The sequence below is a fragment of the Giraffa tippelskirchi genome, chromosome 11 (assembly GCF_054371585.1).
Source record: "Giraffa tippelskirchi isolate mGirTip1 chromosome 11, T2T-mGirTip1v1.2.pri, whole genome shotgun sequence".
NCBI lineage: Eukaryota > Metazoa > Chordata > Mammalia > Artiodactyla > Giraffidae > Giraffa > Giraffa tippelskirchi.
The window spans coordinates 31,784,666-31,856,754 of NC_137285.1; the positions used below are offsets into that span (position 1 = coordinate 31,784,666).

At 39.3% G+C, this 72,089-nt stretch overlaps 2 long non-coding RNA genes and 1 pseudogene across 2 annotated transcripts; 2 read left to right on the plus strand and 1 right to left on the minus strand.

Moving 5' to 3' along the window:
• Positions 1-26,271: 26,271 nt before the first annotated feature.
• Positions 26,272-27,273, minus strand: LOC145526901 (tricarboxylate transport protein, mitochondrial pseudogene; annotated as a pseudogene).
• A 513-nt stretch (positions 27,274-27,786) lies between these two features.
• LOC145526904 (uncharacterized) lies at positions 27,787-30,303 on the plus strand. Its single transcript, XR_014069289.1, has 2 exons — positions 27,787-28,609; positions 28,658-30,303. It is a non-coding gene; the product is annotated as an uncharacterized LOC145526904 (long non-coding RNA).
• A 4,209-nt stretch (positions 30,304-34,512) lies between these two features.
• On the plus strand, positions 34,513-56,873 carry LOC145526903 (uncharacterized). Its single transcript, XR_014069288.1, has 2 exons — positions 34,513-34,559; positions 54,761-56,873. It is a non-coding gene; the product is annotated as an uncharacterized LOC145526903 (long non-coding RNA).
• The last annotated feature ends 15,216 nt before the right edge of the window (positions 56,874-72,089 follow it).

Consider the following 72,089-nt stretch of genomic DNA (forward strand, 5'->3'; position numbering starts at 1 on the left):
CAACCTAGACAGCATATTAAAAAACAGAGATATTACTTTGACAACAAAGGTCCATCTAGCCAAAGCTATGATTTTTCCAGTAGTCATGTATGGATGTGAGAGTTGGACTGTAAAGAAAGCTGAGTGCTGAAGAATTGATGCTTTTGAACTGTGGTGTTGGAGAAGACTCTTGAGAGTCCCTTGGGCAGCTAGGAGATCCAACCAATCCCTCCTAAATGAGATCAGTCCTGAATATTCATTGGAAGGACTGATGCTGAAGCTGAAAGTCCAGTACTTTGGTCACCTGATGCGAAGAGCTGACTTATTAGAAAAGACCCTGATGCTGGGAAACATTGAAGTCAGGAGGAGAAGGGGAGAACAGAGGATGAGATGGTTGGATGGCACACAGATTGAATGGACATGAGTTTGAGTAAACTCTGGGAGTTGGTGATAGACAGGGAGGCCTAAGATGCTGCAGTCCATGGGGTTGCAAAGAGTCAGATATGACTGAGTGACTGAACAGATCTGATCTTCATATGATTTCATATTTTCCATTTGTATTTTGGAAAACAAAACACAGTACACAAAGAAAATATATTTTCAGTGTTTAAGGAATCATGGGTGTGAATTGTCAAAAATTAATAAAGTAATATAAAATAATATATAATCTATTTCCGTGGTAGCTCAGCTGGTAAAGAATCTGCCTGCAATGCAGGAGACCCCAGTTCAATTCCTGGACCGGGAAGATCCACTGGAGAAGGGATAGGCTACCCACTCCAGTATTCTTGGTCTTCCCTGGTGACTCAGCTGGTAAAGAATCTGCCTGTAATGTGAGAGACCTGGGTTTGATCCATGGGTTAGGAAGTTCCCCTGGGGAAGGGAAAGGCTACCCACTCCTGTATTCTGGCATAGGGAATTCCATGGACTCTACAGTCCATAGGGTCGCAAAGAGTCGGACACGACAGAGAGACTTTCACTTTCAGTATTTACTCTAAAATTAGGGAGATCATTTCAGTTCAGTCACTCAGTCATGTCCGACTCCTTGTGACCCCATGGACTGCAGCGTGCCAGGCCTCCCTGTCCATCACCGATTCCTGGAGTTTACTCAAACTCATGTCCATTGAATCAGTGATGCCATCTAACCATCTCATCTTCTGTCATCCTCTTCTCCTCCTGATTTCAATTTTCCCCAACATCAGGGTCTTTTCAAATGAGTCAGTTCTTTGCATCAGATGGGCAAAGTATTGGAATTTCAGCTTCAGCATCAGTCCTTCCAAGGAATATTCAAGACTGATTTCCTTTAGGATGAACTCATTGGATCTCCTTGCAGTCCAGGAGACTCTCAAGAGTCTTCTCCAACACCATAGTTAAAAGCTTCAGTTCTCTGGCGCTCAGCTTTCTTTATAGTCCAAATCTCACATCCATATAGGACTACTGGAAAAACTATAGCCTTGACTAGATGGACCTTTTTTGGCAAAGTGATATCTCTGCTTTTTAATATGCTGTCTAGGTTGGTCATAACTTTCCTTTCAAGGAGCAAGCGTCTTTTAATTTCATGGCTGCAGTCACCATCTGCAGTGATTTTGGAGCCCAAAAAATAAAATTTGGGAACTCATAAACTAAACTTAACGGCTAATGGGAAATTTTTCATGTAAATTTTAATGTTTCAAAATAAAATAGTGATTTCTATTTCTGCTTTTATAAGCAGAATCCTTAATAAAACAATGAATTGGCATTCATTAAATTCATACAATTATGAATAAACCAAGGAAGGTCTTCTCTGACTCCACAATTATTGATTGATTGATTTAGATTATATAATTGTTATTAAGACAATAGATATTGTCTTGAATAGACATTTAAAATAGACATTTAAAATATGGTGTAAATAGACATTTAAAATATGATGTGATAAGTGCCTAGTGAAGGGAATATAGAAGGTGATGGGGTTCTGATACCTTGGGCAGATAGTTTAGTCTGGAAATTCTGAGATTGCTACTGGCTTTTCCCCCATTTATCTCCATACAAATGACAGCACCGTGAACACCAAAGGTATTTAATAGCTCTTTATTAAATGAATAAGTGAAGGTATCATGCTTGTCCCCTAGTAGCTAACAGCTTAGCTGGGGAAACAAATACAAAAAGATGTCTTGATTATATGCCTATAATGATGATGATGACGATAATGACCATGGGTATTTCCTTTGTGTTAGAAACTGTGGTAGGTATTTTACATCAACTATTTCTAATCTTTTAAATAATCATGAAAGATAATGAATAGAAACCAGTAAGGCAATGGCACCCCACTCCAGTACTCTTGCCTGGAAAATCCCATGGATGGAGGAGCCTGGTAGGCTGCAGTCCATGGGGTCGCTAAGAGTCGGACACGACTGAGCGACTTCACTTTCACTTTTCACTTTCATGCACTGGAGAAGGAAATGGCAGCCCACTCCAGTGTTCTTGCCTGGAGAATCCCAGGGACGGTGGCGCCTGGTGGGCTGCCGTCTATGGGGCCGCGCAGAGTCGGACACGACTGAGGTGACTTAGCAGCAGCAATATGCACTATGTGTCAGTCTTTCTTCTCTGGTTGAGAGAGTGTGAGTTACGGAGGATGGAGTAAGGAATGTCGCATTTTCAGGTGAAGGCTACATTCTCAGCAAACCAGCCAAGTGAATGGTTTGTTCAAGCATCGAAGGAGTTACTTTATTTCAATGATCAAATAATTTGTAAAAGATATTGGAATTCAGTGTTACCCTGGACCCACTGCCTGTCTAACCTTCATGTGACATGACTCATTATTTTCCATGAAAGGTGAGTTTTCTGATGCTAGATCAAGCCCTCCTCTTTCTCCAGTATAGGCGGTTCTCTTCCATGGTCTTGGTTTCATTATGACTGGAGGGGAGAAGATCATGATTCCTTCTCTGTCTCGCCAGCGGAAGTAGGAGTGCGGCATCAGTGAGATTCACGGGGGAAAGAGAAATTATACTGTACTGAATCTGAAAAATCTCACAAAAATTTCTTTTACACTGCTGAAGGCTCAGGCTCCTATAAATTGGTGAAAAGCTGCTGAAATCACTCTCTATCTCTCTTCCCTGTTCCCCACAACCGCTTTTATGTTAGAATAATGCAAAGACAGAAAACAAGCCTGTGATCTCAGCTGCTCTCAAAAAGCCACGTTTTCTTTCTGTTTTTGAAATATGGCAAAAGTGATTTAAGCAAATTATTAGTCACATTAGTGTGAGAAGTGACAAATTATAGATGAAAGCGAGAAACTCCTCCAGGAGAGGTTTATAATAAAATTGTCAACACTCTCTTCAAGGCGCCCAGCTGGAGGCAGCCGCATTCTTCAAGATCACTAGCCCCAGACTGTCTCTTTCCCTCCTTTATGGAAATATTAACATCAGCCACTAGTGGTAAGTGGTAGCCAATTAAGCTCCCGCTTTCTAATGGCGTTATGCAGTGCAAGAGGCTCATATCCCTGGCCTATGTGTGTGGACTCTCAGGCCATGGCTCCTTCTCTTTTTCACTGGGGAATGTGTTAAATGCAGCAGTCAGAGGAGACCAGGGAGCCCATCTTCCTCTCTTTCCTTACCCTAATGAGTTGGCAACCTGTGGGAACAGAGGCCCTTCCTAGGCCAGCCCTCAGCAACAGTGACTTCTTCTAGCCCTATCTCTGGCTTCAGGTGTGGACACAGGTGTCCATGGAAATCTAGTGGATACGTCAAAGGAGATGTGGAGCCGTCTTAGGTTTACATGTTTCTTGCTTGAGATTCCAGCGACAGAAAGGACAAATGCTACATCTTTTTCATTTTCATTTTATTTTTTTATTGAAGTATAGTTGATTTACAAAGTTGTGTTAATTTCAGGCTTATAGCAAAGTGATTCATTTACATATATATAATATATATGTATATGTGTATTCTTTTTCAGATTTTTTTCTTTTATAGGTTATTATAAAATATTGAATACAGTTCCCTGTGCTGTACAGTACACCCTTGTTGTTTACCTGTGTTATACATAGTAATGTGGACACGTTAACCCCCAACTTCTAATTTATCCTTCTCCTGTTCTTTCTCCTTTGGTAATGATAAGTTTGCTTTCTATGTCTATGAGTCTGTTTCTGTTTTGTATATAAGTTCATTTGTATCTTTTTTTAGATTACACGTATAAGTGATGCCAGTATGGTATTTGTCTTTTTCTGTATTACTTACTTCATTTATTATGACAATCTTTAGGTCCATCCATGTTGCTGCAAATGGCATTATTTCATTCTTTTCTATGGCTGAGTAATATTCTATTGTGCATTACTATATATATATATATATACACACACACACACATATATATATAAACCACATCTTCTTTATCCATTCTTCTGTTAATGGACATCAAGTTTGCTTCCATGTCTTGGCTAATGTAAACAGTGCTGCAATAAACATTGGGGTGCCGGTATCTTTTCAATAAGTAAATACAAATCTAAGTAGCTGTATTATCTCCTACTACCAGAAGCCATTTTGATTAGTAAGATTGAGAATTTTATGTATCACTTAGAACCAGATTCTTCGGTCTATGAAAATCTTCAGGCAAGAATACTGCAGTGGGTAGCCATTTCTTTCTCCAGGGAATCTTCTCAATGCAGGGAATGAGTCTGGGTCTCCTGCACTGCAGGTAGATTCTTTACTGTCTGAGCCACTAGGGAGCTAATTATTTATAGTTAGCCTTCACATATACTCCACAGTGCTCTTACTCCTGCTTTCTTCAGACTTTTGTTGTTGTTGTTGTTGTTGTTGTTGTGAGTTATTTCAAGCCATGTCTTCACCAGGGGAAGGTTGGTTAACTGTAATAATCTTTTAAGTTGTAGCATTCCCAAGACACCTCTACTGCCATTGCCATTCTAGTACATTCTGTACATTCGTGACAGATTAACCATTATGTTGTATTTTCTGTTAGGGACTTTAAATTCTTCTGTGTTTCTACCATGTTAAATTCTAATGTAATTCAGGGAGTAGATGACAGAGTGGGTGTTCAGTCACTCAGTTGTGTCCGACTTTTTGTGACCCCGTGGACCGCAGCCTGCCAGGCTCCTCTGTCCATGGAATTTTCCAGAGAAGAATACTGGAAAATGTACCAGGAGGCAAAAGTTCTATATTTGGCTTCAACAGCCTACTTACTCAGCTTTTTTTATTTTCATCTTTATTTATCTATCATTATATTTCCTTCACTTAATATACTTTGACCACTGCCAGACCCAATTCTACCTTTCCTGTTAAATAACTTTTTGTCTTTTCTGACAAACTGTTCTTATTGTTCATGGTCCATTATTCATATTCTGAAATGACTTCAAATAACAAGCTCTCTTCTGTCACTTGAAAAATGTCTGCACTTTTTACATCATACTCTGTAATATATATTTGTGTTCACTCAACAAAATAACACTTGAAATTATTTACCATTCAGTCAAGGTCTAAGATACACATCATTTTTACTTTCTGGACTTTTGAGGATGCACAGGTATTTCCTATTATTTTTTTCATGCAGGACATCATCATCTTCAACTGAGAAGCTGCTCCTCATTGTTTATTTCTCCTTTTCTTCTGCCTTCCTCTATTCGAATCAAGTTGACTTCATCTCCACTTTTTCTTTGAGGTCTTCCTCATGTCCTCTGGGCTTTACAGGTCTTTCTCCATGAGATCAAACCTGTCAATCCTAAAGGAAATCAACCCTGAATACTCATTGGAAGGACTGATGCCAAAGCTGAAGCTATAATACTTTGGCCACCTGATGCAAAAAGCTGACTCATTGGAAAAGATCCTGACGCTGGGAAAGATTGAAGGCAGGAGGAGAAGGGGATGACAGAGGATAAGATGGTTGGTCAGAATCACTGATTCAATGGACATGAACTTGGGCAAACACTGGGAAATAATGAGGGGTAGGGAGACCTGGTGTGCTGCAGTCTATGGGGTCTCAAAGAGTCGGATACAACTTAGCCAATGAGCAACAACAACAACACCTCCCTTTTGCAGCTCTTAAAACACTAAACACTGAACTGTGAGTTTATTGGGCACCAGCCTTGGCAAAAGAGAATGCCTATTTATTTACTGTCTTGCACTTTTTCTCTGTTTTAATTATATTTTCCCAGTTAGATCCCAAATTCCTTAAAGGCAGAGGCTGTTTCTTAAACTGAACGAGTATCACCACCAACACATCATACTTGTCTGAGTAGGAAGTACGTGCTCAGTAAATCCTTCTGAAATGAATTAGTGGTTGGTTGTGGAGGGTTTCTCAATTACTGGCATGAGAGTTAAAAAGGTGTAAATCACTGATACTTTGGTTTGATAGTTGAACTTTTTTTTTTTTTTTAAGTCAGCTTCTGTTGTTATTATGAACAGAAAACTCTTCAAAGGGACCTTTTTGTCAGAAGATAAAATGTGCTTTCATTTGTATTTTTCTAGTTAGTTTTGTTTAATTTTTTTTTCATGTGTTAAAAGTTCTTACTGATGACAGTCCCATAATAAATCAATAGATTGAGGAGCAAAGTTCAGTGTAAAGGATTAATTAATTAATTTCACTCTGACTCCTAAGGATGAATACCTTTTCTGAATCCTTGTTATGCTTGAGGTCTGAGCACAGCATTTAATAGTTGGCTACATCATGTTTTTTTTCCCCTCTAATAATTTTTGTAGAGAATTATAAGTGAAGAACTTGTTTTTGCAAATACTTGTATACCGTGCTGTGCTGGGGACCCTAAATACTCAACAAATTGATGTTCCAACCTGAGTTTTAGACAGAGCTGAGAAATGAACACTATACCTACAGAGGAAAGTGCCAGAAGGCTAATCTCTTATTTCATATTCAATCTGCATTTCATAGTAGTGCTATGACCTTGTATGTGTATATAAACGTTTACCTTTTCAAACACTTTCAAATTATAATTTTATTTCATCCTCTTTGCTATTGTATTCTACTGATTCCTAACCCTTTATGATAACAGTGCCTCAGGTTGATTTTATAAACTACACATGACACTTGTAATTCAGTTTCTGTTATCTTTTGTGTCAGAGCAGTTTTAAATAATTTTTATATAGAAGCTTTTTGCTTTTGAAAAATCAAACACCATTTTCCTCAATTTTATAGTTTCAAAGTCTTTCTGTAGGCTTTTAAATATTTTTAGCACTCTATAAATTTCCTCAGCCTATCCAATGATGGATAGTAACCCACAAGGTTTATACATCACCATCATTGGAAATCACTCAACCTGTTGTACCAATAATACAAAGTTGCCACCGGAAGATACATTTGTCTATTAATGTATCTGCCCACCAATATACCTATCTCTCACGTCCTATGACTCTCAAGGCCAAGAGACAGAGTAAATATTATTTCTGCTTGTCAGTATTACATGCAACCTATTTTCCTCCTTCAAAAATTCTTAGTTCCTTTGAAGTTTACAACACTCACTATCCACTACTTCTGCCAACCTCCTGATCCCTCTCATTCATGAAGATTTAGGTCCCAGTTATTTGTTTTCTTCCTCTCTTCTCTTAATACAGTCATTACTCATGATGAATTTCACATTCACATGGAGGACCCATCCAACATCCTGGCCTTCCAAATCCTAAGCCTTCTCATTTCCTAAGATGTGTTCTCCATGTGCCTTGGTCATCCACAGCCAGGGCCATTATATCTTACACCTTGTCATGTGTGAACTTACAGTAGCTCTGTTTGTTTAATTCCAAAAATCTTTTAATCCAATTAAAACTTCATATGCACATATAAGTGATACCATATGATATTTATCTTTCTCTGACCTATTTCACTCAGAATGATGATCTCTAGGTCCATCCATGTTGCTGCAAATGGTATTATTTCATTCTTTTTTTTAAACATCTGAAAATATTTCATTGCATATTGCATCTGGTCCCATCACTTCATAGCAAATAGATGGGGAAACAATGGAAACAGTGACAGACTTTATTTTCTTGGGCTCCAAAATCACTGCAGATGGTGACTGCATCCATGACATTAAAAAAAAAAAAATGCTTGCTCCTTGGAAGAAAAACTATGACAAACCTAGGCAGCATATTAAAAAGCAGAAACATTCCTTTGCTGACAAAAGTCCATTTAGTCAAAGCTATGGTTTTTCCAGTATGAATGTGAGAGTTGGACCATAAAGAAGGCTGAGCACCAAAGAATTGATGTTTTCGAACTGTGATGTTAGAGAAGACTCTTGAGAGTCCCTTGGACTGCAAGGAGATCAAACCAGACAATCCTAAAGGAAATCAATCCTGAATATTCATTGGAAGGACTGATGCTAAAGCTGAAGCTCCAATACTCCGGTCACCTGATGCGAAGATCTGACACATTGGAAATGACCATAAGGCTGGGAAAGATGGAAGGCAGGAGGAGAAGGGTACAAACAGAGGATGAGATTGTTGGATGACATCACCAACTCGATGGACATGAGTTTGAGCAAGCTCTGGGAGATGGTGAAGGACAGGGAAGCCTGGCGTCCTGCAGTCCGTGGGTTTCAAAGAGTTAGACATGACTGAGCAACTGAATGACAACAACAGTATATGTACCACATCTTCACTTACGCGTGAACTCTAAAAATATGGTACAAATGAACTTATGAACTTAAAACAGAAACAGAGTTATAGATGTAGGAAACAAACTTATGGTTACCAAGGGGTCAGGGGGAGATAATTTGGGAGAGTGGGATTGACATATATGCATTACTATATGTAATATAGATAACTAATAGAGACCTATTGTACAGCATAGGGAACTCTGCTCAATACTATGTAGTGACCTACACAAGAAAAGAATCTAAGAAAAGGTTTTGAATATATGAATATGTATAATGGACTTATTTTGTTGTACAGTAGAAACTATTACAACATTGTAAATCAACTATACTCCAATAAAATTATTTAAAACTTAAAAAAATTCATATCCATTTTTTATTTGTCATCATCCATCCATTATCTTTGCTTCCTTCATACCCAACAGAGGATTCATGGTTTAGTTTTCTGTAACAATCTCAAAAAGTTCTCACCTCTTTGTTCTTCTATTTCCTCAACTGTCAAAATTACAAACTTGACTGATACCAAATTATTTACCTTCTCTGTAGCTTCTCTGTAAAAGCTGAGTAATTTACAAAATAAAAATCATACAACATTGTATGGTCTTTATATGAAACAATGTTTTATATTTCTTTATTTGTAATTGTGTGCTGTCATTTTTATATGGGTAAAATTTATAATAAACTTGTGTTTGAGATATTTTTGCATAGATTTTTTTTTTCCTAGAGAGTTTAATGAATCTCACAGATTTGCTGGCACCACCATTAATATGCATGGTATATGGAGCATATCTAAAAAAGACTTCTTGATATTCTGTCTTTTCAGCCCACCCAATCATCACTCCTCCAGCCATACCCATCCTGGCAAACAGTATAATCATTCTATCTCTTGGAAAAATCCTAAAACCTAGAAGTCATGCTTGGCTACTCTTTTTTCTTTTCTGCTAACAATCAAGTATGTCACCTCTGCTTAAAATATAAATTAATCTGCACTTCCACTGCCATCATTTTAATCCAGGACACTTCTATTCACTGCTTAGACTATTGGAAAACTTTCTAAACTAGACCCTATTCTTCCAGTCTTTTCCACCCAATACAGTGATTTTTAAAATTGCACATTAGATCATGTCATTCCCTTGCTTTAAAGCACTTTGGTGGCTTCTTGTGCTTGTTATAAGAACTGAAGCCTCAGTCAGATGCATTTGTGATGCAAGACTTTTTATCATGTAATAAAATATAATTGTAATGATAAAAAAATACTTCTTTTGAAGGCTACTTAAACACAGAGGATACACAGGAAAACATTATCAATATGATCTTGGCGATGACTCCTCACAAAGCATGGGATCCTGCCAAGCCTGAATTAAATATTGGAATTCACAATGTACTGCTTTTCCACTGCTCAGATAGATAATTTTCAGTTGCATTAACATGTAAACAGCAGACTCTTCCCCAGATTCCTCTTGGCTTAGACTGTTTCTGGCTGCCTTGCACAAGGGTGAGTTTTTCACTAGAAGTGGTGCTGTGAAGTGAAAATCACTCAGTCATGCCTGACTCTTTGTGACCCCATGGACTATACAGTCCATGGAATTCTCTAGGCCAGAATACTGGAGTGGGTAGCCTTTCCCTTCTCCAGGGGATCTTGCCAACCCAGGGACTGAACCCAGGTCTCCAGCATTGCAGGTGGATTCTTTACCAGCTGAGCTACAAGGGAAGCCCAGAAGTGGTGTTAGAGCACTTTGAAAAGTGAAAGTTGCTCAGTCATGTCTGACTCTGCTACCCCACTGACTGTAGCCCGCCAGGCTCCTCTGTCCATGGGATTCTCCAGGCAAGAATACTGGAGTGGATTGTCATTTCTTTCTCCAAGGAATCTTCCTGACCCAGGGATCTAACCCATGTCATCTGCATTGTAAGCAGATTCTTTACCATCTGAGCCACCAGGGAAGCCCCAAGAGCACCTTGTTTTGGGTTTACTTGCTCTTTTTGCAAAGACGGAAGCATAGCACTGGCTTTGGAATATGATGCTGTGGTGTGTGTGTGTGTGTGTGTGTGTGTGTGTGTGTGTGTGTGTGTGTATGCATGAGTAAGATCAAGTCTCTCTTGCACAATGACCATCACAAACCTACATGATAAAGACCGTGCTTACCTTACCTGCTTGGTTTCTCCCAACCTCTACCTCTCACTCACTATGCTCCCCTCATTTAAAAAAAATAGTCTGGGCTCTCTCAAGGGCCTTTCACTTGATATCAGCAAGAACAAAGCAAAGCAGACTCCCTTTACAAATACCATTTTTCCCCCTCTAGGCAGTTGCTGATTAAAAGACTTTTGAACTACTGAATGTCTTATTTGGATACAACCTTTCATATCCATTGTCTCTGCTTTTTTGACAGCAAAAATAATGAGACCATTTTATGAGGATGAGTGGAAGGATTAAAGGGCCAAACGAAATTTCCATTGATTCTGAACAACATCTGCCCTTTGAAGATTTGAGAAGAAAGCAAAAATATTATTTCCAACATTATGCTACATGAAAGCCTAGCTGAGGAGAAAAGATTAAAGCCCATGGAAAAATGGAGAGCAAATATATGCTGTCTGATTATAATTTGCTTGACTTTGTAGCTTATCTTACAAGGAAAAAATATTGGTACCTTTGGGTTAATGGAAGAAGGATTATTGTCTGAACTTTAAAGGTCCATAGGACGTGAAGTGGTAGGAGGAAGAAAACATATTCCAAGTGTGTTTATGGAGGAGAGAATCATCTAAGCAAAAACTGGAACAAGCACACAAAGAACAGTGGAAGCTTAGCAACAACTCCTTAAAAATAATTTCTCTAAATTTGGCCCTGCAGGTCATTCATTCTCCATGCCAATTACCAATGGCTCTTGTTTTTTTTCCCCACACCTTGACACATGAAGACCATCATATTTTAGGATATGCTATTAGGGATTTTTAGTCATGCAAATTTCAAGTTAGCTATGAGTCTTCCCATCTGTCTCTGCTGGAGAAGCATATCAAAAAGTAAGAGAAAAATAATGATGACTATTAGCAATGATTTCCAACTTGAAATTAGAAAAACATTTCAAGAAATAAGAAAGTTACTGATAAATAGTTAAGAGGACTGTTAATTTGCTCTATTATAGTTTTTTTAAAGAAAATATTTCAGAAACTTTCCTACCTTGTGAATAATGACTAGCTCTCAATATGCCTTCACATTTTGGAGACACATCTGTGAGTTGGAATGCTGAAACTGGGGATGGATGTTCTACCCAGACATTAGGGAGATAGAGGCAAATTGAAAATCCGTCTTTGTTACCTTTTTGGAAATCATTTAGATGTTTTCTGTCATATCTATGCTTCTTTACAGTTGTCAACTCTGGACCCTGTCCGTCTCTTTGCATTCACCTTTCACGTGTCCCCAGAAGTTGTGTATTCTCCAGTACTACTGTGTTGATTTCCACCAACTACTGAAATAGTCCATCAAATACTGGAATACTGCATGTATTATGCTGTTTTGCATTATACTGTCTCAGCTAGTGCTTTTCCTCTATCTAAAAAGTCTTCCTCAAACCTATTTTTAATGGTTTTTCAGTGCAGTTTTAATATTTATTTTTATTTTTTGGCTGTTTCTGGTCTTAGTTGCAGCACTTGAGATCTTCAATCTTCCTTGGGTCATGCAAGATCTTTAGTTTTGGCATGTGGGATCTAGTTCCTTGATCAGAGATCAAACCCCAGTCCCCTGCATTGGGAGCATGGAGTCTTAGCCACTGGACCACCAGGGAAGTCTCAAACCTGTTTTAAGTTGGTTGATTTTCTCTCATCCTTAGAAATTTGGTTCAATCATCAGCTGCTGTGCAGAAGACTTTCCTTAACCTTTTTCTGTGAGTTTAATGTCCCTGCTTTCAGAGAAACCTGATTATACTTTTATCACTGCACTTTCTGGAGTTTATTGACATTATCTGTTTGCATTTCTGTCTTCATCACTAAAATAGAAACTGCAAGAGTAGGAACCATGTCATTTGAATATTGATCATTGTATTCTTTGTATTTAACAGAATATCTGACATATAAATGTATCTTGAAGCTTGAATTTAATTGAATTGTTGTAAAATTTGGGGAATTCTTTGAAAAGCCAGATAGCTAGTTTAGGGAGGTTGGAAATGCCAGGCCTTGGAATTTGAGCAACTTGCAGTGGAAAGTTGCCTTGATTTTGTGGCTTTGTACTTAAAAGATGCTTTATTCATACTTAGTTTATTCAACTATTTTAGGAGACAGATTATTGATACTTTATAGATACAAATAAATGATGCTCAGTGATGATAGGTAACATTCTCAGCATCACAGAGCTGGACAAAAGAGGCTGGAGCTTTAAAAGAAAATCCAACTGCCTTTAAAGTCCTTCTCTATCATGTTGAACAATGTAAGGGAAGCAATTGATGAAAATGGTTATTTGATGCAATCACTCTTCCACTGGTTCCTCTCTAGAATGTTTAAGTCATTTTTGAAAGTTCATACACCATATAAGTGAACTCAGATTTTTTTCAATTCCATGCTGCTTCGTGGGCCTTCTAGAATCACAGATCCACAGAGAGCCTGTAGACAACATAGCCTGCTCCATTAGGTGGGCTGCCATTCAAAGTGCGGCTGGCAAATACTTCTGCCAAAGGAAATTTCAGTGCAAAATCACTGCTGCTGAAGGCTATTGAGCTACCTATTTGTAAGAGCTCTCTGAAGGCATTTTTCTTTTCATTCCTTATCACCAGGAGTGGCTGACTGTCTAGTTCCTGTATTGTTGTTCTAGCCATGCTTCTCAGAATGGAAAGCTCCCTCAGTGGTTGCCTGGGATGTACCCAGTTAGGCTCTTGTTTCATTGTGTCCTGGTGATGTCAGATGATAGAGGTGGAAAGAGGTAAAACTGACCTGCCAACTTAGAAGTGGAATCAATCAGCAATGTTTTCAGACAGGCCGCCTCATATATCTCCAAGAAACATCGCCGATGCCACAATTCTTTGAGAAAAAATAATTGAGAAAAATTTGGGCTTGCCAGGTGGCATTAGTGGTAAAGAACCCTCCTGCCAATGCAGGAGACATAAGCGATGCAGGTTAGATCCTTGAGTTGGGAAGATCCCCTGAAGGAGGGCATGGCAATCCACTCCAGTATTCTTGTCTGGAGAATCCTGTGGACAGAGAAGCCTGGCAGGCTACAGTCTGTAGGGGTGCAAAGAGTCAGGTATGGTTGAAACGACTTAGCACACACACCGAAGTTTAGGTAGGTAGGTCCTGCTTTTATGCATTCCTGGATTTCTCTATCTATAGTGTTTATTATCCTTTTAACTTTTTATTTATCCCTTTATTATTTCCTAGGTTCTCAACTCTATAAGTACAGAAATTGTATCCATCTTTCAGCACTTTATTGCCAGTATCTCATACAGTTCATGGCACAAAGTAAGCACTTATAAAGGATACTTATTGAATGGATGAGTAAATTATGAAAATTCTATTTTTTTGTTTATTGTGAAAAAATTTCCATTGTGTTACAAAACCAAACCTAATTATCTAGTCCTTTAGAGCAGCAGTCTCCAATCTTTTTCATACCAGGGACGAGTTTCGTGGAAGACAGTTTTTTCATAGACCAGGTGGGGAGGGATGGTTTCAAGATGATTCAAACACATTACACATGTTATGCACTTTGTTTCTATTCTTATTACATTAAGTCCACCTCAGATCATCAGGCATTAGATCCCAGAGGTTGGGGACCCCTGCTTTAGAAAAGTGCTTCTCAAACTTTCATATATATATGAATTACCTGAGGATCTTGTTACAATGCACAATCAGCTTTCATAGATTTGGTTAAAAGCCTGGAACTCTGCGTTTCTGACAAGTGTCTGGCTGATCCCATGTGCTGACCCTCAGGGACCACGTTTAGAGTAGCAGCTGTTCGAACACCTCAAACACCAACCTCTATATTCATGTTAACGCTGCTCCTCCAGTATTATTTATTTGCTAGCTGGCCTAACTGGTTTCCATCAGAAATTCATTAGCCATCCGTGGACAGATAAATCTCAGTGGCGACTCAGCCTGAAGCACTCTACACGAGGACTCCCTCTGAGAAGCAACTCAATTGCAAGTGATTGCCTTAGCGTATCTGTCCTTGTGACTTTTGATTTAGGGCTCAGATCTGAAATCCCCATTTATTTCCTTGGTGTCACTCTCTTAATACAAATAGTGCATCTCTCCTGTTGGCAGACACTCCAGTCTGACTGTTTACTTTATCATCAGCAGCTTTGAAGGACCTTCCAAAATAAAATCTGTGTATTACATAGCCCCCTGCCCTACTAAATGTCATAAAAATCTGTCCAGATATTTTAGAGTAATGTAAAGACCAACAATGGCACCCCACTCCAGTACTCTTGCCTGGAAAATCCCATGGACGGAGGAGCCTGATAGGCTGCAGTCCGTGGGGTCGCTAAGAGTCGGACATGACTGAGCGACTTCACTTTCACTTTTCCCTTTCATGCACTGGAGAAGGAAATGGCAACCCACTCCAGTATTCTTGCCTGGAGAATCCCAGGGACGGGGGAGCCTGGTGGGGTGCCGTCTATGGGGTCGCACAGAGTTGGACACGACTGAAGTGACTTAGCAGCAGCAGCAGCAAAGACCAACAAACAGGATCAACACAGGTGAACTTCACTTTCTTTACAGATACTCTCCTTCTGTACACTGAGTATAAATAATGGGCTTCAGTGGTTACTGTGGGGAATGAGTGTTTCAGTCATGTATGTAAAGCCTCGAGATCAGCTTTGTAATCAGACCCCAACCAAAGGAGCTATTGGGATATTTAATCAGGGTTATTGTTCAGTTTAATTATTGTCCTTTGGTGTGTCCAAAGCTACACAATATAGACAGCTTACGGATTCCATTCAGGCAAAAGAACACTTTTATATAAACTACTTGAAAACCAAGAAGTTCTATTCCCAGTGTTAAAGGGCTACCCTGTTGGCTCAATTGGCAAAGAATCCGCCTACAGTGCAGGAGACGGCTCGCAACACGGTAGACCCGGGTTTGATCCCTGGGTTGGGAAGATCCCTTGGAGGAGGGATAGGCTACCCACTCCAGTATTCTTGTGCTTCCCTGGTGGCTCAGTCAGTGAAGAATCTAGCTGCAGTGTGGGAGACCTGGGTTTCAATCCCTGGGTTGGCAAGATCCCTGGTAGGAGGGCAAGGCAACCCACTCCAGTATTCTTGCCTGGAGAAATCCCATAGACAGAGGAGCCTGGCAGGCAGCAGTCCATGGGGTTGCAAAGAGTTGGACATGACTGAGCAACTAAACACAGCACATATATGTTGTATATTTGTGTATATGTGTGTACACCCCCCCCCCCATATCTTCCTTATCCATGCCTATGTTGGTGGATACTTAGACTGTTTCCATGTCTGGGCTATTGTTAATAGTGCTGCTATGAACACTGAGGTGCTTTTATCTTTTGGAATTGTAGTTTTCTTTAGGATATATGCTGAGGAGGGAGATTGCTGGATGATATGGTAGGATTTTTAGTTTTTCACGGAACCTGTATACTGTTTTCTACAGTGGCTGCACGCATTTACATTCTCACCAAAAGGGTGGGAGGTTCCCTTTTCTCCATACTCTCTCCAGCATTCTGATTTATTTTTAATAGAAAAGAAACCTCTCCCTTTATTAAATTCCAACCTGGATTTTTTTTCTTCTTTAACCTTAAAAAGTATTTTAAGAAATGACTTGCTGTATTTTCTGAGCTCTGTTAATTCCCTTTGCACACCTGCTTAATGTTTAGGTACCTTTTTTTTTTTGTTATCTTTTCTATTTTTAATTTATGCTTTAACTTCATGAATTTTACCCCTTTCTTAACATTTTTTTTTCTCATATTTAACATTAGGTGACACTTTTCTTCTCCATCTCAGTTGTATTTTACTGCAGTTCTTCTATTATCTGTTAGCACATCAGTCATGACTTTTTTCTTTTGTTCTCGGGATATTATTTCACGGGTTTGAGTGGGAATCCTTGCTTCTTTTCATGCTTAATGATGGGTTTTGCTGTATCTCAGGAGCAGGTTCCCAGGCAGGGTCGGGTATTTGCATGCGGACTTTCTCCTCTGTTGTTACCAGGGAAGCTCCGAGAACACTAGAGTAGGTAGCCATTCCCTTCTCCAGGGGATCTTCCCAACCCAGGGATTGAACCTGGGTCTCCTGCATTGCAGGCAGATTCTTTACCTCCTGAGCCGCCAGGGAAGCTACTATTGTTACCGTAAAGTATTAAAAACACAGCCTGTCCTCGCAGATGTGTCTTCAGACCTGAGATCCACCTTCTTGGCCCCCTTCGTGTCCAGCAATGAACTTGCCAGTGTTCCTGACTTGTTCAATTCGGATTCTGTTCCCTGTGGGTGTTTTTCCCGCAGGTGGGTTTCAGTCCTTCTGGTTGGAGATGATGCCAAGCTTCTCTGAGGTGCTGAAGGCCTTAAGCAGCCCCAGCACCTTTGGGTTTTCCTAGAGACCCTGATGAGGTCCATGCAGCCTTTTCTGATTGTGCTCATGTATGTTTACTAATTATTCTACTCAGAATAGAGTAGGTATTTTTTTAAGTACATGAAATGAGGTTTGTGAGCCCTGAAGATCATTGAGATTCTCTGTATCTTCCCTCCACTATTTCTGCAAAGTTGCTAAATCCATGAGCTCATCAGCTGGGTGTTCTGGTTGCTGGCTGTGCTGTCTTTCCTGCTTTGGATGCTCTGTCAGTTTTTATTGAAGTATAGTTGATTTACATTGTTGTGTTAATTTCTGCTGTAGAGCAAAGTCATTCAGTTATAGCTGTACTGATGTATATATATGTGTGTGTGTGTGTGTGCTCTTTTTTATACTTTTCCATTACAGTTTATCCCAGGATATTGAATATAATTCCCTGTGCTATACAGTAGGACTTTGTTATTTATCCATTCTATTTATAATTCTCTGCATCTGCCAATCCCAAACTCCCAGTCTATCCCTCCCTCCCCCTCCCTTGGCAAACGTTCTCCATGTCTGTGAGTCTGTTTCTGTTTTGTAGATAAGCTCCTTAGTGTCATATTTTAGATTCCATGATTCCACATATAAGTGATATCATATGGTATTTGGATGCTTTGCCAGTTTTTAAGAGAGGATTTAGGGAATGGTCAATTGAGTCTAATCACCTGGGAAGCTTTTTGAAAATGCTGATGCCTATCCCCTGATTCCAAGATTCAAGTGCTCTGAGGTGGACCCCCAGGAAAGAGCATTTTAGAAAGTTCCCGAGCATGTTGTAGACTGGGCCTGGGCAGGTAACTACTGCACTGTGTGGATTCCATCTTAGTTTTCAATTTAATTGGTGGATGGTTTGCCTAGCCAGCCCACAGGGCAGAATGGAATAGCTGGAAGTGTTTCTTTTGCTACAGATGCAGAATTTCTTTTTCTCATAGAAATGTAAAAATTGCATCCTTCTCCCCCAAACATCAATCTGCAGTATCCCTCTATTTTTTTTTCCTCTTGCCATGAGAAAGTATTTTGAAAAGTTAAGGACTTTTATCTTTATGAAAGATATATACATAGATAGATATTTTTCTTCTATAGAAGAATATTTCTCTTCTAGCCAAAAGTTGGTCCAAACAACTATTTTTATTGTTTAATGTTTCCTCATACTTTTAACTGTATTCAAAGGATTGCTAGGTTTTTAGTTTCTTGGGGCCAAGAAGAGCTTTGCTTAGTTTAATACTCTCCTCACAAAAGAACAAATAATATAATTTTATTATAGGAAATTAATACTGATTTTTATATACACAAATAAGAATTTTTCCTCTATGTAAGTTATATTTTCTTATGCTAAGAGTTCATTAACTTTAGCACTTGAAAATATATGGCATAAAGTACTGTAGAAATTTGTTGAAGAAATGAAGCTTTCTATGAAATGAATGACTAAAATGTCCAAATTCATTCAACAGGATTTGTGATATATGCAAAAAGTTATTTAGTATAGATATGATCCTTAATTGCTGATTTTAATAATTTTGTTAGATTCAAATCCTATGCAGTTTTAGAGATGCTAGAGAATATATGATTAAATTGCTTAGGTTTAGAAAATAACTTCAAGAGAAAAAATAGTGTCATAGAAGTTAATTAGAACAAATTAAGAGAGCAATGTTTAAAATAAAGACTGTATATAGAGTGTGTTCTTCAGAAGAATGACTTAATGTCCAATTCTCACTGAACTGGTCACATGAATGTGAATCTGATTTTCATTTTCTTGTGACTGTTTATTTCTTTGTCTTAAATTATCACTTATATGTGTACGTGTATTTACACATATATACTTTATATGACATATAATATAGTGATAAAATATGTATTTCTATAAAAGATGAATTGTTTGTCCAAGAACTCATCTATTTTTACATTTAGGGTTCTTTTTAAATCACTGCAGGGGCTTCCTAGGTGGCGTTAGTGGTAAAGAACCCACCTGCCAGTGCAAGAGGCGTAAGAGACTCAGGCTCAATCCCTGGGTCAGGAAGATCCCCTGGAGGAGGGCATGGCAACCCACTCCAGTATTCTTGCCTGGAGAATCCCATGGACAGAGGTGCCTGGTGGGCTACATCTATAGGGTCACAAAGAGTCGGACACGACTTGAGGCGACAGTGTAGCACAGCACAGCATGCTGTGAATGCAATTATGTATTCTTACATTTAACTGAATGTCTTCTCATCTCCTTAGTGAGGTGAAAGGAGGTCTAAGTCAACTGATCAGTCCAGGAAGGGAAAATAAATTCTGAATTTCAAGAAAAACATCATTTGCTCTGAAAATATGACACAGCATCCTTGTTTAGCTGAGGGATTTATTAATCGGTTTTTATGCATCAAATAATAAGGATACATTTGAGCTTGCTAAAAACTGTTTTTACAGTGTCAAATAGATGGGGTTGGAGTGGTGGGAGGTACTGTGTGTATTACCCAGGAATGAAGATGCATTATTTACATTAACTTTGTATTCATTTTGCAAATCATGAGCTTAATAGCAGTTATCAGTATCTGTGTGTTCTTAATGTGCATTGAAAAACCTAAGTAGCAGAATCTATTTTATACTCTTTTCAAATTCCCCAAAAGAGAAACTCCGTATAATTTAGATTATGTGCTGTGCTTTGTCGCTCAGTCGTGTCCGACTCTTTGCCACCCCACGGACTGAAGCCTGCCAGGTTCCTCTGTCCATGGGATTCTCCAGGCAAGAATACTGGAGTGGGTTGCCATGCCCTCCTCCAGCTGATCTTCCCAACTCAGGGATCAAACACAGGTCTCCCACACTGCAGGCAGATTCTTTACCGCCTGAGCCACCAGGGAAGCCCAATTTAGATTACGGCCCATTACAAACAGAAAAGGTGGCCCTTTGTTATGTTAATAAAATATAAAGCTGTCTCTCTCTCCCTTTTCTATCACAGAAGGCAGAGCCATGAGCCTTGTATTGGACAGTGCCATGCTTAAGTAAATGTCAGGAGTGATCTTGATTCAAAATTTAGCAGAAGACACTGTATTAGAATTGATCACCCCAGAGGCTATAAATACAAAATGTCTGACAAAGGCCCTGACAAACAAGAAATTTATCAGAAAACAAGCCAATTGTAGATCACAGAACAAATCAGCAGCAGCGCTTTGTAGAGCTGTCTTTTTTCTGCTGGGTGAAGATAAGATTGATTGGTGCAACCTTCAGCAAGCTCCCTTAGGCAACAAAAAGAACAGAAAAAGTTGTGGTTAGAGGGGAGATGGCAAAACTTACAGTTGGGGAGTTTCCCAAGGAAATGGGGGAAACATCAGTGAGGACGCTCTAGGGATGAGGGCTCGCAGATGGCAGGCCACATGACTCTTGCCACCACACTGACTGTCATAATCTCTGAGCCCTCTGTCTTACAATTAGAAATGGAAAGTGACCTTTTTTTTTCTGCTGGGAAAAGTTCTTATTTTTCTAACATAGAATATGAAAGTAGGTTCTAGTTACTTCATTAACACCCCAAATATTTTACTTCTAGTTCTTTTATATATGAATCTTCAATGTAGTAACATCAGTAAACTAACCACACACTGTGAAACAGTAAAGAACTTTTAGAATCAGTTCAAATAAAGCAGAACGATACATTGTGGTTTTCTGATTGGTAATAGTGAAGGCAGGAGACATCTCGAAAATATTTTAAATATATATATATATATTTAGAATTTTAGTTATTCCAGAGAATATATTTGATTTTTATTATTCAAAATAGAAGCAAACAGAATTTGTATGTGGCTAGAGGTCTTTGCTTGATTGGATTGTCCCCTCTGGAGCAAAAATAATCTATGCATTCTAAAATTGCAATTCCATTAAGCAAGATGATCATCAAGGTACATGAGTTAAATCAATATTTTAATTTTAAAATACATTATAAATGTCTAGGAAATATATGTTTAGGGAAATTATTTCTAAGACATATTTGCAGGGCAGTCTTGGGGATATATATCAGTGTTGTCACATAAATTGTTACATGGGAAATTGATGGTTGAAAGTAGCCCAGCTATTTCTTTCTATTAAATATAGTAGAAAAATATCAATTTTCCAAGGGTCTTTACTTATGTTGCCTACTGAAAACACGGAGAATTAGTGTAGCCCTGGGGATAAGGGCATGAGTTCTGGAATCTGATGACCCTTGAGGCAGATTACAGCCCAATCACTAAACAATGGAAGGACCTTGTGGTTGTTTCTTAGCTCTGTTGCCTCTGTGTTCTCATCTGAAAAATAGAACCAGTGAAGAATCTCAGCCTTATGAAGATTAAATGTTAATGCATGTGCCTGGCATGTAGTAGTAACTCAGTGATATGTCTTTCTTACTGTTTTAGTTTTATTTCTTTGAATCTTAAGATTTTGCATTACTATCTGGAAATGAAACCTGAGTATTAAAAAAAAGTATATATATATGTGTGTGTGTGTGTGTGGCATGTGTGTGTGTGTGTGTGTGTGTGTGTGTGTGTGTAGGAAGAACACAGATTTGATCTAGTAAATTTTTTCAGCGGCTAAGAAACTTTTAATATTTTCCAGGCTGTATCTAATAATGTTCCAATGAGGAGCTTGTCATTCCAGGGGACCTGACTCTCCAAATTTTTCCCTGCTGGCACACCATGCCCACCCACACCACACCTGCTCTCTGCAAGTCTGCCTTCCAGGACAAATGGCTCACCTTTGGTAAATACATATATACAGTCAGGACACTCAAAGTGGCTGCTCTCTGTCTCTGTCCATCCCCTGCCCGACCAGTGCCTGCTTCACCTACACCCTATGCATATGACAGACCTTCCTACACACTTGCCCCAGGCCCCAGGAGGTGATTCGTCTTATCAAAGGGGTGGTGAGGGCCATGCCCCTCTGCTGGTTTCCCTGGGAACCAATGAGCCAACTTGATGTCAATTCCCCTACAACTGGTACCATCCCCTTCCCCCTACTCCCCAAGTAGAGACTGCTGCCCTGTCCTGCCTGCCGTGGGCCACATGGTGGGGTGTCACTCCAGGACCCTTCTCAGACATGTAAACATTCCCATTCAATAATCCACTGATGTCTTAGTTGCTGACTCTGGGCTCTTTCTTCCATCTTAAATTTGGGCAAGTGCAGGACATATAGGTGTGCTGTGCACAACCCAGCAACACATTCTCTGTTTCTCTCACCTTTGCTTTGCTTACCTTGTGTCCTTTGCTGAGAATATTCATCTCCAGGTTTTTAGAAATTTAAATCTTTGCTAACTTTTAAACTCTTATACAAATTCAACTTTTAAATCACCTGCGATGCCTCTCACACCTCTGTAGCTGTCATGGTAGAGGAAAAAACCCTCCCTCCTCCGATCTAGAAAATTCCATTTATTCCTCTTGTTTACGTGTCCTGTCTTCTTTCCTCCATTTGCCTGAAAAGCAGTGCATGTCTCAATGTCTGTATACGGTCTCCCAGCAGAGCACTTTGGTCCTTGGTCCCAGGAGGTGCTCTGGTAACATTTACTGAGTGAATGGCTATTGCATTTGTGACATATTTAAAATCATATCTTTCTGATAACAGTGATTATAACTACTTGTGAGATGTTAAAGAAGTGCTTAGGAGGAAATCAAAATTTTATTTCAATAATTGTTATTATAAATTTTATAAAGATTCTAAATGGCCTCAGGTGACCTAATCCTAATTTGGAAATAAAAACTGAGGTTTTATTTTTATAGATAAGCCTCAAGTTTGAATATTTATATGTGTTAATTATACAGAGACAATCCTGGCCTTTCAAATTCTGACCTTCATTTCCTTTTTGCCAAAAATATTAGCTTCCTGGATTATTTAGATGATTGCCCTAATTCTTCATTTGCCATTGTTTGTTTCTATTACTGATCTTTGTTTTCTGATCAGCTTCCTTTGACAGACAACAAATTCTCTCACTTGCAAAACCCTTTTTAGTATCAGTAATTAGATTGTGATGTGGCCCCAAAATAACCCTGTTCCTCTTTCATGACCTCATTGGAGATCTCTGTTAACTTACCAGCTTTCCTGGTAATCAGTCTGGTCTCCATGTTTACTGTGACCATCACAATAGCCTGGTCACTTGTGATGCAGGATAATGATGAAGACCTTGGTGAATGTATCTCATATGCATTCAGCATTTTTTTTTTCCTTTAAGAAAGCAGTTTCATATTGATACAGTATAGACAGATTAACAGATCGCACTTTTTCTCATCAGTTCAGTTCAGTTGCTCAGTCGTGTCCGACTATTTGTGACCCCATGAACCCCAACACACCAGGCCCTCCTTGTCCATCACCAACTCCCAAAGCTTGCTCAAACTCATGTCTATCAAGTCAGTGATGCCATCCAACCATCTTGTCCTCTGTCTTCCCCTTCTCCTCCTGCCTTCAATCTTTCCCAGCTTCAGGGTCTTTTCCAATGAGTCAATTCTTCGCATCAGGCAGCCAAAGTATTGGAGTTTCAGCTTTGGCAGCAGTCCTTCCAATGAATATTCAGGACTGATTTCCTTTAAGATTGACTGATTTGATCTCCTTGTAGTCCAAGGGACTCTCAAGAGTCTTCAACACCACAGTTCAAAAGAATCAATTCTTCAGCTCTCAGCTTTCTTTATAAATACACGTTGAAATGTGAGGATAAGACGAGTCCCTGAGAACTTTGGCTGAGAATTGTGCTAAATCATGTCCATCATGAATATACCCATTTATTCAGTAAGCACCCGCTCTGTGCCACATGCCTTTTTAGATGCAAGTATTTTTTTTAATAGTTTTTTAGTCAGTGAGTTTCATTAATTTTCACTGATTTTTTTTTAATAGTAACTTACTTATTTTTTCACTTTTTCATTCAAGTTTATTGATATGTAGTTTCCCAGATGGCGCTAGTGGTAAAGAACCCACCCACAAGTGCAGGAGACTTAAGAGACATAGTTCAGTCTCTGGCTTGGGAAGATCCCCTGGAGGGGAAAATAGCAACCCACCCCAGTATTCTTGCCTTGAGACTCCTATGGACAGAGGATCCTGGTGGGCTACAGTCCATAAGGTTACAAAGAGTGAGTATGACTGAAGCGACTTAGCATGCATGTATAACATATGGCATTGTGTAAAATTAAGATGTATTCACATCAAAATGTAATTAACCTCAGTCGTATCAGGTTACCCCATTTTGATGGATCAGCAAAAACAATTTCTAGTAATTACTAGGTAGTTACTGAGCATCTACCTTGTACAAAAAAATAACAACACACTGATGTTCTTGGTGAAAGTGAGGTAAAGAAGTACTACAATTGGAGAAGAATTATACTTGGCTTTGAATGTAGACAACTAATTTGGGGTAAAGGCAGAACAATAAAGGGAAATTGAGAGAATAGACAGTAGTTAGAGGACAGACAAGACCAGGGCAGGTTGTTGGGGGAGAAGGCTCTTACATAATTGAAGACTGCCAGAGTCCTGCTCCAGCTGGTCCAGGGGTACCCAAGGGACGAACGGTGTCGGCGAGAGGAAAGAAAGAAACAGTTTTTTTTTTTGATGGCCTGAGGACCATAATCTTTATTGCTTTAGTCTCTCTTTATATAGCACATGTTCTTCTACGTAACGGCTCTTACAATATTTTTCCGTTCAGATCAACATCCCCTGATTCTAAAACGTGTTAAAAGTTTTTTCCTAGTCCTTTGTCACATTATGGTTACATGTTTACCCCGAAACCTATTTTTATTCTACTAAAACATAGTCTATGAATAATATTATTCCATCTACTTGTTCTGTACAGCCTGCTACTACAGCGAATACAGCATCTTGCTTCAGTGAATAAGTACTATAGTGGTGTCTAAGGACAAAATTTCTCATAGTACAGCCATTGTCAGTGGTGGTTTGTTTACCATCCACCCACATACCACAAGACTTTCTGGCAGGGAGAAGTCTTTTGCAGTTTACCTTGAAACCATTTACAATACAATTCATATATTTCTTTCTGTTTACACTTAGATTCTAAGGGGCACAAATATCTCTAGCATCCCAATCTTTATGAGAAAAGGCAATTGTCTTAGTTTCTATAATTTTCCCTGATACATGACCCAAGCTTTCCAGTCATCAATAATAATCTCCTCATGAGGCCAGGTCACAATAGGCTTAGGGCTTGTTTTCCAAATGAACATGGCCTTATTCCCTGGCTAAGTGTTAGGGACCCACCAGCCAGGGGCCCCAGTAGGCTTAATCATTTTTGGAATGTCTCTCTGGGACAAGGGATCATTTTTCTTTTTCCTGGACTCTCGTGACCTCATCATGGAAGCCCCTACAACTCCAGCCATCAAAGAATGAAACAGAGTTAGCCACAACAAAAGCATAGAAACAGGAAGGAGGGAAGGTTCCGATCCTGGAGAGAAACCTCTTTGCAGTTTCTTCTTGAGTGGTACCGTGACTTTGTCATCCGGCAGCAGTTCCAGAACGGCTTCTAACAGAAGACAGAAGAAAGAGAGGGAGACCAGGAATGTAGCAGAGATGAAGACATGGTTCTAGAAAGAGAAGAAATGAATCCAATTAAAGTAGCTTCTCAAAGTGAAGGAGAGAAGAGGCAACTTAGTTGGGGAGACTTTTTATCTTACAGAGTAGATTATTTGATTTTCATGAAAAACATGTGAGTAAAATTTTGAGGGAAAAAAGAAAGAGACTGAAGCTGTCAGCTTAGTGTTTGGAAGTCAGAATTCAAACTCATTGTGTAGGAGAGGAAGCTCCAAGCAGCACACCTTTGTTCTAAGTGAATGTGATTGGAGTGGATGATGATTGTTTAAAGATCCTGGGATGCCATTAAGCCATTTATTTCATTCACTTGGGACTTATGCTGGTTTCAGTATTGTCTGGAAATTGGATTGAGGATACTTTCAGGACTTCAGAGGGCAAGTAAGGGGTAATAAGGTTGTGTGGAGGATATGTCTTTTAAAAGTGGCCTAAACATTTTATCTGATTCCATCTTAATAGCGTCAGTTGTATATATTCTTTTTGTTTGTTTGTTTGTTTGTTTTTTACACGTGGACAAGTGGGCACAGATTCACAGGCCAGAGGGACACCCAGTCTCAGCTGGACACACAGACACTGTGGCGGTGGTGTACAGACCACAGAGGCCGTGTGGACCCGACGGCCACAGGGGACACCCAGGCCATGGACTACGTGGGACAGGGAAGGGGCCTTTTGGCGCGACTGCACTGGAATCCTAAGAAGGGGGCGCTGGGGGCAGCCCGCACGCACACCCTGGGGCTCAGTCCGTCTTCCACACTTTGTTGAGAAGCTTTACCACCTCGTCATAGATGATGAACACGATGGCCACATCCAGGCAGACACGGCCGAGGCGCGGGACAGTGCCCTTGTAGAACGCCTTGAGTCCCTCGTTCCTCAGGATCTGCAGGCCGCAGTCCCACGTGTTCCGGTACTTGTGGGCTTCCGGTCCCTGCATCCGGGTCTTGATCACGTCCAGTGGAGTGTTCCCGAAGACACTAGCTGCGCCCGCGATGGCTCCGAACACACCAGTGATCAGCGGGTTCATAGGCTTGTTGGGGTTGTCCCCTCGGTACCAGTTGCGCAGGGAGGTCATGACGAAGAAGCGGATGGCTTGGTTGGATCCCTGCTTCAGTACGGTGGCCGTGAGGCCTTGGTATGTTCCCTTCAGCCCTTGTTCCCGCAGGATCCCCCTGACCCCGTGGAAGAATCCTTGGTATTTGGGGCTGCCAGAGGTCTGGTCATGGATGAATTTCACCTTGATGGTCTCCATGGGGCACACGACCACCACGGCCTCGGCCACTCCGGCGCCCAGGCCGCACAGCAGCCCGCGCGTGCTGTCCAGCCGTCCGTCCCTGGGCGTCTCGAATTTGGTTGCTGAGAAATTCGAACGTCCCGAACCTGACGGCCGCCTTGGGGATAGAGCCGTAGAGCAGGGAGCTGAGGCCTCGGTACAGGCCCAGGACGCCATGGCTGCGGACCGTCTGCCGTACGCAGTCCCCGACGCCCCGGTAGCGCGGCGGGTGCGAGCGCTCGTCCAGCTGCAGCTGCGTCTTCACGTACTCGGTGGGGAAGGTGATGCAGATTTCGATGCCGCCCGCCAGGCCGCCTGCCAGGATCGCCTTCTCCGGGTGAGTGAGTGCGGCCTTCCCGGGCGCGGGCGCGGCGGCCGCCAGAGCGCGGGGTGCGGCCATGGCGGGCGGGTGGGGCAGGGGCCCGGCGGCAGCGGCGCGGCGGCGGCGGCGGCGGCGGCGGCGGCGGCCGCGGCCTCGGGTCCGAGCTCTTGCGCTCAGTTGTACATATTCTTAAAGGAACCTATTTAATTTAGTGCTATCAACGAGTAAGCTTACTTAAGACTCAGTTCCATTAAAATATTTTCTGAAAGCTAAATCAACATTGTTTACAGTGGATTAGCTCTGTGATGTATTCAAACATAAGCTTCTGCCAAGTGTTTTTGCTGCCATATGTACACCTATTAATTAACTCCTTGTAAATATCTTTAGTATTCCCTTGAGTTTGCTGAAGTTTGCTGTGGAAGCATCACTTTTGCTCAAATTCTATTTCTCTCAATTTTAAATATGGAAGTTTAAGTGGACCCAGTAAAGAGCACCCCCTTTTTTTTATCCAAATTTATAACCTTTTGAGAGAAAGATATGGAGATTAGGCAAATAGGGATCGACTTATCAACTTACACACCGATGAAGCTCATACTGAAGGGCATGGCTAGTTGCCAGACCAAATAGGACTTGCTAACACTTCCTTCCTGAGTTAGAACGTCTTCCCCACCCAGGCACAGGCAATGATGCATAATAGTGCCACTTCTCCTTGAATGAACATGAAGAAGAAGAAAGTACATACTCCATGCAGTTAGGCAGACCTCAAGAGAGAGAGAGGAAGGGTAAGCACTCTCCCACTGTGTTATATAACATCTCCAGGGCATTTGAGATAGACATCATGCTTGAAATGGGGCTCTCCTTTGACCATCATGCCACCTTGCTTTCTGGGTCTTTTCCTATCTCTTAGGACTTCTAAATTAATTTACTTAGGTTCCTCTTTCTTTTTGTACTTTGTTATTATTATTTATTTATTTTGGCTGCTCTGGGTCTTTGTTGAGGTATGCAGGCTTCTCTAGTTGCAGCACAAGGGCTTCTCTTGTTGCAGAGCTCAGGTCTAGGGTGTCTGGTCTCAGCAACTGTGGCATATGGACTTAGTTGCCCTGCAACATGGGGGAATCTTAGTTCCCTGAACATACATACATTGAACCTGCGTCTCCTGAATTGGGAGGCAGATTATTAATCACTGGACCACCAGGGAAGTCCATTATTACGCTTTCAAAGTTCCATAGAACTTCTGTCTCTGGTTCTTATCTCTTGGAATCTCCAGAGTAGTATATTCAGTTGTCTGTAAGATACCCTGCTCTGTTAAAGTATAAAGTTAGCTCAGAGTCATCTTATTCAAACTTGCTTAATGCATCCCTCTTGATTCTATTCCCATCTGGCATTTGCTGCCTCATTTAAAAGCATCAGCATTGGTCCATCTGTTTCTCAGGCTGGGGATACAAGGATCTGGTGATCCTTAGTCCTTCTGTTTCCCAGGTTGGGGATCCAAGCCACGCACTTGGTCTACTCCCAATGACTTTTCATCTTTCAAGTCTTCTTAGCCTCTACTCCTCAGCTTATTCATCTGTCTTTGGGTGGACTTTGCTTTCCTCCAAACCATTCGACCATACTAAGTCTACACAACTGGCAAGTTTCCTTCCTGGCTTCACACTACACTGCAAAGCTATAGTCATCAAGACAGTATGGTACTGGCACAAAAACAGAAATAGAGACCAATGGAACAAGACAGAAAGCCTGGAGATAAACCTATACATCTATGGGCACCTTATCTTTGACAAAAAAGGCAAGCATATACAATGGAGAAAAGACAGCCTCTTCAATAAGTGGTGCTGGGAAAACTGGATAGCTACATGTAAAACAATGAAACTAGAACACCTCCTAACACTATACCCAAAAACAAACTCAAAATAGATTAAAGACTTAAATTTATGACCAGAAACTGTAAAGCTCTTAGAGGAAAACATAGTTAGTACACTTCCTGACATAAATCACAGCAAGATCCTCTATGGCCTGCCTCCTAGGTTATGGAAATAAAAACAAGAATAAACAAATAGGACTTAATTAAATTTAAAAGTTTATGGACAGCAAATGAAAATATAAACAAAGTAAAAAAGACAACCCTCAGAATGGGAGAAAATAATATGAAACAACTAAGGATTAGTCTCCAAAATACACAAGCAGCTCATTCAGCTCAATACAAAAAAACAAAAAACAAACAAAAAAACCAACCCAATCAAAAAGTTAACAGAAGTCCTAAAGAAATATTTCTCCAAAGACATACAGATGACTAATGCATACATTAAAAGATACTCAACATTGCTCAGTATTAGAGAAATGCAAATAAATCTACAATGAGGTATCACCTCATACCAGTCATACACCAAAAAATCTACAAACAATAAATCCTGGAGATGGTGTGGAGAAAAGGCATTCTTTTTGTATTGTTTGTAGAGATGTAAATTAATACAGCCACTATGGAACACAGTATTGCGATTCCTTGAAAAACTAGGAATAAAACTGCCATATGACTCTACAACTCCACTACTGGGCATATACCCTGAGGAAACCATAAGTGAAGAAGACAATGTTCATAGCAGCACTATTTACGATAGCTAGAACATAGAAGCAACCTAGATGTCCATCGGCAGATGAATGGATGAAGAAGTTGTGGTACATTGCAAAGAGTCAGACATGACTGAATACACATACACACACACACACATACACACACATGGAATCTAGAAAGGTGGTACTGATGAACTCATTTGCAGGGTGGCAATGGAAATGCAGGCATAGAGAACAGTCTAATGAACACAACGAGGGAAAGAGAGGGTGGGATGAATTGAGAGAAGAGCGTTGAAACATATACATTACCATATGTGAAATACATAGCCAATGGGAATTTGCTATATGATACAGGGAGCTCAAATCCAGTGCTCTGTGACAACCTAGAGGGGTGGGATGGTGTGAGAGGTGGGACGAAGGTTCAAGAGGGAGGAGACATATGTATGCTTATGGCTGGCTGATTCATGGTGATATATGGCAGAAACTTACACAATAGTGTGAAGCAATTATCCTCCAATTAAAAATAAATTAAAAAAAGAAAGGAGACAGTGATCATAATATTGATATCTGTGTTGTATGATGTAAATAAAGCAACTTTGAGAACAGAAAGAAATAAAATAAAAGTGGAACATAATCCTTTCACAGGCTGGCCTGAGTTTTCTCTTTGAGCTAAAATATGTACTTCCTTAGAACTGTACAAAAAAGGTCTTAATGACTTAGATAACCATGATGGTGTGGTCACTCACCTAGAGCCAGAATCCTGGAGTGTGAAGTCAAGTGGGTCTTAGGAAGCATCACTATGAGCAAAGCTAGTGGAGGTGATGGAATTCTAGTTGATTCATTGGAAAAGACCCTCATGCTGGGAAAGATTGAGGGCAGGAGGATAATGCGGGAGCAGAGGATGAAATGTTTGGATAGCATTACTGACTCAACGGACATGAGTTTGCACAAACTCCAGGAGATGGTGCAGTACAGGGAAATCTGGTGTGGTGCAGTCCATGAGGTTGCAAAAAGTTGGACACAATCGAACAACAACAAAAGTTCTTACATGGCAGGTGCCATGGACTGAATTGTATCTCTACGTATGTTAAAACTCTGACCCCACAGCATGACTGTGTTAGAAGGTGAGGTCTTTAAGAGGTAATTAGGTTAAGTGAGGTCGTAAGTGTGGGGCCCTGATCCAACAGGGTAAGTGACTTTTCTCCGCCCTGTGAGGACACAGTGAGAAGGCACTCTTTACATACCAAGACATCTCTCACCAGGAACTAAACTGGCTGGTACCTTGATTTGTGAATTTTAGCCTCCATAACTGTGAGAAAATAAATTTGTGTTATGTAAACTACTCAGCCTATGGTATATTATTATGGCAGCTGGAGCAGATTAATACACTAGGTCCCAAGTAAGCTTTAGTTAAGCTCAAATTTTCATTTTTAACCGATCATGAACAATACTCATGTCTTTGTGCCCTTTCTTGCCACTGACCAGAATTCTCTCCACTTCCCTCATTAGCATTTTCATCTTCTAAGAGCTTTCCTATCTGTTCTGACACTCACAGAAGCAGTATTAGCAACACTTACTTTTGAAAGCTAGATACTTGTATTATAGTAATTGTAACATCGTATTTTCACTTTTTTCTGCCAGGGTTTCCCTAGTGGCTCAGACAGTAAAGTATCTGCCTGAAATGCAGGAGACCCTGGTTTGATCTCTGAATCAAAAAGATTCCCTGGTGAAGGGAATGACTACCACTCCAGTATTCTTGCCTGGAGAATCCCATGGACAGAGGAATGTGGCGGGCTACAGTCCATGGGGTCACAAAGAGTCAGACATGACTGGTCGACTTAACATTGAACATCGTTTATCTTCACATTTTTCTGCCTTAAGAGTCACCTTTTAATCTGAGTCAACCTCTATTTTATTCTTCTGTTTCCAGGGCTAAGACCTCTGTTTTGATAATAAGAAATACTGTTGAATGAGCTAATGCTTTGTTGAGTGAATGAGAAATATACATACTGATGCATTTCCCTAAACTACTGGTACTAAACATGAACTAGTTAAGTTCCCTGGAATATATTTTCTTTTTATGCTGCCTACTAACTAATTTATTCAACAATTATTTATTAAATAGCAACTATCTTGTACCTTTAGCTTTATTCTCTTCAGGGTGGTGAGGAAGCTGGTGAATTGAAAAAAAGGCAAAATATTTGCTCCATAAATAGTTAGGCTTTTTCCTTTTTAAATAATGTGTTTAGATTATCAAGGGAACTTTCCATTCTAAGTATAACACCTTCCAATAAGGACTTAATGTGTCACTTCTATGGGTCTCAGAGAATAACAGTGACTTTATATAAAAACAGTTGAAAAATTTCCTCTTTAATAGCCAAGATCTTCAGTTATCTTATGGAAAATACTGATACTCATAATCTTAGCTACCATAATAAAAGAAATTTAGAGTTTGAAAAGAGTATTTGCAGTGGCAACAATAATTATCAAAATTATTCTGGCTAAAGATAAAATATAATCTTAATATTAACAGCCTCCTACTAATGCAGTCATTGTAATTTCATGTTTTTAAAGTGCTAAAAGAAAATAATCATAATATATCATTGTTTCCAAAATTTTAACCCAATGTAAATTGTACTCTCATTTTCTAATCTAATATTATGAATAATAACTTCAGTTATATCTTCCTGTCTTTGTTCTAATGAAATTTGTGACCCAACAGCAATACCTTCAAAGCTAAGTTCTTTTATTATCAATATTTGGATCAATTTATCAAATCTTACAACATAAAAAATTACAGTTTGAGGAAGCCATAGCAATAACTTAATCTAAACACTATTGTGGCAAACCTGTTTCTGGTAAGTGTTTATATACCAGGGGACACATAGATAGCTCATGGCATAGAACAAGCTTTACTTCAAACTTTCGATAATATTGTATAAGAAGGCTCTACTAACACTCAATTGTAATAAATTTTCAAGTTGAGTGAGAGCCAAGTGCAATAATAGAAAGAATGCAGGATTTGAGTTTAGCAGCCCAAGATTTAGGGGAGTCTGTGTGAATTTTTTGCTGTCTGAGGCTGAATAAGTGACTTATTTTATCCTCTGCATCACCATGGTAAAGTAATACCAGCAATTCTCATTTGACTGTAATGTTTGAAGTCAAATACGGCTTTCATTTGTTCACCATTGTATTGCCAGAGCCTGGCATGAAGCCTAGCATATAGCACACATTTAAAAACTATCTGCTGAGTGAATAATAAAGAATGAAGAAATGTGTGAATTAAGGGAAACGTTTGGAAGCAGAAGGGTCGGTGATCCTTTGTTTATAGTCACATAAGCTAGAAAGCTATTGATCTGAATCATTATGTAATAAATCTCTTATATTGATCACATGCTATTTTGGTATTTAATCCAGTAATCCCCAACTTTGTTGGCATCAGGGATGGGTATCATGAATGACAATGGTTTCAGGATGATTCAAGCACATTCCATTTATTGTGCACTCTATTTCTATTGTTATTACATCAACTCTATCTCAGATCATCAGCCATTAGATTCCAGAGGTTGGGGACCCTTGATTTAATCTGTTGTATCTGATTTCAGAAAGTTATGGATTTTGCTAAGTATCTTCAGTCTTGCTCACCATCATTCAACTAGACTCACCCTCTGAAGTAGCATGTGTTTTCCCACCTCTGGATTCAGTCTTGGGCTGTACCCCTAGGCCTTCCCATTTCCTTCCAAAGATGGTTATAGACAGTCCAGCCCACTTTGGCACCCATCTCCAATCTTCATTCCGTTTTTTGTCTCTGCATTGCTGAGATCCCGGAATCACAAAGAGCTGGACACGGCTGAGCAACTGAACAACAACAATATTGCTCAGATCAGGTTTACTCCGTATGGAGACACCTGTGATGAGAAAGGATGGTGTGGATGACCTTTTTAATTTTTCCTTCCAGTACTCCAGGAGTTCCCTTCCCCCATCTGCTAATTTCAGCCCCACCCCTCATCCTAGGGTCAGGAGCGAGTGTTGAGAAGGTAGAAAGCATTTTGTTCACCTTGCATAGTTATCATCTAGCATTGCTGTTTCCTGAGTATAGTAAATGCTAAGTTTACTTTTCTCTTGTGAGAAAATTTAATGGATTTTCATACTGCTAGAGTTCTCCAGAGTCAATTTCCTCTCACTTATAGCTCGCTACCTTCCTCCCTCTCCTGCTCGTGGGTATCTTTGACCATCTGGATGATACTCTTGGGAGAAAGTGAAAGTGAAAATCTCTCAGTCATGTCTGACTCTTTGTGACCCCATGGACTATACAGTCCATGGAATTCTCCAGGCCAGAATACTGGAGTGGGTAGCCTTTCCTTTCTCCAGGGGATCTTCCCAACCCAGGGATCAAGCCTAGGTCTCCCACACTGTAGGCAGCCCAAGAATGCTGGAGTGGGTAGCCTAGCCCATCACCAGTGGATCTTCATAACCCAGGAATCCAGCTGGGGTCTCCTGCATTACAAGTGGATTCTTTACCAACTGAGCTATCAGGGAAGCCCTTTTTAAGAGAAGTTGCTAGTAAGAAAACCAAAATAAGCTCCCTTCCATGGGGTCCCCATCTGAACCACTAGTGGATTTTATTAGTTTGCTAGAGCTTCCATAACAGTGCATCATGGGCTGGGTAGTTCAACAATAGGACTTTGTTCTGTCACAATTTCGGAGGCTAGAAGCCCCATATCAAGGTGTGGCAGGGTAGGTTTCTTCTGAGGCTTTTCTCCTTGGCTTGTAGATGACCATCTTCTTCCGTCTCATGTAAGCCTCTCTCTGTATTTCTGTGTCCAATTCTTCTCTTCTTATAAGGACTTAGTCCTATTTGATTTATTTAATTTTTTAAATTTTATTGGAGTATAATTGATTTACAATTTTGTGTTAGTTTCAGGTGTATAGCACAATGATTTAGTTATTTGTTGTTGAATTGTTAGGTTCAGTTATACATATATTCATATCTGCTGAATCTATTCAAAATAAAAAAAATAAGAAAAGGAAGAAAATGATATCAAATGGCACATCTTATATGTTTTCAAAACTGCCTGGATACTGAATTGAACTGAAGTCAGTTAAATGTAGGTATGTAGCTCTAGTTATACAATAGTATTGCTTATTCTTATAGGTGTATTTGCATTTATGTATGTGATCAATATAAGTTCCTTACTTATCAAGTGAAATATAAATTGAGTGTAGGTCTTGTCTTGAAATGTTTGTGTTAATACATTATAGGATTAGGAGTTTGGGATTGACATATACACACTATATACATACGTAAAATGGATAATCAACAAGAACCTACTGTATAGCACAGGGAACTACGCTCAACATGCTGTACTAACCTACATGGAAAAATAATCTGAAAAGGAATAGATATATGTATATGTGTAACTGAGTCACTTTGCCGTACACCTGAAATTAACACAACACTGTAAATCAACTATACTCAAATGCAAAATAAAACATATATATATATGTATAATGTTAGATTAAACTTTAGAGTTTCCACTTGAAAAAGTTTTCTTAGAACATCTGTGAGTGATGATGAAGTACTACAGCAATTAGTTTGTAATTCTTGTGATCTAAGGCATAGATCAATATCAAGAGCTTGATGTCATGTCTCCATACACTGACTCTCCTTAAACATTTGTGCTTAACTTTGTCGTCTAGATATACACTACTCATGTAGAGTTCTGGGGGTTTTCAGGTCTGGATGAACCACTGAACTGATTTCAAATTGCCTGGAGGAACATGTAATCATTTTTATGTTTTATTTCCTATCAAAAAATTCAATAGGCAGTAAGAAAAGACTTTTATGTTTACTTGTCAAGCTGAGAAAAATTAGCACTTTAGAGTAACAAATCAACTGAAATCTTAGTCAGAATTTCTTGCCAGCACATCCAATGAAAAGCAAGTGACATTACGTATAAATAACCAAGGCCACTCAAACAGTAAGTTACTATGAAAAAAAAAATCTCAAAATGAAGCTGTAAAAAAAAATTATTTCACAATTGTTTTAATATGCTGTTAGGTATTTAGAAACACTTACATATGGATTAAAATTAGGGAAATACCTGCAAAATTAAAATTTAAAGTGTGTCTTTATGTTGAAACATTGATGTAATTCTGTTCTTTGCTTCCAAATATATATGGGCATCATTTCTACCACGTAAAGAAGAAGTTACTGTAAATCGTGCAATGACTAATACTTCTCTATTTGACTACTAATTACTTCAGTTAATTTGCTAAGGGGGATTAGGGAAATACATTTTGAATTTCTTATTTAAATGCATTTTTATCAATGATATAGTCAGACTATTTAGTTCTTTGTGCTTTTGAGTTTTTCTCTTCTGAGGTTTGATTAAGGAGAAGATTTAAATCTTTAATTATCTTTCAAAATATTTGTGCTATTAAGTTTGGGAAGTTTTGAAGGGGTTGTTTTCCTTACTGTAAGTCTCAAGAGAAGACCCTTCACAGATTATAGGTAGATAGTCACTTGTCTAGTAAAAGTTTTAGATTTTGGTGTGTTAATTTTTTAGTATTAAATTTGTATATCTTTTGAGGAAGGAGGGTCGATGACATATCTCATGTTTATGGTGTGAATTATGATTGTATTAGTGTTACTTTGTGACTTTCTGCTGTGTTTTCATTGTGCTCAGTTTTAAAATGGTCATGCGGTTGAAACAATTTGTACAGATAATAGTTTGAACATATTGAAGCTTGTGAATTATTTACTTAAAAAATAGAGTGGACTAAAGATTTTTCCCCTAATATCAAGAAGATGTATGAGTTTTAAGTAATATTTTTCAGAACTGTATATTTCAAAGAGGTTATGTTATATTGGAGGGGAACAAAAAAGTTAAGAAAGCTGAACCATTGGAAATTCTTCCTTTATTTTTATAAAACATATATATTTTAACAATATCTATTATTTAGGTACTCCCCCATGTTTACTTTATTATTAGAAATTTATTTGTATCAGTTAAAAAGGATAGGACAAATCAAACTTTGAATATTGGCACAAGATTTTGAATAATTTGGTGAAAAAAACAATAAAAGGGAAGACTTTGAAATAGCCATGGGAATATAGTGCCTTCTTGAAGACATGGGCTTTTAAAGCTCTATATTCAAAAGTGTTGATCTTTCATACTCATTTAAAATCCACAATGTGCTTTTAGCAATGAGTTTTGAAATATTTTCTTCTTTATTGCAAACTTCCAAACTTTTACTGCTCCTACTTCACAATCTCCTTCCCCACTCTATGCTGGTGGTGGCTTTGTAGCAGTAAGACGCCCATATGTTGTGAGGCTATTAATGTGTCCCTGTCAATATTCTACCAGAGCATCACACTTTGTTCTTTCTACTAGTGTAGTTTCCAAGCCTGTCTTCTGTGCTGTTAACTAAACTGTTTATAACTCTATGCCTTAAATATTTTCATGATTTAAATATATCATTCAGTGAATAGAAAGCTCTTATTATATTTATTTATTTCATCTTTTTATTTTAAAAAAATTAAAAAGCTATTTTCTTGAATTTTATTGGAGTAGGGTTGATTTATAATGTTTGTTAGTTTCAGGTGTAGAGAAAGGTGATTCAGGTTTACATACGCATATATTATTCTTTTTCAGATTCTTTCCCCATGTATTCATACATTATTATAGAATATCAAGTAGAATTCCTTATACTATACAGTAGGCTGTTGATTATCCAACCTTATATTTTGTAGATAGTAGTGAGTGTGTACATATTAATCCCAAACTCCTAATTAATTCCTCCCCCCACCACCATTCCGCTTTGGTAACCATAAGTTTATTTTCTATGCTGTGAGTCTATTTCTGTTTTGTAAATTAGCTCATTTGTATCATTTTTAGAAAACTCTCATTTTAAAGTTTGACTCTGCATGCTATTTGGTATTGTACAAATGTCTATCAGAACATGTAATCTGGGATATAGACTTTGCTTTTGTGTTCTCGCTTTTCAGTTTCTCTTCAATTATTCTCCTTACTTCATATGTTAAAGTATCAGTTCCTAGAAGTTTTATATCAAAGTTGTATATATATATATATCACATTTATATTTATACACATAGTGTATATAATATTCTGTTGCTGTTCAGTTGCTCAATCATGTCATACTCTTTGCAACCCCATGGACTGCACAACACCAGGCTTCCCTGTCCGTCACCATCTCCTGGAGCTTGCTCAAACTCCTTCACTCAGTGATGCCATCCAACCAGCTCATCCTCTGTCATCCACTTCTCCCCCTGCCTTGAACATTTCCCAGCACCAGGGTCTTTTCTAATGAGTCGGCTCTTCGCATCAGGTGGCCAAAGTAGTTTAGCTTCAGCTTCAGCATCAGTCCTTCAAATGAATATTCAGGATTGATCTCCTTTAGGATAGGATTGACTGATTTGATCTCCTTGCAGTCCAAGGGACTGTCAAGAATGTTTTCCAACAAGACAGTTCAAAAGCATTACTTCTTCGACATTCAGCCCTTTTCATGGTCCAACTCTCACATTCATTCATGACTACTGGAAAGCCATAGCTTTGACTAGATGGATCTTTGCTGGCAAAGTAATGTCTCTGCTTTTTAATATGCTGTCTAGGTTGGTCATAGTTTTTCTTCCAAGGAGCAAGCATCTTTTAATTTCATGGCTGCTGTCACCATCTGCAGTGATTTGGGAGCCCAGGAAAATAAAGTCTGTTACTGTTTCCATTGTTTCCCCATCTATTTGCCATGAAGTGATGGGACCAGATGCCATGATCTTTGTTGTTTGAATGTTGAGTTTTAACCCAGCTTTTTCATTCTCCTCTTTCATTTTCATCAAGAGGCTCTTTAGTTTCTCTTCACTTTCTCCACTTAGTGTGGTGTCATCTGCATATCTGAGGTTATTGATATTTCTCCCAGCAATCTTGATTCCAGCTTGTACTTCATCCAACCTAGCATTTCGCATGATGTACTCTGTATACAAGTTAAATAAGCAGGGTGACAATATACAGCCTTCCCCAATTTTGAACCAGTCTGCTGTTCTATGTCTAGTTCTGTTGCTTCTTGACCTACATACAGATTTCTCAGGAAGCAGGCAAGGTGGTCAGGTATTTCAATCTCTTTAAGAATTTTCCACAGTTTGTTGTGATCCACACACTCAAAGGCTTTAGTATGGTAAGTGAAGCAGAAATAAATGTTTTTCTGGAATTCTCTTGCTTTTTCTATGATCCAATGAAGAAGTGAAGTGAAGTGAAGTCGCTCAGTCGTGTCCGACTCTTTGCAACCCCGTGGACTGTAGCCTATCAGGCTCCTCTCTCCATGGGATTCTCCAGGCAAGAATACTGGAGTGGGTTGCCATTTCCTTCTCCAGGCGATCTTCCCGACCCAGAGATTGAACCCGGGTCTCCCACATTGCAGGCAGACGCTTTAACCTCTGAGCCACCAATGGATGTTGTCAATTTGATCTCTGGTTCCTCTGCCTTTTCTAAATCCAGCTTGAACATCTTGATGTTTTCATATTGTTGAAGCCTTACTTGGAGAATTTTGAGCATTACTTTGCTTGATGTGAAATGAGTGTAATTGTGAATAGCTTGAACATTCTTTGGCATTGCCTTTCTTTGGGATTGGAATGAAAACTGACCTTTCCAGTCCTGTAGCCACTGCTGAGTTTTCCAAATTTGCTAACATATTGAGTGCAGCACTTTCACAGCCGCATCTTTCAGGATATGAAGTAGCTCAGCTGGAATTCCATCACCTCCACTAGCTTTGTTCCCAGTGATGCTTCTTAAGGCCTACTTGACTTTGCATTCCAAGATGTCTGGCTCTAGGTGAGTGATCACACCATCGTGGTTATCTGGGTCATGAAGATCTTTTTTATATAGTTCTTCTGTGTATTCTTGCCACCTCTTCTTAATTTAAACACACACACACACACACACACACTCACATATATATGTGTATAGCATATGCCGGACTTCCCAGGTGGCACTAGTGGTGAAGAACCTGCCTGCCAGTGCAGGAGACATAAGAGATGAGGGTTCGATCCCTAGGTTGGGAAGATTTCCTGGAGGAGGTCATGGCAAACCACCCCAGTATTCTTGCCTGGAGCATAACATGAATAGTAGAGCCTGGCAGGCTACAGCCCATGAGGTCGCAGAGTCAGACACAACTGAAGTGACTTGGCAGATAGTATATGCCTGTACATAAGATACATATTTCAGTGTGAACTGAATTTTTTTTTCCTTTCAGGAAGAAAATGTAGTTTCCTATGTGGGTGCATTAAAGTAACTTTCAGCAGATTTTCAGAGTTGCTGGGTTGATGGAAGAATCACAAAATATATTAGTGGGGGAAGAGGAAAGGTGTTTTTTACTCTCTGCTTTAAGAGTGACAGAATAAAAGAATCCTTGAGCACTGTGTCAAATAGATCTTTTTCTGCCTTGTGAAAGGAAAGAGTCAGAAGCTAAAAAGAGGAGCCAGGCTTTGTGAATCTCACTTGCAAACTGTGCCAGCCTACCTAAGCTTTTTGTTCATTCTTAACACACTGAGCATCTTGAAATATCTAAGAATATTGAGATGGGAACAGCAGTGCGATCTAACATAAAATATCACTCTAATTATCAGTTCTGAAGTGGAACTTCAGTATTTTTTTGGATGCCTATTAAGTGGTTCAAACTTTGAAATACTTCCAGCATTTTTAAAAACTTAAAGAAGGTATGCATGTGAGAATTGGATCAATTAGTTGGACTCCATGAATCCTGTCTTGCAGACTCACAAGATGTGGCAATGCTATTATATGTTTGTTTCAAATATTCATCACTTTAGCCATCTGAAGAAATTCAAGCTGGCCATAGGTTTTTTTTTCTGAAACTCAGTAAGAAATGCATTATTACAGATGGATAGATTTTTACGAGAATGAAAGTGTTAATCGCTCAGTCATGTCTAACCCTTTGCCACCCCATGGACTCTAGCTCCCCAGACTCCTCTGTCCATGGAATTCCCCAGGCAAGAATACTGGAGAGGGTTGCTATGCCCTCCTCCAGGGCATCTTCATGACCCAGGGATCAAACCTGAGTCTCCCATATTGTAGGCAGATTCTTTACCATCTGAGCCTCTAGGAAAGCACTCTACAAGAATGTTATTTCCTAAATATCCTCTTTCCCTATATCTTCTAAAAATTAGAAACACATTTAATGGCATGAAACTTACCACTCAGGTAATCTAATTCAACACATCCTCATTGTCCTATACAAAGTACATGATCAATAAATATTTGTGCTATGATGACAAATTCTGTACATGGTAATGAGTTCTAACACAAAATGAGAATGTTAAATGAATTCAAATGAACGGAGAATTTATAATGAATTGTAAGAGCTGCAAATTCACATTTATAAAAAATAGATCCACTTTTTTTCCCTCCCGTTAGTCTAATGTTTATTTCACACCCCCATTTCACTGCAGTGGGAAAAACTTAATCTTGGCCAATTCCAGAATCTTCCACTCAGGATAGATATCTAAATTCTGCAAATAAAATGTCTGTGGCTTAACAAAATTCCACCGAATTGTGAGAGTGCCTGCCTGAGCAGATCTAGCGAGATGTCATTTGTCCCATTTGAATTTTGACCTTTGATTTTGAAGTTCATGCCAAGGTGTCCCTTGAGCTTGTCTGCCCAGTCCCTTTAGGTCTTGGTGGCTTCTTTGCTTCTTCATCTTGGGGACACAGAATCATTCCACTATCTTCATGTTTTGTGAGTGATATAGGACCAATCTACCTAAATGTGTTCTCTAATGACTCCTGCTTATGAGGACTCTTCCCTTGGAAGATGCTCTGGCCTTCCACGCCCTTGGGTCTCATTCTTTAATCGCCAGTGATTCTGTCTTCCTGGGGAGGCAAGTTTCATGAACTTTTTATCTGGGGCCCACATTCACCTGTGTTGTTATGAACCCCTCTTTTGTATCTCTTTTCCTGTCCTTCCCCATTCCCGCTTCAAGCTCACTTGTAAAATCTTTATGGCCTCCAAATCTTTTGTCTTTGCCTGCATATTCCTCTAAGGAGTTTGTTATTTCAAACACCAAAATTGGAAAAAAATTATTAACACTCCACCTTTCTCTGACTTCTTCCCCTTGCATCCTTCATTTGAGCAAAAATGCAGGAAATAGCCTAGTAGCCTTAATGGGAGAGTGGAGGGTGGTAAATTGGGGAGAATAAGAAATGGTCTTCCCTGGTGTCTCAGACAGTAAAGAATCTGCCCAATGCAGGAGACTTGGGTTTGATCTCTGGGTTGGGAAGACCCCCTGGAGGAGGGCACAGCAACCCACTCCAGTATTCTTGGCTGGACTATCTCCATAGACAGAGGAGCCTGGTGGGTTGCAGTCCATGGGGTCACAAAGAGTCGGACACAACTGAGTGAATAAGCATAGCATGTGAATGTTTAGAAATGTTATATTGCTACATGAGCAATGAAACTAAGCATTTTGGTAGACTGATGTCAGAGGATAAGACATCTAAACTACCTGATGGTGAAAGATGGATTACAGAATGCATTTATTATCAATAGGCTTTATAGGTCACTGGTAGAATTAAAATAATACTGTTACGTGATTAGAATCCCTTTTAAGGCAAATATGGATTTCTTTTTAATACAATAAATTACATGTTGTTCATATTGGGAGTCTCATCTGGTCCCATCACAAATTTAAATGAATGAGTAGAGCTATTATAAAAAGAGAAGCTAAAATGTTATCGGGGGAAAAAAAAAAAAGGTCCTACTGATTTCTTATACCAGCCAATATTTTTCGACCTTCGTACAATAAGGAAGGTTATTTGTAACTCATTGTACAAGGGGAGCAGAGTTCACCCCGCGGTGGTGATCCCCTGAGAACCGTGAAAGGAGCTCTCTGGGCTCCTTTTTTAATAGGAATCTCTCTAGCTGCAAAAAGCTTACAGGAAGGCTGAGGCAGTGAAGAGCGCTACATGGCTTAGAGCGCTTAGCTGTGAATTCATTCTGCTATTCGGCTCATGTCACGTTGAAAAAGTTTGAAAATTATAGTAAAACCGGATCTGTGTGTTTCAGTACATTTTTATACGAGGCAGATCATTACTTGGAATTAATGATCAAGTTTGGGCTTCCCTGGTGGCTCAGACTGTAAAGAATCTGCCTGCAACGCAGGAGACCCAGGTTCCATCCCTCAGTCCGGAAGATCCCCTGGAGGAAGGCATGGCAACCCACTCCAATAGTCTTGCCTGGAGAATCCCATGGAGAGAGGAGCCTAGCGGGCTACACTCCATGGGGTTGCACAGAGTAGGAAATGACTGAAGCCACTGAATACATACACACGTATGCTTCCCTTCTGGTCGTAGCAGTGCTGGCTTTTCTCAGTGGCCGGCAGGGGGCAGCAGACAACAATGATAGTATGACCATGAACAAGTAAATGGAGTTTGTGTGATAGAACTAATTCGTAAAGTGAATGATAGCATTCACAAAATTGACATAAAGACAGCTTTGGAAACCTGAGGAAAGAATGACAGGAGGAGTGGAGCATGAAGGGCCTTGAATGCTTTGCTAACAATTTTTAGCTTCATTTGAAGAATCAATAGAGGTTTGTAAGCAAATGACGTGATTGTGAATTGTCTGTGAAAATGATTTAGAAGAATCATTTTGAAAACAGTATGAAGACTTCCCCACTCTGAAGGAGTCAAAAAGCAAGTATTTTATCTTTATTCTTTCTAGGTTTAGGGCTAGGTGCTTTACCAGCTTATCTACTTTAATAGTTATTACTTGAGGAGTAGGAAAATTAAATCACTCCAGATCAGTCAAAGAGGAAGTGACAACTTTTTACTAGAGAACCATGGTATCTCTTGTTAAATGCTGGGGAACCAATTGCAAGGATACCTCAGTAATCCAAATCAGAATGCATGAGGTCCTGAACTAAGTACAGACTGTTAAAAAATAGAATTTACTGGACTTATTACAAAACTGAACGTAATGAAGAAATATCTAGAATTACTCCAAAGGTTGTGAGTGCATGTCATGGGCAGGTATCCCTGTTAGTGTCTGAGATAAGAATTGTGAATTATGAATACAAATTTGAGTGTGTACATGCCTCTGTGTGTGAGAGAGAGAGTATGTGTGAGAGTGTATGTGTGTGATTATGATTCCAATGGGACAGGTAAGTGAAGATATCTAGTAGAACCTTGATAAAGTGAGCCTGGAGGATATTCTTGGATGGAGAGAATGATTTGTGGTTCATACATATGTAAGTGGTAGTTGGAAAAATCCACCGTACATGCATGCAGTTATCCAAGGAGGGAGTTCAGAGAGATGTAATATGCGGCACCAGAACTTTTAAGGCAGAGGTTCTTTCTCCTGGGCAAAAATCATGCTTTGGTTGCTCAGAAGAATGCAGCCTTCCAAACTCTACTTCCAGGGATTCTGATCAGCAGCCAGTAAGGAGGGTAACTAAAATGGTAAGAAAGAGCAGGGCAGTGTCAGTTCTATATGCCAAGGGAATGCTCTTAGCAATGCTGGAAATTTCAGACCATTAAACTTTGGGGACGGAGGGTAACTACTTCCTACTGGGTGTTGCAGCCTGTTGATAAGCTTTCTACACTGTAACACAGACTTATTTCCTTCCAGCACTACCTATTTCCTCCCGTTCTTTTAATTCAATAGCGATTGGAGGGCTTTCTTTCCCTTTTTAAAAAAAATTATAGTTGATTTACAGTATCATGTTAGTTTCAGCTGTACAGCAGAGTGATTCTATGTATATATATGTACACACACACATATATATGTAGTCTTTTCAGATTCTTTTTCCTTATAGATTGTTACAACATATTGAATATAGTTCCCTGTGCTATACAGTAGGTCCTTGTTGTTTCTCTGTTTTAGGTATAGTAGTGTGTACATGTTTCTCCCAACCTTCTAATTTGTCCCTCCCTTACCCCCTTTTCCTCGGAGGGCTTTGGTTGGGGCTTGCTGCCAGTATTTGTTCCTGGACACAGACTTTCAACTTTGAACTTTTCAAGTGAGAAAACAATGCAGTTTTAGCAAAAATCTGATCGAGTGTTGTACAAAATAAATGTATACATGAGAGTGTACTCCCGTTTACATCACCTCCATCAAGTTTTGTCTCTGCAACATAGGTGCACTTGGTCCAGAAGTAGGCAGCAGCAGGAAGATTGGAAATGGCATACTTTTCAGACATCTTTGTATCCTCACATCAAATGCGCTACCCGGAGGTTATTTCTTCCTCAAAATATTTGTTTTGGCTTCAATTGCAAGTGTGCTGAGTGTTGCTGCATGATATCATCCTCCAGTCTACCTCCCTCTCCTACTTCCCAACACACCTGCAGCCTGTGGAAGTCACCCACAGGGATCAGGAGCACTGGCGTGGTCAGCAAGCAAACAGTAAATGCTATTCGTAAATCTCTTAAGTCAAGCCTGAAGCAAACTCACACTGAACACCAGAAGATGAATTTGATTTTAAATCAAAGTAGGGATCAGGAAATATAGCTTGGGATTTGGGAATGATCAAGTGTAGGATTCAGTTAAGAGGTTTCATCTCTCCAGAAAATAGAAGGCAAACAGTCCGATGACTGACCTATAGATCTTTGCTGTAGTTGGCATAATAAAATGACAGATCTGGTCATGCATTGCTTTAATGGACCTTGTAACGACTTGACTGAATTGTTTAATTTAAAACACAGGCAAGTCAATTTGGGGTTCAATGACAGATTTTTTTTGGATGGATTTAAAATTATTTTTGCATGAAATTGCTTTGTGATTCTAATAAGGATTGCCTTTTACTGAAAAGATAGAATTGACAAGAACTCTGGGATTTAGAATTCTTTTTAGATGCTTCTACAGCTTTTCCTAATGGAATATAAATGTTGATAAAAGCAGCATATCCAAAAACATCAAGGTGTAATTTAAAAATTTATTTTTCCCATTTATTTTATACTGCCTGTAATCATCTGGATGCACAAAATTGATTGTGGCCGAGCAATTTATTGTAGGCAATCTGTTAAAAATATCTTTAAGGATCAGATTTAAAAATGAAGGGAAATCTAATCTATGCATATGTGAGCAGAGAGAATTCTTGTTTTACAAAATATCTACTCTTTGAATAAGTGGACATTGCTGAAATAACCTGTATATATAATTGAAGGTAATTTTATACATATTTTTAAAAGATATGGTTTTATGAATATTTAATATTCTACTAATTTGATTTTGAATTGTAAACCTAAAATTTACTATTTGGGGTTTTTTATGTTTTATTATACTTTTTTAGGGCTTCCCATGTGACACAGTGGTAAAAAATCTGCCTGCCAATGCAGGAGGTGCAGGAAACATGGGTTTGATCCCTGGATTGGGAAGATCCCCTGGAGTAGGAAATGGCAACCCACTCCAATATTCTTGCCTGGAAATTCCATGGACAGAGGAGCTGGTGGGCTATATAGTCCATGGGGTCACGAAGAGTCAGATACGACTGAACACACATGCAGGCATACTTTGCTAAAAAAGAAAACTTGTATATTTTAAGAATGTTTTTATGAGTAAATTTAATGTGCTGAAAATCAAATTAAAAAAAATAAAGATCTTTATGTTCCAGTTAAGGAGTGTTCCATATCTGCATTATGCTTCTAGTATGTTAAGGAGAGAAAAAAAAAAAATCGGCACTGTATAAATCTCTAAGGAGCAGCGGGAGAATAAATAGAATAGTTCTTGCTTACAAAAGAGTGCAGTGGCAGCTGCTTTGGACTCATAAATGAGATGTTTGAAAAGGGCACGAATAGGGCAGGAGAAAAAATACTTTGCTTAGCAACACACCTGTTTTTCTTCTTGTTATAGATTCTTGTGAGATAGATTTCTTCAATTAGGACTCATCTTGGTCTTGCCTCTTTCTCTCCTCTTTGAGCTTTCTAACACAAAGCTAAACACCAACATCAAAGGAATGTTGGGGATGTTGGTATAAAGCCAGTGAGGAAGGCACCTTTGCCAGATGTGTAATTCTTACCCAGAGGGGTGAATGTAACAAAAGGCTCACTGTAATCAGACTGACATAGGCCATTTACCTGCTTTTAAAATTATATACACTAAAAATTACAAAATAGTTATGAAGCATGCTTTTAAACACAGGAAGTTTAGGTTTAATTTCTGGATAAAATTTGTTGCTTTTTCCAAAATAGATACATCATTAGAGTTACGAATTAGATGAAAAAAGAAATTAATGTATGAGCTTTCAAAGTAGTTTTTTTCTAAAATAAAAATTTTAATTTCAAGGTTTCTTCCAAATCTGAGACTCTTAGACGTGCAGTTCCCTTCCTTCTGTGACTACTCCAGTTTGCTTATTTGTTTTGAGGTTTATCTTTTTTTCACATCTAAGGCAGGACATGGAGGAGATGTGGATTTGAACCACGGGCTCAGAAGATCCACTGGAGTAGGAAATGGCTATCCAATCTAGTATTTTTGCCTGGAGAATTCCATGGACATAGGAGCCTGGTGAGCCCCAGTCCAAGGGGTCACAAAGAGTCAGATATGAACACATACACACAAGGAAGTAGGTAATTACAGCCTCTCTGAATTTGAGAAACATTGGCTGGCTAGATGGAATAATTGTCTAGGAAAGATGAAGCAGGTTTGCGGTCAGGTGGGAAGATCTGAAGCAGCAGTCAGAAAGAATAATCCCTGTGTCTTAATACATCAAGGCAGCAGGCATCTCTGAAGTGTCAGGAAAGTAAGCTTCAGTTTTCAAACTTCAGCTGGCAATGACAGCTTTTATTTCTCTGAAGGAGAAGAGTTTCTGACAATGCTATTCATAATTAACTTACTTATTTTCATATGCTTGAGAATAAAACAACGTACATCCTTTACACCAAAGGAACTGCAGAACATTCTGTTGCACATTTTTAGTAGGAATTGCTAGAAATCCACACATGGAGGAACAGTGTTAGTACAAGGTGTATCCATTTCAAAAGCTGATATGTGGGATTCCCTGGTGGTCCAGTGGTTAAGACTTCTTCCAATGTAGGGGATGTGGGTTCGATCCCTGACCAGGGAGCGAAGATCCCAAATGCCTCATGGCCAAAAATCCAAAACTTAAAACAGAAACAATGTTGTAAAAAATTCAAGCTAATGTGTATCCTTGGCTTTCAGTGAATTTTTTTTTTCCCAGTTGTTGTGTGATTGATTTATACGTCAAAATTAAATTTCTAAGAACACATGGAGATTAAAAAAAAACACAAAAACTTTCCAATCTTTGGGGAATCATATGTCCTCATGGTCAGTGTTTTTGTGCCTTAGACAGAAAATCTATTTATTGAACAGTTTTTCCACAGCCCTAAGGAATGTGTCAGGCACCTCTGGGTCAGGTGTGCATACAGGTCTTGCTGCTTGCCCCGAGGAGGCTTTTGGTTTAGTGGGCAAAACAGAAATAAATGAGCAATTATGATACACAGTGATAAGTGGTGTATCATTGTATACATAAGGATGATGGTAGTCTATAAAAGGCAACATGCACGCTAGATTTGGTCTTCAGTAAAGATTCCTGCAGAATATAATTACTTGACTGAAAGGTGAATCCATGTGTGTAGGCAAAGAGAGGGAAGATATTCCAAGTATAAAGAACAGTGCATAAAGGATTTGGATGTAAGAACAGTCAGCAGAGCTGTAGCTAGTTCAGAATGGTGAAAACAAAGAGCAAGGGATGGGGGGTGAGAGATGATAAGACTGCAGAGGCATCAGGAACCAAACCCAGAAAGTCCTGAAGGCTAAGGCTCTCCAGAGAGCAGTCCAACAGTACTTTTTGTTTGTTTGTTTATGATACATTTTAAAATATTTTTGTTGTTGTTCAGCCACTAATTCGTATCTGACTCTTTGTGACCCCGTATACTGCAGCACACCAGGCTTCCCAGACCTTCACTGTCTCCTGGAGTTTGATCAGACTCATGTCCTTTGAGTTGGTGATGACATCCAACCATCTCATCCTCTGTCGTCCCCTTCTCCTCCTGCCCTCAATCTTTCCCAACATCAGGGCCTTTTCCAATGAGTTGGCTCTTCACATCAGGTGGCCAAAGTATTGGAGCTTCAGCATCAGTCCTTCCAATGAGTATTCAGGGTTGATTTCCTTTAGGATTTACTGGTTCGATCTGTTTGCTGTCCAAGGGACTCTCAGGAGTCTTCTCTAACACCACAATTCAAAAGCATTCATTATTCAAAGTTTAGCCTTCTTTGTGGTCCACCTCTCAGATCTGTACATGATTGGAAATTTTTTTTTATTGGAGGATAATTGCTTTACAAAGTCGTATTCATTTCTGCTGTACAACAACGTGACTCAGCCTTGAGAATATTACATATCCCCTCCCTCCCATTCCTTCCGTTCTACCCCTCTAGGTGATCACAGAGCCCTGAGCTGAGCTCCCTTGTGTTAAACAGCAACTTCCCGCTAGCTCTGTTTTACACACGGTAGTGCATCTCTGTCAATGCGACTCTCTCGATCTGTCCTCCCCTTCCCTCCTCCCCTACCCCACCATGTCCACAAGTCTGTTCTCCACATCTTTGTCTCTATTCCTATCCTGCAGATAGGCTCATCACTACCATTTTTCTAAATTCCAAATGTACTCATTAATATGTGACATTTGTTTTTCTAATTTACTTCACTCTGTTTAACCGGAAGTGAGTTAAGTGACTTCAAATTGGAAAGGTGGTAGATACAGAAATCAAAGACAGTTCAAATGCAAATGTCCAAACTGAAGTCGCATCCTCTTTCCCAGTCTACTATCACAAAGTCTTCCATGTATCAGCTCATGGCAGTTTTGTCCTTTCATTTGTCCACATCTTATCTTTGCTTCTTTCTCTCATGGTCTACATCCAATGTTAGGAAATCTCACTGGCTCAGCCTACAACCATTTCTCTTTTTATAAATTTCTCTTTTTATTGAAATACAGTTGATATGCAATGTTGTGCCAGTCTCTGCTGTACAGCAAAGTGATTCAAATTTACACATATATACTTTTTTTCAATATTTTCCATTATGGATATAGTTCACTGAGCTGCACAGTAGGACCTTGCTATTTATCCATTCTAAATGTGATGTTTGCATCTAATAGCTCAAACTCTCAGTTCATCCCTCTTTTCCCCCCTTTCCCCTTGGCAACCACAAGTCTGATGATGCACCTGGACAAAACTATAATTCAAAAAGGTATATGCACCCCTATGTTTGTAGCAGCCGTATTCATAAGAGCCAAGACAGGGAAACAACCTAAATATCCATCAACAGATGAAAAAATAAAGAAGACATGGTACATATACACAATAGAATACCATTTGCCCATAAAAAAGAATAAAATAATGCCATTTGTAGTAACAGAGATGCAACTAGAGATTACATCTAAGTGAAGTAAATCAGAAAGGGTATGATATCACTTTTACGTGGAATCTAAGATATGACACAAATAAACCCTTCTATGAAAGAGAAACAGACTCAGACTTAGAGACCAAACACTACTCTTCATCTCCACAAGCTATACCCCCCAAGTTTTCCTCTACCACCCCTTTCTTAGGCATTGTAAAGAACTCCAAATTCATTTGTCCATCATTGCCTTCCTCTCTTACCACTCTGAACTTGTGTTGCCCAACTCATTTCAATATTTAATTACTTCTTATCAGTTCCTGAAGAGGTGTGTCAAAAATGACCATTATAATTATGGATTTGCCTGGCTTTTTCCTTAGTTCTTTTTAGCTTTATAAGTTTTGAGGACATGCTATTAAATATGTGTGTGTGTGTATATATATATATATATTTATTTATATATATAAAACATATATAATATTTTAGTAGTTCATTACCTTTAAAAATATCTCTATTTCTAGTATGACTTTTTCATTTAAATGTACCTCATCTGTTATTGGGACTTCCCAGTTGGCGCTAGTGTTAAAGAACCCGCTTGCCAATGCAGGAGACATAAGAGACACAGATTCAATCACTGGTTTGGGAAGATACCCTGGAGGAGGGCATGACAACCCACTACAATATTCTTGCCTGGAGAATCCCATGGACAGAGGAGCCTGGCAGGTTACAGTCAATACGGTCACACAGAGTCAAACAGGACTGAAGTGACTTAGCATCTGTTATTATACCAGCTTTCCTTTGTTATTTTTTCATAGTGTACCAATATTCAAGTTAGGAAGCCAAAAACAAATCCTCTTAGATAGTTCAAGAAAAATATTTAATAAGGGGAATTGGTTTCATAGGTTTTCTGTGTCTCTTTTGTGTCCAACTATTTGCAACCCCATGGACTGTAGCTCACCAGGCTCCTCTGTCCATGGAATTTTCTAGGCAAGAATACTGGAGTGGGTTGTCATTTCCTTCTTCAGCGTATGTTGAGAGAGTCTATATGCTAAAAGAAATACTGTTGTAATCCAGAAATGATAACTGTAGAAAGCAACTACTATTCTAGTCTGGGAAACAAAAGAAAAAAGCTGAAAAGAAAGGAAGAGCCCCGTAGAGATGCTGCTAAAACCCAGGGTGTGTGGGGGGGTGGTGAGAAGGGGAATGTGGTGCCACTTAATGCAGGGAGGAATACAGAGGTACTGTGTCTCAGACCCAGGATAGATCTCTCTCAGCTTCTTGTCCACTATGGGCTCCAATGTGGCTGCTTCTGGGAGAGTCCGTGGAAGCTGGTGGCTTTGACCTGTCACTCTGGGGACCATTGTTGGTGGCCACTGTTAAAACAAACAGGAATATGGGAAGTCGTCCCTTTTCGCCTTTCTTTGGCCTCACACATTCTCTCTAGTGACACTTCCTCGCACAACCAATAGAAATCCATCTAATGGTCTGGAAATGTAGTTTGCAGGATCCCAGGCCTGGGATTGTAGGGTATAAGCAGAGAGGGATTTTTTAGAACTGAGAGATGATAGGTAAGTAATCAGAAAATAGGATATATATTTTTCTACTTTTACTTTAACCTTTCTATTTTCTTACATTTTAAAAGTATCTCTTGTAAGCAGCATATAGCTGCATTAAAAAAAAAAAAAAAAACGAACACCTGAGTCTGACAGTCTTATTTTTGGCTGTTCTGGGTCTTCGTTGCTGTGTGGGTGGGCTTTCTCTAATTGTGGTGAAAAGGGCCGCTCTCTTGTTGCAGTTCACAGGCTTCTCATTGCGGTGGCTTCTCTTGCTGAAGAACACACACAGGCTCTAGGGTGCATCGGCTTCTGTAGTTGGGGTGGTGCACAGGCTCAGTGGCCATGTGGCATGTAGGATATTCCTGGAGCAGGGATTGAACCCACGTCCTCTGTGCTGGCAGGTGGATTTTTAACCACCAGAACACCAGGGAAGCCCCAGTTTCTGTTTATAAATTAGAGAATTTGATTTATATTTAGTCTAGGTTGTATGTGATTATTATTATATTGATTACTAACACATTTGGGTCTAGACCTATCACATTGCTATTTGCTTTTTGTTCATCTTGCTTTGTGTCTTTAGCTCTTCTTTACTGACATTCTGAATTAACTATACTTTTAAAATTATTTGGCTTCCCAGGTGGTGCAGTGGTCAAGAATCCATTTGCCAATGCAGGAGACACAGGTGACATGGTTCAATCCCTGGGTTGGGAAGATCTCCCAGAGAGGGAAAGGGCAACCCACTTCCAGTATTCTGGCCTAGAGAATTCCATGGACTGTATAGTCCATGGGTTGCAAAGAGTTGGACACGACTGAGTGACTTTCACTTCACTTCACCTCACATGCACCACTGACTCTCAACTCCAGCTTTTGTCCCTTTAGTCATCTGAGTCTACTGAAAGCTCCACTTAGTATTTTAGCCTTGCAGAAATCTCTTGCTAAATACATATAAACTCCTAAGGGAAAATGGCTCCTGATTTTCTTTTTTTTTAATCCTGCTTTTCTAGTTCTAGTTCTGAATTACCTAATCTATCACAACAGAAAGTAGAACCTTTTACAGTCAGTTCTCCCTAGAGAATAATACAAGTCAAATTGCATCATTGCTCACAGCTCACAATCTTTGGATGGGTCCTTATGTATTCAGAGGAGAAGTCTGAGGTCCAATGACCCCTCCCCTCCCCCGGTTCCCCTGGAACATTATCACCTTCTACTCAGCTGCACCAGTTTCTATGCTGCTTCTCGAACCTGGCACACTTGTCCTCCAGTCTGACCATCTGCATTTTCTGTTCATTTTGTCTGGAATAGAATACCTTTCTATTTGATAGCTGCTTGTCTTGCTCCTCCCTCTCCTCATATAACTTGCTGAAATCTTACTTTCCCAGTAAATCTTATCTAATGATCACAGGGAAGAATTAAATTCTGCAGGCATTATTTTCTTTTGATTCATTTTCCTCCTTAGAAATGACTACCTTATTATATATTTTATAATTTGCTATTATTACTACTTTCTATCTATACTTTCATTAGAGTGTACGTTCCAATACAACAATGAATTTTTAAATTATTATTTTTCACCATGTAGCTTCAACATCTGTAATAGTGTCTGGCACACAGTAGATGCTTAATGAATGTGTTTTGAATGGTGGTTATCAGTAAGATAAGAGTTTGGGGTTCAGATTGGAAAACTATTAAACAACATTGATTAATTACATGTTGATGACAATTTTGAGGAGCCCAGGAGGATGAGCAGTTTTCTGGCCCAGGGAACAACCTCTTTTCCTTTCAACAAACAGGCTCCTTGTTTACCAGGCGGCATTTAATGTCTTTTTCTTCTCTAGCTCAATTTGACTGCGTGGATATCTCATCTCACTGTTTACCCCAAAGGCAATAACTATATTAATGATGCTCTCCAGGATGTTGCCAATGATGTCAAAGGCCAATGTACATCCTGTGGGCTATGTTCCTTGTATCTATTGAATTCAGGTAGAATTTCTTTAGTGCCAATTAAATGACAGAAATGATAAGTGCTACTGATGTTAAAAGGAAGAAAAGCTTTCTACAGTTTGAGAGCTTGAGAAAGGCTGTAGAAAAGAATTAGTTTTTCATATGCTCACTAACATTTGAGTAGGAGATGGCTATTTAAAAGATATCTTTCAGGGCAGACAGGGCATGGAACGAGCATATTGTGGAGGTAGACATGGGGTACATAGAATGGATTTTGGAAGAACGTTGAGGAGTTGGGGTGGGGCAGAGGATGAACAGAGATGTGGAAATGCAAATCTTTCAGTTGTTTTCAAGAAAGGAGAATGTATCCATTTAAAGTGAACGTAATTTACAACCTTGCAGAATGTTTATTTAAAATCAATGGAAAATGAAGCTGGAGAAAAGATAATAGATACATGGTTAATTCAGTTCACTTCAATATTCAGGCAGTTTTGAAAAAATATAGGATGTGCCGTTTGATTTCATTTTCTTATTTTTTATTTTGAATAAATTCAGCTGATACCATATTCTTCACATTAGATTAACATGTCATTTAGAAAAGAGATGCAGTTTTTAGTTCTTTGACTTTGATGTTCTCTATAGAGTCTTTTGTAAGAAAGGAAACAAATAGGGATGAACATTCTGGAGAAATGTGGGTCTGAAGATCCTGGGTCACAAACCATTTGGTGTATTTAAAAACAAACAAAAAAAGAGAGTGAAAAATAAAAAGCAGACTATGCAGAGATGAGAGTCCATTGAAAAGAAAAAATGTCTCATGAACTATTAACTGTCTCTGGAGTATTAATGGAGATCAGTTTGGCTTTCTGAACAATCAAATCAGTCAGATCAGCCAGACTCACTAACCTGGCTCTGGCCAGAGTCTCCATCTGGGTTTTGGGTTTGGGGCTTTCTCAGGTGACTTAATGTAGCAAGAGGCACGCAATGACTGACTTTGCCTCTTACATGTCAACAACCTTGGGCAAGTCCACTGACCTCTTTATGTTTTGGTTTCCTCATGTAAAATATCAATGTACTGAAGCACGTGTTTTCTATGACCCCTTTTACTCTCACACTGTCTCCTTCCTCAGAAGACTGTCCCCAGAAACTCTCCCTCATCCGGACCTTGGCTGCCTGCTCCAGAGGATGCCTGGGACAGACTCAGGACTGTTTTACTACCAGCCCAAGGTTTACAGGAGGACTTCCTTCCTAAAGCAAGTCAACTTGATGCACCTGTGTGCACTTCTAGGAAGAAAACTAAGCTAAGATCCTGATCCTATAAAATGCCATTGCAGGTCTTCTTCAACTGGGTGTTACCTTTGAGGGAAAAATGTGTTATTTAAGCAAGTTTCTGCTGCCACATATTCTTCCACTGCCCAAGGAAAGATGAAGAGCTGGGCTAGTTCCCGTCTTAGCGGGGAGGGGGAGGTCTGTCTGCTTTGTGGAAACGTGTCTGGATTTAGTTTCCGCAATTATCCTGGTGTCTGTAAATGCAGACTCTTTCCCTTCAAGCTGTTTCCGATTTCAATGTGGACTGTTATTTACACTAAGCGACAGAGACAAAACTCAGCAGGACTGAAGCCTTTCACGAATGTATCATTTTATTGAATGCCTCAGACTAGAGTTGTTAGTTATATAACAATGTCCACTAATGCATTTTTAGGTAATTGGTTTGCATGAGGGTCTATATTGTTTATCAATACAGAGTAAATAATTTACGTTTATGGGTTTTGTTTGTTTGCATGAAGGAGCTTAGTGAAGTGGAAAAAGCATAGACTTTTGCGACGGATTTGGTTTCAGATTTTACCTCCTCCACTTTCTAAGTGTATGGCTTAGAAATTGTTGCAAAGCCACCCTAAGACTTGATTTTCTATTAAATGGGTGTAATCAAACCCAACACAAAGTTGCTCTGCAGACAAATGATGTAGGTCAAGTTCGTAGCATAGTTTGTGAGACAGAGTAGATTCTAAAAAATAATTGTTAGATGAATGAAGTTAGTTCCCTTCCTCTCTTGTTTATTCCCCAACCTTTATAGTTGCTGAAACTTGTGAAAAATAATATATTACAGCAGTAGCAGGTATGAATGACCAAAACAAAATCCTTTCCTTCAAGGGACTTCCACGTGACTGAAGTGAGGTAAGCAGAGGTGTTGTCCTTGAAAAGATAACAAATGTGCTATCTAAGTGTTTTTATTTTTTTTTCAGTGTTTATATACACTCTCCCTTATGTGGATGCAGGATGAAGCATGTGCCAAGGCAAATTTAGTAGTCTGAGATTAAGAATAAATAGGAGGAAAACCTTTGAACTTAATTGTCTTAATCTAATATTAAAGACTTAATAGATATGAGAAAAATGAGTCAATAAAGTTTAACTACCAAGAAGTGACTCCCACAAGAGACTGAGCCAGACCTGCTTTTGAGTGTTTGAGTGTCTCCTGCAAAGGCACGGGTCAGCAGTGGCCTGCCGCAGGACAGGGGCTATGGCTGCAGCAGACCCGGGAGGCATGGCATGTGGCATAAGCCCTCTTGGAGGAGGTCACCATTAGCCCCACCAGGGAGCCACTGAGCAGACTACCCACAAACTGGAGAACAATTATACCAAAGAAGTTCTCACACTATTGCAAAAGCTCTAGGGCTCACAACAGATTTCCCAACCTAGGGATCTGGCAAAGGGACTGAGAACTCCAAGGGAATTTGACCTTGAAGGCCACTGGGATTTGATTACAGAACTTCCACAGGTCTGGGAAAACAGAGACTCTGGAAGGTAAAGACAAAGTCTTGTGTGCACCAGGACCAAGGAGAAAAGAGCAGGGACCCCTCAAGAGACTGAACAAGACTTACCTGTGGGTGTCTAGGAGTCTCCACCAGAGGCATGTGTTGGCAGTGGCCTACCACAGGGTCAGGGCGCTGACTACAACAGTCCTGGGAGCAGCAGCCTGCTGGCATAAGTCCTTTTGAAGGAGGTTGCCATTACCACCATTACCCCTATATTTGGGCTCAGGCCAAACTACAGGGAGGGAACCCAACCCACCCATAAATAAATATTGGAGTAAAGATTTACCGAGCATGGCAACACAGCAAGACCCAGTTTTCCTCATAGACAGTCCCTACCATCAAAACCATCCTGCCGAAGTAGAAATGAAAAAAGGCAAAATGATTGCCTGAGGAGGCCTTACAAATAGCTGAGAAAAGAAGAGAAGCAAAAGAGCAAAGGAGAAAAGGAAAGATATATCCATCTGAAAGCAGACTTCCAAAGAATAGCAAGAAGAGATCTGAAAGCCTTCCTCAGTGATCAGTGAAAAGAAATCGAGGAAAACAATAGAATGGGAAAGACTAGAGATCTCTTCAAGAAAATTAGAGATACCAGGGAACTTTTCATGCAAAGATGGGCACAGTAAAAGACAGAAATGATATGGACCTAACAGAAGCAGAAGATATTAAGAAGAGGTGGCAAGAATACACAGAAGAACTACACAATGATCTTAATGACCCAGATAATCACGATGGTGTGATCACTCACCTAGAGCCAAACATCCTGGAATGTGAAGTCAAATGGGCCTTAGGAAGCATCACTACAAACAAAGCTAGTGGAGGTGATGGAATTCCAGTTGAGCTATTTCAAATCCTCAAAGATGATGCTGTGAAAGTGCTGCATTCACTATGTCAGCAAATTTGGAAAACTCAGCAGTGGCCATAGGACTGGAAAAGGTCAGTTTTCATTCTAATCCCAAAGAAAGGCAATGCCAAATAATGTTCAAACTATCACATAATTGCACTCATCTCACAAGCTAGCAAAGTAATGCTCAAAAATCTCCAAGCTAGGCTGAAACAGTATGTGAACAGAGAACTTCCAGATGTTCAAGGTGGATTTAGAAAAGGGAGAGGAACCAGAGATCAAATTGACAACATCCGCTGGATCATAGAAAAAGCAAAAGAATTCCAGAAAAACATCTACTTCTGTTTCATTGACTACACTAAAGCCTTTGAGTGTGTGAATCACAACAAACTGTGGAAAATTCTTAAAGACATGAGAATACCAGAGCACCTTACCTGCCTCCTGAGAAACCTGTATGCAGGTCAAGAAGCAATGGTAAGAACTGGACATAGAATAACGGACTAATTCCAAATTGGGAAAGGAGTACTTCAAGGCTGTATATTGTCACCTTGCTTGTTTAAATTGTATGCAGAGTATATCTTTTGACATGCTGGGCTGGATGAAGCACAAGCTGCAATCAAGATTTCCAGGAGAAATATCAATGACCTCAGATAAGCAGACGACACCACTCTTATGGCTGAAAATGAAGAGGAACTAAAGAGCCTCATAATGAAAATGAAAGAGGAGAGTGAAAAAGCTGGCTTAAAACTCAACATTCAAAAAACGAAGATCATGGCATCCAGTCCCATCACTTCATTGCAAATAGATGGAGAAATGATGGAAATAGTGACAGATTTTATTTTTGGGGGCTCCAAAATCACTGCAGATGGTGACTGAAGTCATGAAATTAAAAACAAAAATGTTTGCTCCTTGGAATAAAAGCTATGACAAACCTAGACAGCATATTAAAAAGCAGAGACATTACTTTACCAAAGGTCTATTTAGTCGAAGCTATGGTTTTTCCTAGTAGTCATATATGGATGTGAGAGTTGGACTAAAGAAGGCTGAGCAGCAAAGAATCAATACTTTTGAATTGCCGTGTTGGAGAAGACTCCTGAGAGTCCGTTGGACTGCAACGAGATCAAAGCAGTCAATCTTAAAGGAAATTAATCCTGAATATTCATTGGAAGGACAGATGCTGAAGCTGGATTTCAATACTCTGGCTACCTGATGCAAAGATCTGACTCATTAGAAAAGACCCTGATGCTGGGGAAGATTGAAGGCAGAGGAGAAGGGGATGACAGAGGATGAGATGATTGGATGGCATCACCAAACGTATGGACATAAGTTTGAGCAAGCTCTGGGAGATAGTGAAGGACAGGAAAGCCTGGTGTGTTGAAGTCCATGGGGTGGCGAAAAGTCAGACGTGACTGAGTGACTGAAAATCAACAACCAAGAAGTTTAAGATCTAAACTAAACGTGTGGGATTTTTTTGGGGGGGGAGGACATGTCACATTTGCAAGGACTGTTATCTATTTTAAGATACTTCTAAAGTCCAAAAGTCTACAAGCAATAAATGCTGGAGAGGGTGTGGAGAAAAGGGAACCCTCTTACACTGTTGGTGGGAATGCAAACTAGTACAGCCACTATGTAGAACAGTGTGGAGATTCCTTTAAAAACTGGGAATAGAACTGCCATATGACCCAGCAATCCCACTGCTGGGCATACACACCTAGGAAACCAGAGTTGAAAGAGACACGTGTACCCCAATGTTCATCGCAGCACTGTTTACAATAGCCAGGACATGGAAGCAACCTAGATGTCCATCAGCAGACAAATGGATAAGGAAGCTGTGGTACATATACACAATGGAATATTACTCAGCCATTAAAAAAATACATTTGAATTGGTTCTATTGAGATGGATGAAACTGGAGCCTATTATACAGAGTGAAGTAAGCCAGAAAGAAAAACAACAATACAGTATACTAATGCATATATATGGAATTTGAAAGATGGTAATGATAACCCTATATGCGAGACAGAATAAGAGACACAGATGCATAGAACAGTCTTATGGATTCTGAGGGAGAAGGTGAGGGTGGGACATTCTGGGAGAATAGCATTGAAACATGTATATTATCATATGTAAAACAGAACACCATTCCAGGTTCGATGCATGAGACATATGCTCAGGGCTGGGGCAATGGGATGACCCAGAGGGATGGGATGGGGAAGGAGGTGGGAGGGGGGTCCAGGAAGGGGAACACATATAAACCCATGGCTGATTCATGTCAATGTATGGCAAAAACTACTACAATATTGTAAAGTAATTAGCCCCCAATTAAAATAAATAAATTTTAATAAATAAATAAATAAATAAAGTTTGAAGAAATGGTTTGCTCTTCTTTATTTCCAAAATATAAATGACTGAATGAGTTGCATTTTATGTCATTAATACTAGTGAATTTTCTTAAAGGAATGCAACAGATTTTCTTGGATCAGAAAGATGAGTCTCACATTACTAAATGAGGAAGTGGAGAAAATAAATAGGAAAAAATGAAAAAAGTAATGAAAATCACAAAAAAGTATAGTTCCAAAAGAATGGAGAGACTTTTATTTATTGGAATAAGTATTAAGCTATAACTCTAAAGTAATGATGACATTTATTAACTTAAAGGGAGGAAGTTCTTAAAATTCATTACTCAAATCTATGCCCCTTTCATTTTCTTGGGCTCTAAAATCACTTCAGACAGTGACTGCAGCCACAAAATTAAAAGACACTTGCTCCTTAGAAGAAAAGCTCTGATAAACCTAGACTGCATATTAAAAAGTAGAGACATCACTTTGCCAGTGAAGGTCTGTATAGTCAAAGCTATCTTTTTTCCAGTAGTCACGTGTGGAAGTGAGAGTTGGACCATTAAGAAGGCTGAGTGCTGAAGAATTGATGCTTTCTAATTGTGGTGGTGAAGAAGACTCTTGAGAGTTACTTGGACTGCAAGGAGATCAAACTAGTCACTCCTAAAGGAAATCAACCCTGAATATTCATTGGAAGAACTGATGCTGAAGCTGAAACTCCAATATTTTGACCACCTTATGTGAAGAGCTGACTCACTGGAAAAGACCCTGATGCTGGGAAAGATTGAGGGCAGGAGGAGAAAGGAAAAACAGAGGATAGGATGGTTGGATGTCATCACTGACTCAATGGACATGAGTTTGAGCAAACTCCAGGAGATAGTGAAGGGCAGGAAAGCCTGGCATGCTGAAGTCCATGGAGTCAAAAAGATTTGGAGATGTTTTAGCAACTGAGCAACAACATTTTTGCCCCTTTCTTCTATTCTGTCTTCCTGATAATATCACCAATACATTAATTAAACACATCACAATGACATGAAGAGGCTGCCCCACCAGTCATGTCACATGTTCAATGCCCATAATAATGACAGTAAACAGGTGGCAAAGCTGGAAGGGTCAGACTTTAGAAGGTCAGATTGTTATTTGGTTTGAGAACTCTCCAGCTTCCCATCATCTGGTTGAAAAATTGACATGGTTTTACTTATCTTGAGTTGAGTTGAGTTCAGTTCAGGCACTCAGTTGTGTCCAACTCTTTGTGACCCCATGAACCGCAGCACACCAGGCCTCCCTGTCCATCACCAACTTCTGGAGTCCACCCAAATCCATGTCCATTGAGTCGGTGACGCCATCCAACCATCTCATCCCCTGCTGTCCCCTTCTCCTCCTGCCCTCAATCTGACCCAGCATCAGGGTCTTTTCAAATGAGTCAGCTCTTTGCATCAGGTGGCCAAAGTATTGGAGTTTCAGCTTCAACATCAGTCCTTCCAATGAACACCCAGGACTGATCTCCTTTAGGATGGACTGGTTGGATCTCCTTGTAGTCCAAAGGACCCTCTAATAGACAGCCTCAAATAGTAGAAGCAAACAAGCAACCAAACAAAAAGGCTGTGGCTTGAGACAGACCTGGTTTTAGATTCTTTCAGCCTTGTGATCCTTGGAGAGTGACTAATCATCTCTGAGATTTGGTTTCATTTTATGCAAAATGAATCAGTAATGTTTGTGTCAAAGCGTGATGATTATATGAAACAGGGTATCAAGCATGTGGAAAATAAAAGGTGCTCCTTGCATGGTGGTTTCTCATGTTTTCCTTAGGACAGGGCATTGAGAAGGTGCTTACTGAATATTTCTGGTATTAATTAGAATATTTAACTCTTGGGATGAGTATGAGGATATACTTGCTGACAAGTATAAAACTGTAACAACAACAACATAAAACACAAAACCTGATACACCAAGAGGATCCATAACTGTTGGTTTCCTTTTGCTTTCATCTATAAAGTAAGAGCTTTGGACTAAATGGCCTTCAAGGTCTCTCTTGGTTCTTAAAATTCTTCAGTTTAGTAGATTTTGATGCTCTTCATTAGAAAGTGTACTTTTGTGTGCTCTTTTATATAGAAAAACATCCAGTTTCAAAAGGACACTCTGTCTGGCTGTACATCAAATAGGAACTTCAAATCCTCCATAAAAATGGATTTTTCTGTTAAAAAAGGAAAAAAAACCAACAATAGCAACCCTTCTTCCCTTATTCTTCTCCTAAAAGCAAGGAATAAGAAAAAGTTGCGAGAAAAATGAATGGGTAGTGAACTCTAACGACATTGAAGTAGAGGCAGAAAGAAGATTGAGCAATAATTGCGATAATGGGTGGAACCTAAGGAGAAAATCCTGTTTGTAGGCAGAATAGAAGTGCCTAGATGTGCATGAATTGCCTGAAAGTAAGAGGGCAGTGGATTTCAGCATGGTAGAGGCAAGGAAGGAATGGTCAAAGGAAGGGAGGAATTCAAGAAAAATAGGAGCTGAGTTTTCTGATAAAAAGAAGAATTAAAACAAAGAAACAAACAACAACCTCAAACTAAGTGAAAAGTGAAATGCAAATGGGCAATGACTAAATGTTTTTCTACTTAGCCTGCATGTGTTAAATTTGGTTCTATATTTTTTAATTGAAGTATAGTTGATTTACAATGTTTCTTGTGTAGAACAAAGTGATTCAGTTACACATATATATGTATCTATTCTTTTTCAGATTCTTTTCCCTTGTAGATTGTTAGAGAATGTTGAGTATTGTTCCCTGTGCTATGCAGTGGGTCCTTTTTGATTGTGTATTTTATGTATAGCTGTATTTGTTTATACAAAACTATTAATTTATCCCTATCCACCTGTCCCCTTTGGTAACTGTAAGTTTGTTTTCTATGTCTGAGGGTATATTTCTGTTTTATAAATAAGTTCATTTATATCATTTGGGGACAGGTTGGCTTCCCTGGTGGCTCAGATGATAAAGAATCTGCCTGCAGTGTAGGAGATCCAGGTTAGATCGTTGGGTAGGGAAGATCCCGTTGGAGAAGGGAATGGCTACCCACTCCAGTATTCTTGCCTGGAGAATCCTATGGACAGAGGATCCTGGCAGGCAACAATCTGTGGGGTTGCAAAGAGTCAGACATACCTGAGTGACTAGGCACACACACATATATCATTTTTTTTAGATTCCACATGTAAGCAACATCATATATTTGTCTTTCTCTGTCTGACTTATTTTACTTCGTATGATAATCTCTAGGTGTATCCATGCTGCTGCAAAATGGCATCATTTTATTTTATTTTTATTTTTATGGCTGAGTAATATTCCCTTGTGTATATGTACCACAACTTTATCTATTCGTCTCTTCATGGACATTTATATTGTTTTCACATTTTACATTGTTTGCATCTGGATGCATGTATCTTTTTAAATTATGGTTTACTTCAGATTTTTGACCAGGAGTGGGATTGTAGGATCATATGTTAGCTCTGATTTTAGTTTTTTTTTTTTAAGAAACCTCCATACTGTTTTTCATAGAGGCTGCACCGATTTGCATTCCCACCAACAGTGTGGGAGGGTTTCTTTCTCCACACCCTCTCCAGCAGCTTACTTGTAGACTTTTTGATGATGTTCTTCCTGACTGCTGTGAGATGATAACTCATTGTTCTATTTATTATTGATGCAGTTTTCCTATGATTTAACCACTGATGACCTAGTCTCTTCATGAGAACATCATCATAAGCCTGGTTAACCTCTGACTTGTCTCAAAACAGTGTATGGAATGCAGAAACAGGGATGATGGAAGGAAAAGAATAACTGATAAAACTAAAATGAGGCAGTGAAGATTTTGGTGGAGGTCAAGTTAAAGTATAAATTTGGTGGAGATAAGTTAAGGCACTGTGATAATAATAGTTTTTAGGAAGGAAAACACTGGTTGTATTTGTTTGGAATTTCAGAAGACAAATTGTATTAAAGAACAGATAAATAGCTTTCTCAGGATAGCATCTCCGCAATAAAATTTTATACCACTTGAGAAAAAGTGCAAACATCATGCTTATGGGTTCTCTAAAAACAAATTTAAATCCAGCCATATGTTAAATGATAAAATTAAAATGAAATTTTTATCCAAATAGTTTGCTAATTTGCTGGGCACTTTATAAAGTAGGGATTTGATAGCAATATGCTACTCCTTTCAGATTGATGGGGGAAAAAAAATTCTTTCAATTACTTGCATCCCCCATGCAACTCCAAGATTACAGATTTGTCCCTTGCCCTTAGTGTGATAAACATACCTATTTCTTTCCAGAATTGCCCCTCCAGAATTCACTCCCACTTGTTTTGAATCCCGTTATCAGATTCTTCTTAATGTGTGATGTTCTGGACAGAACCCATCATTTTTGGTGGGAGTCTAGAACACTAGTACTCAGTTGTACTTCAAGAAGATTAATTTGGCAATTTCGCTTAGGATGGACTAGTGTCTGCAAATTTTTACAACACTGTGAATGTCTATAACATCAAATTTTCATTCCAAGAGTTTGGTTTCTTGTTTGGGGGACTCATATATGGCCTCCCTCCTTTTTAACCTTTAGAAAAAAATCTGCTCTTGGCTTCAGGATGTCTTGATGCACTGATGACTGCCTAGTCCTTGGATAAACTGAGATTTCAGAGGAGAGCATCACTCACCCACCCCTCGGGCCTGGGTGGCAGTCGCTATTCTAACACCAGTTGCTGAGACCTCCCAGTATCCTGGACAATCAGTGGCCTAAATATGAGAGAAAAAATGAGGGGAGGGGTGAGAAGAAAATAAATATGTGATAAGTGGCAGAGAAAGGAAAGGATGAGGGAAGAGAATACCAATTAATGTGTCAATCACAACTATCACTTGCCCATTTATCCAAATATTTCTATGATTATGTGACCTTTTTACCTGAAAATGATGGCATTGCCTATAATAATTTTCATATATTCTTTCTTAAAATAAACCCTTAAAAACGGATTTTTCTTAACTGTTTAAAGCTTGCTTAAAGCTTTTTTTGCTTGTGTGCTCAGTCACTTCAGTTGTGTTCGATTCTTTGCATTCCTATGGACTGTAGCTTGCCAGAATGTTATCTGTCCATGGGATTCTCCAGGCAAGAATACGAGAGTGGGTTGCCATGCCATCCTCCAAGGGATCTTCCCAACTCAGGGATCAAACTTGCATCTCTTGCATTGCAGTTGGATTCTTTACTGTCTAAGCCACTGGGGAATCCCACAACTTTTTAAGTGTATTTTAAAACATTAAATTGAAAGGTAGAAGGAGAAGAGGACAGCAGAGGATGAGATGGTTGGATGGCATCACCAATTCAATGTACATGAACTTGGACAAACTCCAGGAGATGGTGTGGGACAGGGAAGCCTGACATGTTGCAGTCAAAGAGTTGGACATGACCTGGAGACTGAACAACAACAAAAATTGAAAAAAAAAAAAAAGAACTATGAATGCAAAGCAGTTGAACAACAACAGCAACACTTTTATTATAACAGCATTTGCCCAATTACTTCTTCAAATCTTCTTTCAGATCTCAGCCCAAACATCCTTAGAGACGCCTCTCCAAGTGCCTCAGCGAGGACAGATTTCACAAAAGCACAGATCTTCCTCTCTGGCTTTTGCACAGGTGTCATTTAACAATTTACAGATTATTTTCATTAATACTCATCTCCTTCCCGACACCGTGAATGTCCCAATGGCAAGGTCTGTCCTTTTTTTTTTTTCTTCTAAATCACTGTCGCGTCCCCTGCACCCAGTGCCTGGCATACAGTGGGTTCTCAATGACCATTTAATAAGATAAAGAAATTTATGATTAGTTTGCTAGACCACTGAAGGACATCAGAGAAAATCTATTTGCTGAATTTCAGCAAAAAAACTTTTGATAGGTGAGATGGTGACATGGAAAAATATAATGATTCACTGTAATAACATATTTCTTCCACTTGTAGATTTTGAGTTATTTTTTCAGCTATGCTTACTAACAAACCTGGAATGAAAACAAACTGGATTTATAACCAGAATAGCTGAATCGTAAAATGCTAAATAAAATTTTCTAAAAGTATAAAACATTTTCAATCATATTTCTGTCACTGAAAGCTGTCATGAATGGTCAATTTATACTGTTAAAAAGATAGTTATTTTTAAAACATTGTTTTACATTCATTCATGTTTTTTTTTCTTGTGTGTATATATATATTTTAAAACACATATAGCATCTTAAAACACAAGCATATGTGTCTGTAAGGCACACTCATAGAGCAACTCTATTTCCTGCCCACTCTTTCTTTAAATCTGCTCTGTGAGCCATGGTTTTCTCTACCCTGGATGGAATTTCATCCAGAATCTGTAGTTTTCTGGTAGCTCTTTATGTAATAGAAACGTCTCTGATCAGTTCTAATCTCAACAGACAGATTTTAGTGACTAAAACATCCAGTTCAGTGCCAATAAACACTCTTTTGAACTTAGAGTCTCCTTCTCCCCTTTTCAGGGTGGCTTCGACTAGGAACCTGAAAGGGAAATGGCTCCATGCTGGCCCCTTTATCACACCCTATCTTGCCTTTCTCATCAACCAACTCTCCTCCAAACCCAAGGAGCCGCCTCTGGATCCTTTAGGATTGGCTGGGAAAAGGGAGTCTGGCATTGAATGAGGAAAGAGAAGTGGAAACCTGGGAAATTCTTCCTTAACTGTGACTGCTATGTTCTGGCATTTATGCTTTCTGGGCTGATGAGTGGTCCAAGTTATTCCTGTTCTCTCTTGTGATTTTATGGGTTTCTTAAAGACTTTCAAGTACTATTTGTGATGTGAATATCAGATCTTCTGGTCTGATTGCTTATAGTTTTCCCCTCAGATCCTGGGCATTAAGCTGTCCACTATTTGTATTGAGGTCCTGCTGCCCCAAAATTGCCCTTTCCACGGATTCTACAACGTGGCCCTGGCTAAACATGCTCCATTGATTATCATTGCTGCAGCTACTTTCCAGTGATGTCCTGACCACTCTGATAATCTGGGACCAACTTACCAGCTCCAATCACTTTCTTTTAAAATTCTCAGGGTCTAAGTATAGCAACTCCATACAAAGTGTAGTATATACTATACTTTGGCCACCTGATGCAAAAAGCTGACTCATTTGAAAAGATCCTGATGCTGGGAAAGATTAAAGGTGGGAGGAGAAGGGGACGACAGAGGATGAGAAGGTTGGATGGCATCACGGACTCAATGGACATGAGTTTGGGTAAACTCTGGGAGTTAGTGATGGACGGGGAGGCCTGGCATGCTGCAGTCCATGGGGTTGCAAAGAGTTGGACACTGCTGAGTGACTGAACTGAACTGAACTGATACTAAGTATATGACTCCACTATCTTCTGTGGACACAGGTCAAACACCTTTTGATTCTTTTTTAAAATTTATTAAAGTATAAATGATTTATAACATTGTATTTGTTTCTATTGAATAGCATAGTGATTCAATAATTTTATAGGTTATACTCCATTTAAAGTTATTATAAAACACTAGCTATATTTCTTGTGTTATACATTATATCCTTGTAGCTTATTTATTTTATATCTGGTAGTTTGCATCTCTTAATCGCCTTCCCCCCTTTTGTCGGTCCCTCTCCCCCTTTCCCCAGTGGAAACCACCAGCTTTTTCTCTATGGGTCTGTTTCTGTTTTCTTATATTCATTTGTTTGTTTTATTTTTTGGATTCCATGTCTAAGTGAAAACATACTGTATTTGTCTTTCTCTGTCTGACTTATTTCACTAAGCAGATTGCCAGGAGAGACATCAATAACCTCAGATATGCAGATGACATCACCCTTATGGCACAAAGAGAAGAGGAACTAGAGAGCCTCTTGGTGAAAGGGAAAGAGGAGAGTGAAAAACTTGGCTTAAAACATTCAAAAAACAAAGATCATGGCATCCAATCTTATTACTTCATTGGCACATAGATGGGGAAACAATGGAAAGAGCGACAGCCTTTTTTTTGTTGGGCTCAAAATCACTGCAGATGGTGACTGCAACCATGAAATTAAAAGATGCTTGTTCCTTGGAAGAAAAGCTATGACCAACCTAGACAGCATATTAAAAAGCAGAGACATTACTTTGCCAACAAAAGTCTGTATAGTCAAAGCTATGGTTTTTCCAGTAGTCATGTCTGGATATGAGAGCTGGGGCATAAAGAAAGTTGAATGCCAAGAACTGATGCTTTTGACCTGTGGTGCTGGGGAAGACTCTTTGAGAGTCCCTTGGACTGCAAAAAGATCAAGTCGGTCAATCCTAAAGGAAATCAGTCCTTAATATTTATTATAAGGATTGATACTAAAGCTGAAGCTACAATACTTTGGCTAACTGAGGCAAAGAGCTTACACATTAGAAAAGACCCTGAAGCTGGGAAAGATTGAACGCAGAAGGAGAAGGAGATGACAGAGGATGAGATGGTTTGGATGGCATCACTGACTCAATGGACATGAGTTTGAGCAAGCTCCGGGAGATGGTGAAGGGTAGGGAAGCCTGGCATTCTGCAGTCCATGGGGTTGCAAGGAGTCAGACATGACTGAGCAACTGAATAACAAATCAGTACCCTCCAGGTTCATACATGTTGTTGTAAATGGCAAAATCTCATTGTTTTTTATTTTCTGACACCATATACAAAAATAAATTCAAACGAGACCTGAAACCATAAAACTCTTAGAAGAAAACACCTTTGACATAAGCCTTGGCTATATATATATATATATATCTCCTCAGGCAAGGGAAACAAAGGCATATTAAACTTATGAGATCTTATCAAATTTAAAAGTTTTGGCACAGTGAAGGAAACTATTAAGAAACGAAAAGGTAACCTGTTTAATCGGAGAAGATATCTTCAAATGTTACTGATAAGTGTTTAACACCTGAAATATCTAAAGACCTCATAGAAATCAATATATACCCCACCAAAAAAACCCAGCAAAAACATGAGCAGAGGATCTCAATAGACATTTTTCCACAAGACATACAGATGACAAACAGACACATGAAAAGATGCTCAACATCAGTAATCATCAGGCAAATGCAAGTCAAACTACAATGAGCCATTGACGTTGATTCTCTTGAAGTCTCTCTTAGCCAGTGTGTGGTAGGGTTAAGGGTTGGGAGAATGGTTTTTGATCACTTCCTTGAAAATTCTGCCTTCTTTGTCTGTACTTCACCTTGGAATATGGAAGTAACTGACCACTACTCTTTTATATTTGGTCTTTGGGTCTTCAGTTTAAAACTGAGATAATGCCTGATTTTAACCTCTTGTGACACATATAAATAAGAAAATGCATAGATAAGTGCATAAGTAAAACATGTTCAAATATTTTTATTGGTATGAAAATGTAATTAAAGTGGTTTGTAGACCACTACTTTACCATATGGTTTCACAGACTCATCTTCTATAGAACACTGCTGCAGAAGGTGTTAAATGTTGTGTTACAAAACAAGCAGATAAAGAGGAAACAATGAAAAAGTCCTCCCAAACCTATGGATAGAATGTAAGAATATAAGTATTCTTATATAATAATATAGTATACAAAGAATACCTATACATTGATTCCTATTATTATTTCCTGGATATCCACAATATCTATTAATAGCACAATAAAATTTGAGAACATCTGTAATTAAAAAGAGCTTCCCTGGTGGCTCCCAGTAAATAATCTTCCTGCAGTGCAGGAGATCTGGGTTCAGTCCCTGGGTTGGGAAGATCCCCTGGAGAAGGGAATGGCTACCCACTCCAATATTCTTGCCTGGAGAATTCCATGGACAAAAAGGAGCCTGGCAGCCTATAGTTCATTGGGTCAGACATAGTATATATCTTACGAGTTTTTGATGGGAGGGGAATTCGCTTTTTGGTTACTATATTTTCACATAGTACCCCAAGCCTTCTGCAGTGGAAGCATGAAGTACTTACCGCTGGATGATCAGGGAATTCTCCCATGGCTCTCTCTTTAAACTTTCAACCTTGAAAGTTTTTAAATTAATTTGTTTATTTTAATTGGAGGCTAATTACTTTACAATATTGTAGTGGTTTTTGCCATACATTGACATGAACCAGCCATGGGTGTACATGTGTTCCCCATCCTGAAGCCCCCTCTCACCTCCCTCCATATCCCATCCCTCAGGGTCGTCCCGGTGCACCGGCCCTGAGCACCCTGTCTCATGCACAGAAAATGGACTGGTGATCTATTTCACATATAGTAATATACATGTTTCAATGCTATTCTCTCAAATCATCCCACCCTCGCCTTCCCCCACAGAGTCCAAATGTCTTTTCTTAATATTTGGCATCCTCCAAACCTCAACCCTTCCAAGATCCCTCACTTTAAACATTTTCTTTCTTGGTTTCCAGTCTACCACATCCTCCCAGGTGTCTACCCACCACCTGAGCCACTCTCAGTCATCCTGATGAACTGAGGATGCTGGTTCATCCTGATGCTCCCCGACCTCTCGACATTGGAGGTCCCTAAGCGCTGTCCTCAGATCTCACCTCTTCTGTAAACATACTCCCTCTGTTGGCCATCTTGCTTGGTAACATGCCTTCAGATGTCATCCACATGGTGATAACTTCCAAACTCCATGCATATTCCATTTGACACTTCTTGTTCAATCGCTAGATCATGTCTGATTCTTTTTGACCCCATGGACTGTAGCATGCCAGGCTCCTCTGTCCTCCACTATCTCTTGGCATTTTGCTCAAATTCATGTCCATTGAGTCGGTGATGTTATCTAACCATCTTATCCTCTGCTGACCCCTTCTACTTTTTCCTTTAATCTTTCCCAGCATCAGGGTCTTTTCCAATGAGCGAGCCCTTCACATCAGCTTGTCAAAGCAATGGAGCTTCAGCTTCAGCAATAGTCCTTTCAGTGAATATTCATTGTTGATTTCCTTTAGGATTGATGGTTTTGATCTCCTTGCAGCCCAAGGGACTCTCAAGGGTCTTCTCCAGCACCACAATTCGAAAGCATCAATTCTTCAGTGTTCAGCCTTCTTTATGGACCAACTGTCACATTCATACATGACTATGACTACATGACTATTTGACTATGTGAACTTTTGTTGGCAAAGTGATGTCTCTGCTCTTTAATATGCTGTCTAGGTTTATTATAGCTTTCCTTTCAAGGAACAAGCATCTTTTAATTTCATCCCTGCAGTTAACGTCTGCAGTGATTTTGGAGCCCAAGAAAATAAAATCTGTCACTGCTTCCAGTTTTTCCCCTTCTATTTGGCATAAAGTGATGGGATTGGATACCATGATCTTAGGTCTTTTGAATGTTGAGTTTCAAGCCAGCATTTTCACTTTCCTCTTTCACCCTCATCAAGAGGCTCTTTACTTTCTGCCATTACCCTTTTCATTTTCTGCCATTTGCTCAATCATCTGCATAACTGAGGTGTTGATATTTTTCCAGGCAATCTTGAACCCAGCTTGTGATTCATCCAACCTGGCATTTTGCATGATGTACATTTTGCATATAAGTTAAATAAGCAGGGTGACAATATACATCCTTGTCCTACTCCTTTCTCAAATTTGAACTAGTCAGTTGTTCCATGTCTGGTTCTAAATGTCACTTCTTAACCTGCATACAGGTGTCTCAGGAGACAAATAAGTGGTCTGGTATTAGTGTCTCTTTTGGAATTTTCCACAGTTTGTTGTGATCCACACTGTAAAAGGCTTTAGCATAGTCAATGACACAGAAGTAAATGTTTTTCTGGAGCTCCTTTACTAATGAATGTTGGCAGTTTGATCTCTGGTTCCTCGGCCTCTTCAAAATCCACTTGTACAACTGAAAGTTCTTGGTTCATATACGGCTGAAGCCTAGCTTGAAGGATTTTGAGCATAACCTTACTAGTTTGTGAAATGAGCACAATCATATTGTAGTTTGAACATTGTTTGGCTTTGGCTTTCTTTGGGATTGGAATGAAAACTGACCTTTTCCAGTCTTGTAGCCACTGCTGAGTGGCCAAACTTATTCTTGGATAGTTAATAAAAAATTGAAATAATAACATGTCTAGACACAAAATCCTGATATTATCCCTCAACACAACACACACAACTTGCTATTTCAACATTCTTTGCTCTTTCTTACCTCCACTCTTTCTCTTTTATCCCATATCCATTCTTTAACCAACCTTATTTACTTTAAATTCAAAAGGATTTCAGAATCCAAACACATCTCTACAGTTATTCTCTGGTTTTGTCACTTCTGCCATTGTGTGTTTTCAACAAGTCAGAACAATCCTTAAGTAAAAAGTTGTTGGAATGATGCATATAAAAAGTTAAAAAATTTTTTTATAATTATGTGAGCTATTGAATATTAAATAAACTTACTGCAGGAATCATTTTGTAGACATACATCAAACTATTTTGTTGTGTACCTTTAATACAATATGTGAGTTACAGTTAATAAAC